A 72,089-nucleotide genomic window follows, 5' to 3' on the forward strand; every position below is an offset into this window, starting at 1 on the left:
AATTGTCCCAACTTGTCACTTCACTGTAATTGTAAAAACAAAACAAACAACCCCCCCCCCCCCCGCCCCCAATAGGACACAACATTTTCTAAGCTAAGGGCAAAGTCTCTATGGAACTTTGGATTTTCTCAGAATACGTGAGATTTCTAGGCAGTTGGTTAACTCATACGGACTTTGCAGCTTTTAGAAACATAGAGACGTTTGTAAATAGAGTCTTGTTTTTATATACAACTATCATAAGAACACTGGGGCTTTGCTCTTTAGGAAGAGAGAGTTTCTGTGGAACAATCAATAGAGAAACCCTGCATGGTTTATTTTCTATTATGTATACCTTACAGGTCATGGAGTCAAGTACTATGGCAGGGTTTCTAAAAGGCTGGTGATTTTTAGGAAAGAACATCAATAACATATGTAGCCGAGCAAGCTAAAATAATTACAATCAAATTTCATGCTTCAGGGCATAAACTGATTTCCTGCAGGGGTCAGGAAGGAATTACGCTGCCTTCACCAATGTGTACTGCATTGGGTAAATGACTCCCCTATTTTTGTTTGGTGTGCCTTCCCCCCCCCCCCCCCCCCGAAACGAATATACTGATCAGTGCTCTTAAGAATGCAGCTCAGCTTGCCATACGCCCATCCTTGGTTGCATCATACCTGTTTTGCTTTCTTCCTGGTACCTAAGGACATTTTCTCTAGCACAGCGCACTGGACGGGGCACAGGTTGGGAAGCGTTGCCTATAAAATGCAAACACTCCTTCTTGGACACGTTTCTAAAAGTTGAAGGTCTAGAAGGGAGAATCTGGACGGAGAAGAAAGCAAAAATAATGTGATTTGGGATTTTCAGCACACCGTCTTAAAATGCAGCGAGGACCACTTTGTCCCCTTTGAGACCCTCTCAACCCGTCCACTTCCGCTCCCAGCTTTTATTAATCTTTTTTTTTTTTCCCCCAGCTAACTTTTGCCACGGGGGGCGGGGGGGGGGGGATCTCCATCAAAACATGAATCTGCTCTTTCTCAGACCTTCGGCATCACGAACAATAGATTCTCACCTTTTGCCACCATTTTGGAGGGGAGGGGGTGTAAGGGGAGGGGAGGGAGGGGAGAGGAGCAAATGGTTATTCTCAGGCTCTCCTTCTACTACAAACTTGGAGCAGAGGCCTTTGAGCTAATTAATTACATTCTGTATATCTGAACCAGCTAGCAGAGCTCCTCGCTGACACTTGGATACATCTGGGCCTGATAACAATTGCAAATACTCAGGGCACACTTTAGGAAAAAAAAAAAAAAAAAAAGGCTTATGTTACAATGTGCAACAGCACGTTTTACAGTCCTCTGATCGGTCAGATAAATAAAACAGCTCGAGTCCAGGGCTTCGTGGGGGGAAACGTACTTGGTAACATTTCACCTGGAGCAGAAAAATTTCCCCACTGACAAGGGAGCAGTCTGACCCGAAGAAAAGGTTCAGTTCCTCCGAGGGACAGTTTTGGAGATTTGGGTCCGACGTGGGAGCGTAGAAGAGAATTTACAAGAAGCTCCTTCTGCGCATCCATCCGAGGAGCAGGTGTAGACATGAAGAGACTGTGCGTTCCTCGGCCGCGTTCAGGGTAAATACTGAAAAGATCATGTGAGTCCGTTTGGGAGCCGCCTTGGCGGGGGGGCAGGTTTAGTGGGTTGAGCACAGGTAGGTGCCTTTCCAAAGTCATCAGTCGTGCTTCGGGGGTGATGCTGGGAGCACGGAAGGAAACACCTCCCAAAGCCAGAGCTTTGCGCACGACAGAAACAATTGTCGGTGTGCACTTGGCAAAGAGCTGGCAGGCAGTCCCTTCTGCTAACACATGCTATATGTCAGCAGTCAGCCTTCTTCCTCCTGTGGAGAGCTGCGAGGTCATAAAATAGAGGGGTGTCACTGACTTTAATCTGGCAAATTTCCCTGTTCCTCGAGTTTACGTCCTTTTTAAGTGCAGCTTTGACGCGTTAGTATTTAATATTCTTGCCCTTTCCCTTCAGTGTGTGGTTTTGTGGCACGAATCCAGTATGCCCAAGGTCTTCATTTTCTCCATCTCATGCCCCTGCTTTTCCAGAACATTGCTATTTCAAAGTTGCATATAGTACGGGGCCCCCCGGGTGGCTCAGTCAGTTACTCGTCTGACTTAGTTCAAGTCATGATCTCGAGGTTCATCAGTTCGAGCCCCGAGTCGGGCTCTGTGCTGACAGCTCGGAGCCTGGAGCCTGCTTCGGATTCTGTGTCTCCCTCTCTCTCTGCCCCTCCCCTGCTTGTGTTCTGTCTGTCTGTCTCTCTCTCAAAAATAAATGAATGAATTAAAAGAATAAAAGTTGTATATATTAGCCACAACTTTATTACAGAGGACAAAAAAAAAATGTGATCTTCCATTTGTAGAGCACTTTGGACTTTACTCATTAATGCAGTTTTTCTTTTTAATGCGCAAAACAGGACAGAGAGGTAGTGAGCCCCCATTTGACAGAGGTAGCAACTGAGGCTCAGATATATGCAGGAAGTTGTTCTGAATTCTCCAGTTCTTAAGCAGAAATGGAGCTCAATTCCACAACCCATGAGCATCCATAACTAAATAAAGTGCTTTTAGCCATTATACTACCACCTTTTGATTGTGTAGTGATTTCCATTCTGAAAGCATCTTTTTTTCCTACATCATCTCCTTTAATAAATAAATTCAAAGGACACCCGGGTGGCTCAGTCAGTTAAGAGTTGGACTTCAGCTCAGGTCATGAACTCATGGTTCAAGAGTTCAAGCTCCACTTTGGGCTCTGCGCTGACAGCTCGGAACCTGGACCCTGCTTCAGATTCTGTGTCTCCCTCCCTCTCTGTGCCCCTCCCCTGCTTGTATTCTCTCTCTTTCTCTCTCTCTCTCTCTCTCATGAAAGAAAGAAAGAAAGAAAGAAAGAAAGAAAGAAAAGAAAGAGAGAAAAACTCTAATTAAAATAAATAAGCTTTAAAAACAAACAAATGAATAAATACATAAATCCGATATAATCCACCCATTTAAAAATCCCTCTCAATTCAGAGGCACAGGGATGTAACTGAACTTCTTAGCAGAGATGAAAGAACTAATGGAATGTGAATTTTGGTATTCCTTTTAGACAGTCTCTTGCATATATGGATATCCCATATACCGAGGAGCATGCGTCACTTTAATGATGATATGCCCTGTCACCCCATTTGTTCTCTTAAGGAAGCAAATAAACACGGATTTTCTTGAGGGAAATGAATGGACCCAGAGATCATGCCTTACTGAATCCCCGACTCACTCGCTTCGAAGGCCATCTGTCCTTGAGACAAAAAGACCACTTTTTGGTAAGTTGTGGGGAGGTTTGGTTTGTTTGTTTTTGGGGGGTGAGGGGGTGGGCGGGGGTATCCGTGTCTCTGGAAAGCCGGCCCCTGTGTTCTCAGGGGTTATAAAAATGGGACTCGTTTTTATTGGCAATCCACAGCCGTAGTGCTGAGACAAATACAAATTGGACGGTGTGGATCCTCAAAGGTGAGAACATACAGCTGTTGGGAATTGCGGGAGAATCTGACCAATAAAGGAAGTCACTATTTTTCCAGGCCTAAAGTGAGTTATAGGGCGAGACGGGTGTTGTATATTTATGTAAGGCAGCAACGGGGAGTTTAAACGGCCGTATATTGCCGAAAGAACATCATTCACATTCAGGCTGAGACAAAAGGTGGAAATGAAGTAACATCCTGGCCAGAGAAGGGCTCACGACAGAATAATAACGTTTCAGAGAGGGGGGCCACGGAGGAGGCCGTGGGTAGGCCTCAAAATGAGGAAATGATCAAAATGCCTTGTCAGGCCTTCAAAAAACAGTTACACACGCGCGCGCGCACACACACGCTCAGGATTAAGGCCTGGCCAAGCGTCCTTGGGAAGGAAGGTCATTTATCTTTCACAGAAACGCGTACACAATTACTTGCAACCTTCATCAGTATAGTCAGCAAGATAGGTTTGCCAAAAGAACTAGAAAAAATATATATCAATACACATATTACAGTTGGGACCCCATTTGGTGTGCATTATTATACACTCTAGCCTCACTGCATCAGCGTGGATACTAATTCAGGACAATATTTGAAGGACTAAAGTGGTTCCGGCTGCTCAAGACATTCAAGGGAAGGGGGTTGGGAGGTGGGGGTGTGTGGGGGGGAACTGTCTTATCTCCTGTGTTTATTTATTGTGTCCTTTTGTTTAGAGGAAGTTGCATGGAGAAGAAAGGGATCATGGAATTACACTCCTGTAATGGCAAATGGTGAAAGGGAAACAGACATTCATTCCAGAAAAATAATCAAAAGAGGATGGGGGCTGGGGAGGGAAAAAAAAAAGACTTTTAACGTTCAAAAAATATACATAGCCAGTCTGTGTGACTCTTTGAAAAGGCTGTGCTTCTGTTTGGTAGAAATGGTCTCCAATACCCCCCCCCCCCCCCACACACACTAATTAAGATGTCAAAATTTTTAAAGGTGATCACAGTGAATATTGCAGAAGCTTTAGTCATTTTAGCAAAAAAAAAAAAAAACCCACAAAAAACAAAAAACAAACAAAAGAAAACAACCCACCAGGATATAAAATAAGGATCTCCGGTCACACAGCTTTTGGTTATTACTAACTTAGAATGCTTATTAAAATATGGGATCCCGTGGAACGGGGATGAAAACAGTCTGTCTTATCCCTGAGGTTTATTTATTTTTGAAACGGATGTAACAGTTATGAAAAACTTACAATTAAAAAGGCTCCATTCAAAATGTGTCTGTGACCGGCCACGGACAAGATTTGAAAGTCTACCTTATTAGGACAAAGCGCGATGAGACGTCACAATGATTTTATGCCAGGGAGACGTAATTTAAAACCTAAAGCACACATGTACAACCTCAAGCATCCTTAAAGTTTTAAGGGCATAGTGGAATCATGACATGGATAGATTTGCTTCCATTTTTTCTTTTCTTTTTCTTTTTTCTCTACCATTTAATAACTGCGTGCTAAACTGCCATTAAAACAAAACAAAACAAAAACCAGTGGATCGGAATGATTTAATTTTCTTCTTGGACCCTTTCGAAACAGTATTATTTCTCGCTGTTTCAGTCATGCCTGACGAGTTTGCATATCCAACCCCAATATTATCGGGACATGGTATTTAGCAACCTTTTCAATAGCCAAAGGCAAGGGAGACTAAGAATGGACTCTCAGGCTTCCTCCTCTCCCTATAAAACCAGCAGTTTGCAGATGGGAACCGCTCAAAATGCATTTGCAGGTGAACTTCCCAGGCACAGAGCTGAAGCCACAGATTTCTAAGAATGACAACTTCAGCACATCCGTGAAATGATCCTACTCGCCAATTTCCTATTTTTCCACAGGGGACATCTCAAGGGCTGGGGTCATGCAAATTCATTCCTGGCTTCTGAAGCATCAGGTAATGGCCAATGCCAGAGGCGGGATTCCAAAACCATTAGCCCAACTGGTCTGATCCTATATGGGAAAACCTGATACTTGGGCCCCGCACCCCATCTCCTGGCCTGCCTGCCTAGTACTAAAAATGCATCAGTGGAGAAAATGCTGAAATAGGTCACTCGCTGAAGCATATCCTAGAAGTGTTTGATGAAAAACAAATGCCATTTCCACAGAGTTTGAGCTCCATTGAGGAAAATAATACCTTAAATACAGATTGTTCAGTCTCCACTCCTGTGTTTGCTATATATATAATCCACACACACACACACACACACACACAGACACGTGTATATGTATAGAAAATCTATCTGTGAGGAATTTCTTGAACCAAGAATCGTTGGTCACACCTGCAGCATTTCATTCTAAGAAGCAATACTGGCAGAGAAAATTCTTCCTTTCTTTGGTTTTTCCCTTACATGTTTGAGTAAGGAATCATTAGAACAGTTGCTGGCATCCGGCGTCCGTGTGTTGTGGTGTGTTGAAAAAAACCCCTCCCTTTAAACGCAGATTTTAACCTTTCCACCTTGGCCTCTTACATTTTCTTTCCTTTTACTCAAAGCATTTAGGTAAATTAGGATGAGGTCCTTCCATAAAAATGCAAGGGGATCAGTTAAACTTTCATCTCTAATTTATTCATGAAGAAGTGAGGTCTTGCCTGGTCTTGCTGTGCATCATCCTGTCAGAACGACTTTCTCTCTCGTTGAGAAGGGAGATGGAAGGACAGGAAATCAGAGCTTGGGTTTTGCCAGTAATTGCTGCCAGGATAAAAATGCAGGTGCCTTCTTGCTTGGGGATGCGAATGGGGGCAAAAGTTTCAAAACACCAGAACTGGGACCTGAGGAGCGTCTGTATGTGTGGGAGTGTACAAATAAAAGCATGAATTATAAACATAAATATGTAGATATTACGAATGCATCAAATGTAAACACGTGGCTTCTAGAATCCACCTGTAAGACACCTATCGATTCCATGCCTCTGAACCTATTCAGCATCGTGGCGTAGGCACACCATCGTGTCAACGTACGAGTGGACGCAAAGCATTTACAACGATGGAAAACACGCCCGAGTTAAATTTCCCACACCGTACCATTTCCAGCTCTGTTTTGTAGTTCCAACTTCCCGCGAGCTTGCTAGTGTAGACTGTCCGCTTTAATGATTCTTGCTCTCATGCATAAAGATGAAGCTCTCTGTTGCCCTGCGTGTGCAGGCAAACACGTGTGTGAGTCGCCCCCACCTTCTTGAACAGGGGCAAGTTCAAAAGATTTACTCCTCTTTTAAGAAGACCCTCGTTTTCTCTTTCAAATTTAACTGCGGTGTAATATGTGTAACGTTCTCTCTTAAAAGTTCCTCATCTTTCTTTTTTCCTTTTTAAATCATTTCCTGTGTTTTTTTTTTTCTTTTCTTTCTCCACTTCTGAATATATTTCACATTTGTAGGCTTGTGGGGAAGGAGCTCAGAGTCTTATAATGTGAAAGACCTTATTCTGGTTGATGAATAGGTTCCTCGGTTTTGCCATTCCCACCCCGGTATTCAAAAATTATCATCTTTTATACATGTGCGAAAGGGAGGGGGGTGGGATCTGGCATTAGTTCTTTTAGTCGTCAGGAAATTACAAAATGTACACTTGCAAAGTAAGCAATTTTTGCAGTCGGCCTGCACATCCATCTTTTTAATGAGCCTTGTTTATAACCTGACGCCGTGTTTCTAGTCACCTACCCTGTTTACGTCTTTGGCCCCTTTAATTAAGAGAAGAACCAGTTAAAAGAAAGTAAGAAGAAATATTAATATGATCTGATTAATTCAGCTAGCAGGAGGTTATGGGGTACCAAGGTTATTATAACCTATAAAGGCAATGTGAATAAAGCTGTATTCATTTGTAATTTTATTAGGCGGAGCAAATTAGTGAGTCTGCATAGCAGTGACAAAAGACCCGTTCCTATTTTTCCTTACCCCCTACTGCAAGGGCCAGGTGCCCAAAGTTAGGCTCCATATTAGGCAAATGAGATCTGATACATCTCAGCTGCACATCTAATGAGAACCTCCAGAGCTGGTGCTGTGCTAATTTGGAAAGATTAGCTGGGATGTTTGTGTATGGCTGGTTAAAGTCCAATGAAATAAAAGGAAAGCACAGAGAAAAGGAAGCAAAGCCAGCAAAGGGTTAAAGACCTGAAGACAACTGGGGGGGTGGGGGTGGGTGGGGAAGGCCAGAGAGAATTGATCATGGGCAAACTATTAGAAACAAACTATCAGGGGCAGTTTGCGGGGTGACGAGAAAATTCGGTTTTAAGAGAAACAACCACGGAACCAGTCTCTTTCTAATAATAAAACCAATAAGGTCCACCCGCCGTGGGGTCCCCCTCGCCTTGAACCTTCCCACCCCAGCCCCTCTGACATCAGGAGCCCAGCTTTTGTCCACTTTCGTGGAGTCAAAGAAAACTGCAGGGTTTATTTCCGGGAAGGATGTGGCGAGCCCTGATCAGTTATGGAGAGTTCGAAGGAGAGTAAGGCCTTGGATTGCGAGTAACTTGTTCTGCGAGGGTTCCGCAAGAGGATCAGACATTTGTGATGAATTTTAACTTGATAAATGAGCGTTGGCTTGCGATGGCAGTGGGGTACCTGACACCGAACATCACATGATCACGACTGAACCAACAGTTCTTGGAATTCGCTTTGATATACAAGTGCTTTGGATTGCAAGCATGTTTCTGGAAAGAATTACACTCTTTTTTTTTTTTTTTTTCAACGTTTTTTATTTAATTTTGGGACAGAGAGAGACAGAGCATGAATGGGGGAGGGGCAGAGAGAGAGGGAGACACAGAATCGGAAACAGGCTCCAGGCTCCGAGCCATCGGCCCAGAGCCTGAGGTGGGGCTTGAACTCACGGACCGCGAGATCGTGACCTGGCTGAAGTCGGACGCTTAACCGACTGTGCCACCCAGGCGCCCCAAGAATTACACTCTTAAACCAAGGTTTGATTGTAAAAGTAAGTAGGCATGGTGGGAGTCTTTAATACAAAGATCTCAGTATCCTTCCAGAGAGACATTCTCTTGGGCTGGTCTGAGAAAAGAGGTTCATTCTTTCAAAATCCTGATTTGTTTGGGCCTCTGATGTATGAATTATAGTTTCCCTCATCTTGCTTTTATCTCATCAGTTTTTCTGAACTCGAATTTCAGAGTCACTGCCAATCTGGTATTTGTTCTGGCCTGACTTGGCATCTCCCGGTGATGGCTCTAACCCTTACCTGGCCTATGCCTGACTCGCTGTTACGACCTTAACCCTGAGAACTTGGAGGGTTCCCTTCCACCACAGTCCAGAAAAAGGTTTTGATTCAGTTAGGGGTAAACTATGTTATATCCTGAAAGTTAAAATTGATTGTGATAGTTCTAGTCTGATGCATACCCTAGACATAGACTCCTAAAGGGCTCATCTGAGCTCTTAACCAACTCTGAGTCAGAAAATTCACCTTTTACATGTATATAGTTGTACTTTACTGGAATATCTCTGGAATACTATCTAAGCTAGTTACATGTTTGCCTCTGAGAAGGTAACTAGGTGCAGAGCGGACAAGGTGGGTTAAGAGAATTTGTTCGTCATTTCGTACCTCCTAAATTGTGAACATGAATATGTTCCCTATTTAAATCGAGATCTTTTCATGATTTTTTCAAAGTATAATCTTTCACCAAAAAAAGAAAAAAAATTGCCTTTTATAAGAAACAAAACAAGCAAGCAAAGGGAAAAAAAAATAAGAGACAAATCAAGAATCAGACTCCTGATTATGGAGAACAAACTGATGGTTACCCGAGGGGAGGTGGTAGGGGGATGGGTGAAACGGGTTCGGGTTCAGGAGGACACTAGTCACGATGAGCGCTGGGCGATGCCTGCAATTATTGAATCACTCTGTTATACAGCTGAAACGAACATAACACTGTTCCATTTGAATCAAGATAAAAACTTCAAAAGAGAAAATTAGCCTTTTCCCACTAGTACGGCATCCCATCGAGTGTACTCTTAGGAGAAGGAAAAAATCGTAAGTTGGATAATAGCAACAACAGAGTCCAAATAGATCATTTCAGAAACCCAATGGAGAAACGAAGGACATTCATCTTGAACAGGCATTTCCATGGCCGAAATTATTTGAATGCTTTACACTATGTTCAAAACAAATATAAAATAAGTGAAAAAAATTAAATAATAAGAAGGAAACCCTCCCTGGTTGAGGAGAGAAACGACTTCTCAAGAAAATAAATCTTTTATTGGAAATAAGTGAAAAGACAGAGCATTATATTGGACGTTAAGTGTTCTCTCAACTCCAAGTACAACATAAAGTAGGAGTCCTGAAAATGTGAAAAAAAAAATCATGCAGCGATCTCTCTTCATGCAAAATGCATCTCTAAAGTTTTAAAACTACATATAACGGTTAATGTATACGAATGTGGGAGCAAATCCCACAGTGAACACATTTAAATACCTTCCAAACTCTTTGGGATTTCTCCTCCTGGGCGATACTCTCCTTTTTTTAAAATGGCTTTGGCCTGAAAAAAAAATTGCTTTGGCCTGTAAAGCCACTTTTTTGATAGAAAGTGTACGTGAAATTGTTACTATTTACATAACATTTAAATGGCCCCCTGGTTCTCCCCATCATCACTTTGCTTCCACTGGTCAGGTGAGAAATGGTTAAAAACATCTCCAGAACAGCAGAGCTGGTGCATCGCTTAGAAGAAGCTAATACTATCATAGTAGGGACTCAGGGAATATCTACTGAGTCAAATAAGTCAAATAAGTGTTCAAATGCATATCACACACAGCTTGGTAAGGTGACCTGTGGTTTTCAATCAGAATCCATCTTTCTTTCATCACTGATGCCGCTGCACTCACAACGTTTGGTTTATTCTGAGCGACAGGGGTTTAGCGCAGGTCCTCGGGTCAAAATCCCAGTTCTCTCACTACATGCTGTGTGTCTTTGGGCAACTGGCTTAATCTCTCTTTGGCTTCGTCTCCTCGTTTGTACGATGAAGGAAATAATGGTAGCGCTCAGCTCTTGGAGTTACTTCGAGGATTAAATGACTTAATGCCTGTAAATCACTTCGAAAAGTATTTGACATATGGCAGTCCTTGATAAACGTCAGCTAGGGTTACCATTTTACTTTTTATTTTGGGTACAACTTTTATAGCAGTCTCTTCCCAACTTGTGAAGCCCGTTGAGACGGGCTGGCTTCTTCAGCTCCCTGGTACCTCTGTGCCTAGCACAAAAGCCCTACCTCAAAAGAGGGACGCGAGACATGCTGACATTTTCTACACTGCATGGGGGTAACAGTCATCGAAACGATCTTGCTTAGAACCCGTCTTTCCCTCTCCACTTAGTTCTTCGGTTTTCCCTCTTAGTCTTCTGTTTTCAACAGCCGCAACGGAGCAGCCAATAACTACCAGACAAGACCACGTGGAAGCTTGAGTGTTAAGTGCCATGTATTACAATAGTGATAAAATGTTTACTTTATGTTAGTATCTGTGGGCTACAACAGGTTCCATGAACGTTGGTACCCTTACTCTCTCTCTCTCTCTCTCTCTCTCTCTCAAGAAAAAGATGCCGTTGTTGGTGTGCGAATCCTGGAAGGAGCCAAGATTTGGGAAAATTGTCTCTGCCACCTTCTGAGCTACTCTTCATATCAAGTAACACCCAACTCATGGGATTGGGACACGTTTTGGTGAGATGAAATATGTAAAATACCCAGTACTCTGTAAATGATAACTATTGTTACAATCCTCGTTTGCAGAAAAATCCGCCTCAGAGGGTTCCCATAGGCATAAAAGACTTAAAGCAAACATCATTTGGTAATAGTTGCACTCGTCGCTGGTAATAGTGCTTTGATTGGAGGGGTTCTGAGTCGGAGCCCACACTCGGGGGAATGGGTCTGTCATCTGGAAGCAAGTGTGCCTCGTGCCCTGTCCAGGAAGGGTCAGCACTGTCCTATGCTTTTTCCACATAGACGGCAAGGATCTTTCCAAAGATTCCAAGCCCCCTGGATTCTCTCGGAGATCTGATGAAGCCTCTGAACCTGTCTTAGGAAAAATGATTTTAAGTCAATAATGTAAAATGCACTTTAAAAGACAGCCATTAAAGGGGTGCCTGGGTGGCTCAGTTGGTGAAGCATCTGACTTCGGCTCGGGTCACGATCTCACAGTTCGTGAGTTCGAGCCCCACGTTGGGCTCTGTGCTGACAGTTCAGAGCCTGGAGCCTGCTTCGGATTCTATGTGTGTGTGTCTCTCTCTGCCCCTCCCCCGCTCTCTTTCTCTCTCTCTCTCTCTCTCAAAAAGAAATAAAACATAATAAAAAATTAAAAAAATAAAATACAATCATTAAAATGCTGATAAGACCAACTCATAGTATCATAATATCATATGTGCTTCTTTATTAACGTAGTAAATAACAAGATCCAGCGACAGATCTCATACCTACTGTCCTGTTAAAGATGTATGGAACAAACATGACACTGTGATGGATCTGTGGCATATTTAATGTATAAGAGACTCTTTTTTTAAATTTTTTTAATGTTTATTTATTTTTGAGACAGAGAGAGACAGAGCATGAGCAGGGAAGGGGCAGAGAGAGAGGGAGACACAGAATGTGAAGCAGGCTCCAGGCTCCGAGCTGTCAGCACAGAGCCCGACGCGGGGCTCGAACTCACGAACTGTGAGATCATGACCTGAGCTGAAGTCAGACGCTTAACTGACTGAGCCACCCAGATGCCCCCTGTGGCATATTTAATGTAATAGAATTGTATCCATCCCTTGGTCCAAAATCATACGTATTCTTAATACTGTTACCATGTTTTATCCACATTCATAGTGAAAGGGAATGCTGCATTTCAGTTAGAAATTGGTGAAAATCCATCCAATTTTGTCCATCCATTTTCATGGACCCCTTGCCCTGGAGCCCTAGATGATGAATCACTGTGCTAGAATCCCAACTTAAAACCCTGGCCTGAGACCTAGAAACTTCTTTTCATGTAATCAACCTGGTATATACCGTGTTTCTCCAAGACCACCTCCTTGGTCGCCCTCCAGCACATACTCGTCTGTCTAATGACGTTTGTAAGGGCCTTCAGAGATCAAGTCTTAGAAATTTTTGTGGACACGTTGAATTGTTCCTCCCACCTACACAGGCTGATATCATAATTATTATGGTTCTGTTTCTAGTGAGTTGGGAGTATCTTGGTATAAATGTTATGATTTCTGAAAGTCAAGATTGAAGATAGATGCAAGAGAATTCAAACTGAGCTATGACAACATTTTAAGAAATGAAATGCTTTGAGAACAGTCATAAAACAGGAAGTGCCTTAAGACTTGGGAAACTTCAGACTCAGTTGTGCAGAGGGAAAAGAGCAAAATAGACTTTGGACAAGCATGTAGACTGCTGGATAGGAATTCATTTCTTTTTTTTTTTTTTTATTTAAAAAAATTTTTTTTCAACATTTATATTTTTATTTTTGGGACAGAGAGAGACAGAGCATGAACAGGGGAGGGGCAGAGAGAGAGGGAGACACAGAATCGGAAACAGGCTCCAGGCTCTGAGCCATCAGCCCAGAGCCTGACGCGGGGCTCGAACTCACAGACCGCGAGATCGTGACCTGGCTGAAGTCGGACGCTTAACCGACTGCGCCACCCAGGCGCCCCTATGGGATAGGAATTCAACCTCAGCTTTACAGCTTTTTGGCATGGACCCATATTCCTAGATAAAGGTTATAATTCATTCTCCTGGATATGAAACAGTTCTTCACATGTTGAATTAAAAGCCCAAAGGGTATATATAGAGCTGGGTATATTGGGACAGAGCGATGTGTATCTCTAAAAAGGGAAACAGAATTTAGATTAGGAACCTATTTTAAAGACAGGATACAGGTTTAATTTTTTTTTTTTTTTTAAGACAGAGAGACAGAGCACAAACAGGGGTGGGCGGAGAGAGGGGGGGACACAGAATCCGCAGCAGGCTCCAGGCTCTGAGCCATCAGCACAGAGCCCGATGCGGGGCTTGAACTCATGAACTGTGAGATCATGACCTGAGCCGAAGTTGGACACTCGACCGACTGAGCCACCCAGGCACCCTGACAGGATACAGGTTTAAATTGGTAATTTATGTACTTACAAATATTTTGCATGTTATTGACTCCCCATGAAGGTAACAAGTCCAAAGGGATAGTTAAAGTAAAACCTTACTCATCGCTCATATCTTAATGGTGACTGAGAGGGAGAACGCAAGATGAAGTCTCCCAAATCTGACCTTTCAAAGGCAGACACGGTGTGGCTCTTCATTGCTTGTTTACATTTGCGATACTAAAAAGATTAATTGATTGTTCAATAAATTATCACTTTGCAGATGGGGTTAGTCTCTTAAACAAACCACCAATCACCTTGTTAACACATAGATATAAATAAATCGCTTTCAATAGAATGAAAATTATCCCCTATGTAGGTGTGGCAGTTAGATTATTGATTTCAGGTAAATGTCTAATTAATTATGCAATAGGCTTCATTTCTTCTGTTAATTAAACTCCTGCTCTTTTAAGTCAATAAACTGTAGCCTCAGGAGAAATGAGAAGTTTCCCATTTGAAGAATCCAGGCACTACCCCCCAAGTGGGGCAGAATATGGAACCCTTCCTTTTCCTTCAACACAAAGACCCATATGGGGACGAACTTTTAAGAGTAAATTGTATTTCCAGTTCATTCATTGTCTATTTCTAGAATCCAGATGGAATAGAAATCCGAAAAGAAATACTGAACTTGAAGGGAAGCCACTACCCTGTCTTTTGTGAGATTCTACCTAACAGAAATTAAACTCTCTCTGTCTGATTTGGTTTTACAGAGACCAGCTCTAACCTACCTTTACACAGTCTCCACCCAAGGTTCAACTCCTTCCGAAATCATGTTATCCTCATTTCAGTGTTGATCATTCACATGATCTAGCCGGGAGAAAAGACTATTTTTAGGATTGTCCTGGGATCAGAGCCTAAATGCAACTCATGTCCTCACCAACATGCCTTGTCCTATTCTTTACCTCGGACCAAAGAGTGATCCATAAACGACTTGTTTTTTCTGTTCTACTTGGGAGTTGACTGGTTGTTTTCTCTTCTCTTTTTGGGTGTGTGAGGGGTGGGCTGAGGGGTGGAAGGTGGGGGCTGTAGCTGCTTTGCCTCACGCCTGGAATCTGAACTTGGCTATCCCTCTCACTCTGATTTCATAACTTGATAAGGCTTCTGACCCTTTGATTGACTCCAGGTTTTGCTTTTCCTACCCTGGCCTCAGTGCCAAAGTCTCACACCTGTCCTCTCTTGTAAATCTAATGTTTTGCACATAGTAGAGGCACAATATTAATCCAGTAAATGAATGGAAGGGTGGGGGCCACATTGTGTATTTGTGAAAAGCCCTGGGTAAATTCAGTTCTGGAGAGTCTCTAGCTTCCAGACAGCAATGAACTGATTCTTTTCTTCTTTTATGCATTGACCTAAGGATAGTACACAAAATTAAAAATTACAGTGATAGTCATGAATATTTATTGAGTGCTTACTATGTTTCAGACATCATTCTAAGATAAATGGCATCCATTATGTCATTTAATCCTCAAAGAACACTTTCAATACCCACTTTATTATCTTCATTTTACAGAAAGAGAACATGAGGCATAGAACCCAATGTCACAGAGTAAGTGTTGGAATGAGGTTTTAAACTCAGGAAATATGACTACAGATTCTGTGCTTTTAACACCTACCCCGCCACCAGTGATCACTCATAGGCAAAATGAGTGACCAGAACCAAAGGATCAATAGCGTATCAAACCGGTCCTCTTGGGCGCCTGGGTGGCTCAGTCAGTTAAGTGGCCAACTCTTGATCTTGGCTTCGGTCATGACCTCACAGTTCTTGAGTTTGAGCCCCACGTTGTGCTCTGCACTGACAGCCTCCAGCCTGCTTGGAATTCTTTCTCCCTCTCTCTCTCCCCCTACCCTACTCGTGCCCTCTCTCATGCTCTCTCCCTCTCTCACGCTCTCTCCCTCTCTCAAAATAAATAAATAAACTTAAATTAAAAAAAAAAAAAACAAAAAACAAAAAACAAACAACTGGTCCACTTGACCTGAAAACTTTTTGGCAAGAATGATAGCTCATGTTTAGTAAGACCTTAATTCATTTTATTCATCCCGCAGTGAACACGCAGACCGCCATATTCTCAATGAAATCTCCGTCAAGAAGGGGTTGACATTCTATGATGCCGGCCAGGTGCTGAACAGAGGAACACCTCCCACTAACGGTTTTAGCGCTAGAAACGTGGATAACACATAAATAGAAATCATTTTCTCCCGACCAAAATACTTGCCCAGAGCGTAGAAGTAGCTACAGAGGAACTGCACACTATATTTTCATGTGAATGTTGCCCAGTGAGTTTACAGTAAGCCTGGACGTGGTCCTACTGACCACAGAATGACTTTCGCTGCTTCTTGAGAACCTGGATATTTCCTTGTATGGCAAGAGCTATAATTAGCTGAGGACTCCTAAACTGTCCTTGTTAAAAATAATCCCCATTCAAGAAACCTGGTAAAAGTTGTGCTGGTGTTTGCATGAAGCCTGTTATACATAATTTTCTGAAGCTGTTTTCAATCATGCAAATGATTTTTTCCTTTGCAATATGCTAATGCAATCTGATTTATTTCAGTTGTAAAAGTTAATTACAATGTGTTTGTGAGTCCCTAAAGATGATGTATTAAATGTTTATAACCGGGATTATTAAAATGTCCTGTCTCGATTACAGAGCTTCTCTTTCAAACACTAGAACTAATTGTAGCCTTAAATCACAACAACCTCACTGTTAAAATTAACACAAGGGCAACATTGCATAATTTTAATTAATTTTAATTTGGCCAAAGCAAATTAATTTTTGTTTTCTAGAAGGACAGCTACACTCTTTTGTAGCCTGCTTCCACTGAGTATGGAGTTCATAAACTTCTTTTCTTCTGAGCATCTTCATTATCTTTGTTTATATTTTGGTTCCGATTTGCATAGCTGGTTCTCCCTGGAGATAGAGGGTGGGAGGGAAAGGAAACCAGAGTGGAATGTATACACTTCTGTGGTCAGGGAGACACATTTTTGTCTGTGAGTTTCATAATCTTCGTGGTCCAAGTCTTTACCAATAATAACATTCAGAACTCAGACTTCTATACTTAGCACCCATTAAAAAGCTGCCAACACCTCTTTCAAAGTTGGCAAAACAATTTCCTAGCAAGTACCTGCTTAGAAGACATCAGGTCCAGATTCTTTCCTCCTTTTCCTTGTGTCTAACATGTGAATACCCAAACTGATTATTTCATATGCATAACTAATACTTCCGTTGTTTTATCCACTGTTTTATCAGGGTGTGCTAGACTTAAACAACAGTAACAAACAGGATAAAATTCTATTTATTCCTAAAACTGACTGATCCTTCCCTGGAAAGCTTCACCTCCAGTCTCCATTTCTCTGAATATCATGGTCAGTCTCTGCATTCAGAGGAAAGCTGTTTTAAAATTAGCCACAGCCGCGATAAAAAAAAAAAAAAAGAAAAAAAAAAAGAAAAAATCTTGAAAATATATCTTAGAAAGTCAACATAGCCCCCTGAAATCTAATGTTTTTATTTTTATTTTCTTTATTTTTGAAGGAGAGAGAGAGTATGAGCGGGGGAGGAACAGAGAGAGAGACAGGGAGACACAGAATTCAAAGCAGGCTCCAGGCTCTAAGCTGTCAGCACAGAGCCCGATGTGGGGCTCGAACTCACGAACTGTGAGATCATGACCTGAGCTGAAGTTGATCGCTTAACTGACTAAGCCACCCAGGGGCCCCCCTGAGATCTAAAAAAAAAAAAAAAAAAAAAAAAAAAAAAAAACCACACAAAACCAAAAAAATCTGTGACAAGTACTGTGTTAGATTACAGTGCTTTATCTAGCTGACCATAAGTTCTAAATGTTGTAAAGAACTGAATAAACCGTATATTTCAACTCACATGTAGATATTTTGGGATGACGTGCGTTCCTGCTTTTGCCAATCATCTAAAGTTTAACCTGCTTGTCCATATTTATAAGCGTTCCTTATGCACTTGATAAACTAAAATCTTAGAAGCAATCTCTGTTTATGGCCAGAAACCATAATCATAGCCAAAATGATGCGTGAGTTTAAAAAGTAAAGTCTAAGCATATCAAATAATTCTTTGTGCAAGCCAACACCTTGTCTTTAAGAGTAAAAGAGGACACTGCTGGTTAATTGCATGAGAAAAAATTTGCTTAAGACTGGAATCTCCTGGGAAAAATGGAAGATTTGCTCACCTTCCACACTGGGAAATGACTTTGATGACTTTCTAGTTGTATTTTTCGCACATTCCTTCTGTCTGTTCCTTTGTTACAAAGATGGGTCTCTGGCAAGCACATCTGAATAGCATGATTCCATCCTGATTAGAGTTGACTGGATGGATATGGATATTTGATTGCATGAGATCTACGGAACTTTGCCTTAAGTGTAGTCAGGCATGAGATGTTGGGTTAAACTCTGGATGCGGCTAAATCAGTATTAAGCAAAACTGAGGGATGTGGGCAATTCCTTTTCGGTCCATGTTGTGAATGTATTTATTAGATAATAAATAAAAATGTACATTTGAGCCACAGATCAGGTCAAAGCATATATATGACAAATTTCATTTTTTTGACTAAGGGAAATTACCGCTGGGTAAACAGTTAAATGCTGTGTATAGAATTATGAAAGGAAATTTAGAGTTCTTGCCTGGTTAAAAAAAAAAAAAAAAAGAGTGACACGACTCAAGTTACCATAATGGCAACCTACACATAATCAGTACGAAAGGTTTTTGGGTCAAATTCAATGACTTTTAAAACAAATCTAACAGAAAACATGTCATGGATTGAAGAATGCATTTTTTTAAAAATTGTGAATTTGTCAATTAGTAAATTCCATTTTGATCTTGAGTTGAATGTGCACTGATAACAGAGTAAAAGCATATTATTTCTTATAAGTGAATGTTTGCAGAGAACATTAGGGCCTTTTTGACATTCTTTCTGCTCCTAAAATTATATTGGTGAGAGGGAGAAGGGACGAATTCTATTGGTGATCTGAGTAGCTGTATTTATATATGAATGTTTCTTAGGCTTATGTACTCTGTGAGGTCAGGGAAATTATTTTATTCACCTTTGTATCTCCAAGTTCTTAACATAATTCTAGTATTATACTAGAATTATACTAGAATACTTAACATATTCAGTATTGAATGTACTGGTATAAACAGAAACGACCGAGGAGATTTGGTATAGGCTAAAAATAAAATTAGACCAGAACCTCAATATTCACATTCCTACCCTTAAGGCAATCAAATAAATACAAATAAAATAAATCTTAGAGCCTTAACCCACTCCCTAGAAACTCTTGGCTTATAATTGGGGAGGTTTCTCTGATACTCTGAAATGCAAAGAAATTCCATCAATGAGAATTAGTATGAATGAGAGTAACAGAAGACACTCAGGCTCATGATAAAGCCTCGGGAAACAACCTCATTGCCTCCTTTTTTTAATATCTAGATTTTATCATTCGTTCTGGGAATTATGCTGTGGACAGGAAGCATAAGTAAAAAGGTATGCTTATAACCTATCAATTTTTTTTTTTTTTACTGTATTTTACAGTGCAGGTTTTTTTTTTTTTTTAATTTCCTCCTAAAACTACACTTCACAACGTGCATACGATACACAAAGAGGGCATCCATTATCAAGTGCCGAAAGGATTTGTTCACTAACTTTACAGATCACACTCCCTGGCATCTGTGTGCCAAATGGTTAATGGTTGCCACTTAGTAAGAAGCCTCAGCCTGTTATTGACGGAGTCTCTTTCGCTCTCTCTAGTGGAAGGACACTGGTAAGAAGAATGAACGTACTTCTTAATGCAGACACCCATGGGCTAGAGAAATAAATCTCACTTTGGCTACATATGCCAATGATGAGACTGCATTCTTCAAGCGCTGTCAGGTTATCGACTTTCATCCCAGGGTTTGGGGAAGACTACAGATTTAGACATGGGGGCTTGTACAGTGACAGAGGAAGGGATCCCGAGACCACAGACTTCTTCTTATCCTGGAAAAAACTCCTCTATGAGAAGATGTCTCCTTAGAAAGAAATGCATTTTGTTAGATGAGGCAGATAGTTTTCCCGATGGGGTTTGATAATGGCTGTCAAAAATTTATGATCGAGTCTTGAATCTGAAGTGTTAATGCACTGATTAACTGTATACTGCCCAGACGACAGCCACTGGCCAAGACGGCCAGAAATCACGTCTGGTCACATCCTCCACTGGCGTTCTTTTGAGATACGAATAGAAATGGCCACTTCTCATGTAGCCCTTTGAGTGTCCTATAGGCAAATTAAAAATAAATTTTATTGGGGCACCTGGCTGGCTCAGTTGGGAGAGCATACAGCTCTTGATCCTGGGGTCGTGAGTTTGAACCTTAAGTTGGGTGCAGAGATGACTTAAACAGATAAAAACCTTAAAAAGATAAATAAGTTTTATTAAAAAGCCAATTGTTTTCTCTACACCAACAATGAATAATTGGAATATGAAATATGAAATTCAGTACTATTTACATTAACAGCAAAAAGTCAAATGTTTAGGTCTAAATGTAATAAAATATTTACAAGACCTATATGAGGAAAAGTGTGAACCTCAGATGAAATAATGGAGAGGTATTTCATGTTCATGAATGCTAGAAGACTCAATATAGTTAAGATGTCAGTTCTTCGCAGCATAATCTGTAGATTCAGTGCAGTCCAGAGAAAACTCCCAGAAACTTTTTTGGTAAATACCAACAAAGCGATTCTAAAGTTGCTGTAGAGAGGCAAAGACACCAGAATATCCGACACAGTATTAAAGGAGAAGGGGGGCCTGGGTGGTTCAGTCAGTTGAGTGTTCCACTCTTGATTTTAGCTCAGGTCATGATCCCAGGGTCAGGGGATCGAACCCTGCATTGATTGGGCTCCATGCCCAGCATGGAGCCTGCTTGAGATTCCCTCTCTCTCTCTCTCTCTCTCTCTCCCATATATATATATATATATATACACACATATATACATATACACATATATATACATATATGTATTCTTCTCCATATATGTGTGTATATGTATATATATATGGAGAAGAATACATATATGTACATATATTTATATGTATATACATATATATGTGTGTATATACATATATATGTGTGTATATACATATGTACACACACATATACACACACACACACACACATATATATATATATATATATATATATATATGGAGAAGAATATTTGGAAGACTGACACTATCTGACTTTAGGACTTAGTATAAATTAAGACAGTATGGCACATATATATATATATATATATATACATATATATGTACATATATGTATTCTTCTCCATATATATGTGTATATATATATATATATATATGGAGAATACATATATGTACATATATTTATATGTATATACATACATATATATGTGTGTTTGTACATATATTTATATGTATATACATACGTGTATATGTGTCTGTGTATATACATATATATATGTACATATATATGTATATACACACACACACACACATATACACACACACACATATATATGGAGAAGAATATTTGGACGACTGACACTATCTGACTTTAGGACCTACTATAAATTAAGAAAGTATGGCATTAAAAAAAAGAATAGAAACATAGTTCAGTGGAACAGAATGGAGAGCCCAGAAACAGACCCAGATAAATATACTCAACTGATCTTTGACAAAGAGGCAATAGTAATTCAATGGAGAAAAGGGTCATTGTTTCAGCAAGTGAAACTGGAACAACATTCACATTCAAAAAAAGGAAAGAAAAGAAAATGAAAATGAAACACGACACACACCTTACATCTTTCCCCCAAATCAACTCATAATGGATCCCATACCTAAATGTAAAATGCAAAGCTATAGAACTCCTAAAGGACAACACAGGAGAGAACCTATGTCTGACTCTGACTTGACGATGAGTTTTTGGATCCAACACCAAAAGAATAAGGCATGAAAGAAAAATTGTTAAGTTCTACTTCATTGAAATTAAAAACTTGGGCTTTGCGAAAGACACTCTTAAGTAAATGGAAAGACAAACCACAGACTGAGAGAAAATCTTTGCAAAACTCTTCTCTGATAAAAGACTGGTAACAAAATAGACAAAAAGCCTTCGAAATTCAGCAATAAGAAAATAAGGAACTCAATCTTAGAATTGGGCAAAAGAGCTGAACAGATACCCATCAAAGAAGATAATACAAATGGTAAATAAACATAAGAACAGATGATCCGTGTCATATGTCATAAGGGGTTTCCCAATTAAAAATAATAAGATACTGTTGCTTCCTATTAAAATGAATAAAATCCAAAATACTGACCACACTGAATGATGTAAGGATGTAGAACAACAAAAATCTTCATTCATTGCTGGTTATGATACAAAACGATACAACCACTTTGGAAGGCTGCATGGTAGTTTCTTACAAAATGAAGCCTTCTTTTACCACATAATCCTGCACATGCTCCTTGGTATGCGTACGAGTGACATGAAAACGTAGGTCCACACGAACCTCTGCACATGCATACTTAAATGAGATTTATTCGTAGCTGACAAAACTTGGGAGCAACCAAGATGTCCTTCAGTATGGGAATGGGCGAATGAACTGTAGTGTATCCATAAAAGGCAGTATTATTTGATTGTTAAAAGAAACGAGCTATCAAGTCACGCGAAAAGGCACGAACTAAGATTGCAAGTATATTGCTAAGTGAAGGGAGCCAATCTGGAAAGGCTGCACCCTGTACGATTCCAGTGCGTATGGAATAGACAAAACTGGAGACAGTTGCCTGAAGTTCAGGGGGAGCTAGGGGTGGGTGGTTAGGTGGAGAAGAGAGAATGTTTAGGTCAGTGAAAATAACTTTGTATGATAATAAGAATACGGATCTGTGTCATTATGCATTTGTCAAAGCCATGAAATGGAAGACACAAAGGGCAAACCTTCAAGTGTGGACTTTAGTTACTATTGTATTAATATTAATTAATGTAATGCATTACACTAATATAAGAGGTGAATAAAAGAGGAAGCTGGGCCAGGGGTGGGGTGGGGTTGGGGGAAGAGCTTTGTGGCAATTCTCTGCGGTGTCTCATCAGTTTTTCAGTAATAATATAAATGGTAATATATTAATTTCCAACAAATAAAAATCATAATAAATAAATGTCATCTGCTGTTTATAAGAGCTCTTCCTGGGGCGCCTGGTTGGCTCAGTCGGTTGAGCGTCCGCCTTCGGCTCAGGCCATGATCTCGCGGTTTGTGAGTTCCAGCCCCGCGTCGGGCTCTGTGCTGACAGCTGAGGGCCTGGATCCTGCTTTGGTTTCTGTCTCCCTCTCTCTCTGCCCCTCCCATGCTCATGCTCTGTCTTCTCTGTCTCAAAAATAAGTAAACATTAAAAAAAATTATGAGCTTTTCCTAACATGGTGTAGAGACAGTTCCTTCGTCTGCCCAAACGAAGCCCTGTCTATTTGGTGTTATTGCAGAATAAGCTTAAAATCAAGGACTATCAAATTGGAAGCACCTTTTGAATTTGGGGCTCGGAGAAGGTTCTAGTGTTTGTAGCTTCGATGGAGTCCGCTTTTGGTGGCCTTGAACTTAGATTACATTATCACCAAACATTGAGTGTGCTTTAAAAAAAATTTTTTTAACGTTTATTTACTTTTGAGACACAGAGCAGGATCCGTGGAGGGGCAGAGAGAGAGGGGGACGCAGAATCCGAAGCAGGCTCCCGGCTCTGAGCTGTCAGCACAGAGCCCGACGCGGGGCTCAAACCCGCGAACCATGAGATCTTGACTCATGAGGTCACGACCCAAGCGGAGGTCAGAGGCTTCACCCACTGAGCCACCCAGGCGCCCCCCCACCCCCGCCCCAAGCATGCTTTAAATAGGACACCTAACACTTGGGGTTTGGCAGTGACAGTGATGTGCAGTTATCAACCTCTTCTGATGCCTTTACTGAATCTCCTAGGCGGGCTTACTTTTCACGTGTGTTTTCATAAAACCAAATCAAAAACTGTAACACATACAGTTTAGCAGAGCATATATGGTTATTTATGCACACATCTTCCTCTTGAGGCCTTGGACCAGGGCATTTCTTTTTTTTTTTTAATTTGAATCCTCAACCTGACATTTAGGAAATGTTTGTATTTGTGCTACCCGAACAGATTACCACAATTTAGAAGCTGAAAACAACAAAATGTGATACTTCAAGGGGTGCCTGGGTGGCTCAGCCTGTTAACCATCCAACTGCGGCTCAGGTCACCACCTCACGGTTTGTGAGTTCGAGCCCCGCATGGAGCTCTGTGCTTGGAATTCTGTGTCTCCTTCTCTCTCTACCCCGCCCCTGCTTGCCCTCTCTCTCTGTCTCTCAAAAAATTAAAAAAATTAAAGTAATATGCATTTTTATGGAGAAAAAAATGAAAAAAACCCCGCATACCAAAAAACTACCCATATCTTATGACCTAGTGAAATGTTGATGTATTTTCTTCTGGACTTTTATTTATAATTGTTTTTATATAAATATACTTACATAGTTTCCATTTCAGATCTAGACTTACACAGTTTTAAATCATGCTTTTCTTTTCCACCCAACATTATACTATTAATATCCTATTAGCTGTATGCTATTAACCCTGATGTAGATCTCTATCTCATGACCACAAGGTCAGGACCTGAGCTGATATCCAGAGTTGGACGCTCAACCGACTGAGCCACCAGGTACCCCGTTTTTTTTAAAAAGATACTTAACATTTGATTTGAGACTTTTGAGAATACTTCATTTAAACATTACCCTAGATGGGGGCATTTAGGTGGCATTCATTTAAAAGAGCATCATTGTGATCATCATCTTTGCACGTAACGGATTTATTTTCTAATTGTTTTATTTAGAAAACCTTCATAAAAGTGAAATTTCTGTGCCAAAGAAATCCTCGATGAGAACATAAAATATATTTAAATATATAAATCTTTTTTTATATATAGTTCTATATTTTACCAAGGTAAAGGAATTGAAATCAAGTGAATAACTTGGAAACTCGTTACAATAATGTTGACAGACGAATGGCAATACGTTGAATTTAAAGAGCTCTAAAGTCAATCAGAAAATAAACTGTTTATCCAAAGGAAAAACAGGTAAGGCACATAAACAGATGTCCTATGGAAGGCATACAGTCAATAAACCTGAAACAGTGCTTAATATGATAGCCAAATCAAAAATGAATTTCCTACTTTATTTCCATCATGTTATGAATATGAAATAATATAACATGACGGAATGTGGTGCAATCAGCAGGCTTTACTGTAAGTACATTGCTGGTGGTAATTTAAGTGGGCACAGCTTTTTGGGAAAAGAACTTAATAATATTCTTTAAAATGCCCTGTATTTGATGGGATATACCTGTAAAAATAATGTAATAAGAATATAAAAGAAAACAGAGTATCTCAGTAGTTATGTAATGGTGCTATGCAGCTGAAAGTTTTCTAAGTACATAAATCACTTGTATTTACTGCCAAATGTGGTGTATTCCTCATAGAAGCCAGGAAACAATCCTGACCTTTCTTTAGGTAGATAATGAGAATTATATAAGACCCTGCCCCTGGAATCGGTTGAGCTGCGAGGTTGAGGACAGAGACTACAAACTGCTACGTTGGGACAGAATTTCCGATCCAACTGCGGGAAGTTTGGGTCTGGCTACCAAGTTAGAGGAAATAGCCCACAAATGACTGACTTCATTTCTGATACCAGCTACACGCTTAGGGATGTCCCCACTGTATTGGCAATTCGTAAAAGACCCACCAAGCTCACTAAAAGCCGTTGTCCTACAGATGCAATGGATGACAGGAAAAGATACCTTGAAAGCAGCCAAGGAAGGAGATGCACAGGACAGAATGTGGTAATGTCGCAAACATAAAACTCACATTATCCTCAGGATACATTACCCTTTCGACAACACTATGTGCTATGTATATGTGTATGTATATACACACGTATATGTGTATATATATATGTGTGTGTATATAATGTGTATATATGTGTATATGTGTATATATAATATATATATATATTAAATATATAATTGTGTAATATATAATATATTATATATAATAGTCAATCTGAAAAGCCACAACATGTGGTATATATCATTGGTTTTTTCCTTTTATCCTCTGTACGATCCTAATAGAGCTTCAAAACACATGAAGCAAAAACTATTTCTCCTGAATGGAGGAGTAGGAAAATCCAAAATTATTCTTACAGCCTTCCATATTCCTCACCAGTAATCTGTAGAAGTAGGAGATAATCTTTGTGACTTTATGTCGGGCAAAGCATTCTTGGGAAGCAAAAAATCAGGAAACAAACAAGAAAATATTGATGCGTTGTACTTCAAAATTAGAAGCATTCGCTTGTACAAAGACACCGTTACTGACATGAAAGATAGGTAACATTCCAGGATAAGATACTTACAACACAAACCTGCTACATAACCAGTATTCAAAATTTATAATGAATGCTCACAATAAAAAAAAAAAAAAAAGGTTCACGGTAAGAAAACAATCCAGTACAAAAATGAGTAAGTGATTTAAGCAAATGCTTTTATGAAATCAGAAATAACGATAAGCACAAGAAAAGCTGTTCAAAGTCATTAGTCATTAAGAAAATACAAATTAAATCCACAATGAGATACCGCTTCACGTGGCTTACAGTGGTTAAGAAAATGATGACGCTAAGTACTGGCACGAATGTGGGACAATTGGAATGCCAGCCTTGTTGGTGAGAAGGAAAAAAGAAATCAGCCGCTTTGGAAGACCCTTGGGCATCTTCTTACCGTATGACCCAGGAATCCCCCCGCCTAGATTTTCACTGAGGGGAAACTAAAACATATCCACACAAATGGCCGTGCGTGAATGTTTATAACATTTTAATTATAATCGCTCAAAATTGACACAGTTCATTTGTGGGTGAATGAATAAACAAATTCTGGTACATGCGCAGAACGTAATACGAGTCAGTAATCGTTAATGAGGAATAAACTAGCTGATACATTTAACAAGGCGGCTGCATCTCCAAAACATTATATTAAGCGAGGGTCAATGTCTACCAACAGACACCCTAGTCATATTTATTCATCATGGCAAAAAACCAACACAAAACAAAGGAAGGAGCCTAACTGTCTGTCAAGAAGAGAAAGGATAACAAATTATGCTATACACACATGAGAGAAGATAACCTGGCAATAAAACTATCGATAATGTTAAGTAAATTATATTAAATGGAAGAAGCTAGAAACAAAAGTGTACAAACTAGATGATTCCATTTATTTATTTATTTTAATATTTATTTTTGAGAGAGAGAGAGCAGGGGAGGTACAGAGAGAGAGAGAGAGAGGGACAGAGGATCTGAAGCAGGCTCCACGCTGAGAGCAGAGAGCCCGATATGGGGCTCGAACTCACAAACTGTGAGATCATGACCTGAGCCGAAGTCGGACGCTCGACCATCTGAGCCACCCAGGTGCCCCTGTGGTTCCATTTAGATGAAACTCAAGCACCAGCAAAATGAAACAGGGTGACAGATGTTAGGATAGCGGGAGTTTGTGCTTGAGAAAGGGTCTGAGAGTCATTTCCAGAGTGATGAAGTCTGTCTGTATCTTGAACTAGGAGGAAGTTACAAATGTACGTCTAGGTGAAACATTCAGTGAGCTGTACAATGAAGCTTTGTTCATTTTACTCAATAAAAATTATGTCTCACATAAAGTTAGGTGCAGAGCACCTTGGTGAAATTGATGTTTCTAGAACGGGGACAGGAAAAACACAGCTGAGCCTCGGAGCCTCCTGTAGTGCCAGAAAATAAGGAAATGCTTAATAAGCGAAAGGATGGGACTGGGAAATGTCACAGGGACACAAAAGCCAACCTGGAAGAGTCCCCAACGGCTGAAACTGAAGCAATTTGTTGTACTAAAACATGCAATACAACATCTGTTATATGTAGAATTTTAATTATTACTCAGTATATTTTTTCTAATTGCCATTTCGTTTTTACCCATGAATTAGTTAGAATTATATTTCTTGGTTTCAAACATATGGAGGTCTCAATTTTTGTTGTTCTTCTTCACTCCCAGTTTAATAACATTATATTCAGAGATTATATTCCATGATTTCAATTTTTTTAAAATCCCGTTGACACTTGCTTTGCGATGCACTATATGGACAATTTTTGTCAAAATTTTGACAAATCTTTCAATAATGTTAAGTCAGACTTTTATATTCTTGTACTTTTGGCTGCCTACTTCCGTTATCAGTGACTGAGAGATTTAATAAATTCACTCGCTATGATTCTGGATTTTTCTACTTCTCATTGTGATTCTGACAACTTGAGACTATTATATGATCCCACTTAACTAGCACTTTTATTATTATGGATTGTCCTTCTCAATCTGTTAATACTCCTATAAAGTGTACTTTTTCTGATATTAACATAGCATGATAGTTTTCTTGTAGTTAGTGTTTGCATGGTACATCTTTCTTCTATTCTTTGATTTTAAATATTCTGTTCTGACAATTTAGATGTCTCTTGTACACAGCACAGAAATTGATTTTGAGGATTTTTTTGAGTGGTCCAATAGTCTTTTTATTTTAATCAAATAACTTAATCAATTTACATTTAATATAACTTCTGATATATTGAGATTAAACGTATCATTTTACTAATTCCATTTCTCTACTGTGTGTCTTTATCTTGGTTAGTTATTTTTTATTAATCCAACTTTTCTTTCTCTAAGCTTGGACATTGTGTCTTTTACTTTTTTTGATAGTTGCCATAGAAATCACACTATTAGTTGGTTTTACCTTCCTACAGCGTAAGTACACAACTTTTGTTATATTTTAATAATTTATACTTGAAAATCAAAAATATGTTATTATTGTTAAATATGCAGTGTAATGATCTTTATTTGCTCACCATCTCATCATCTTGCTACTGCTTTTTGTTTCTTTCTGCATTACTGAGAACCCATCTGCAATCTTTTTTTTTTTTTTTTTTTGCCACGTAACGACTACCTATCCTACTTACTTACTTACTACTTACTTAGTTACTACTATACTACTTATCCTGTACATATTATCCCACTACACTAATATTAGAGTAAATAAGATAGTAATTCTATGCTATATTATCTCTCCTGAATATTGAAAATTCACATCCGTTATTTCCTCAATTAGTTTTGTGACCTATTCTCTTTTTTTTTTTTATCTTTTTGAGATGTTAGCCCACACATTTTATAACTTTGTTACTGTATCCTATAAATACCTCGCTCTCTCATTTGACAATGTTTTGTTTCTCCATGCTTAATTCTGTATATGTCCTTCTAAAGTAGTATCCGGTGCCCTAATTCTCTTTTTAGCTGTGTCCAGTCTCCTGTGAAACCAGTCAAGTTATTAATCTAATTTATATTTTTTATTTGGTTCTTTTTATAACGTTCAGCTCTTTGCCTAACTTTTTCGTTATGTCTTTTATCTCCATGAACGTAATAAATAGTTATTTTAAGCTGTATGCTTCATAACGCCAATACCTGGAACACTTGTAACATGTTTTTATCGCCAATTTTGTTTGTTTGGTTGGTTGGTTGGTTTCTTTGCTACCTCATATTGTATTGTTTCTTTACGTGTCTGCTAATTTTTCATTGTACACTGGATATTTGATAGAGTTTGGGTTCTCAACCCAGATTAATCCATTTGAAGAGTCCCCTTCCCCTGGACATTACACTTAATTATTCACGGATGAAACATAACCTAAGCAGAACTAACCATAATCTTTCCCAAAAACATGTTTGTTGGTTTTCCCCCAAATATATTAAGGAAAACCTCCCATTTTTCTAATGATGTGCTTAGTAGAGTGGACTTCTAAGCCACGGTTCTTGAGACCTTCTTTTTACCACACCAAGAGGCTCTATCTGAGCAATAAGGCAAACATAGTTAATTAAGGTCATGAAATTAAGAAAGTGATGCCTTCCTGATTATGTCTTAGTAAACAGTAGCTTGAGAGCCACATCTGTATTAACTATTTACAGTTCCTATTTGCATGGCTCAATAAATCTCCTTTTTAGTTTAGATACTTTTAAATTGGACTTTTTGTCATTTTCAACTAAGAATTTCTTGTTAATCTGGTGAATTAGTTCAGGCATAAGAGTAGTTTTGGTGGTTGTACAAAGAGCTGAGGAAGTTTGATTCAGGGCCGGTAGGTAAGGTAGAGAGCTGGTAATACTAGAAAAGATGATGAAATTCTAAACGAACGAGAATGGAAATGAAAATACGAAAGGGGTATGGATTGGAGAGATATAACCTAGTAAGAATAGTGGGATGAAATGTTGGACATGAAAAATTCCTAGTAATGCTTTCTCTATTACAGCAGCTCTGTAAGCGAAGGACCGCACGTTCTTAATACTTTTATGTACTCACTTGAAATTAGACCGTGTACAAATACTAGTACATATCACCTTGGTTTGCAAGCATAATTCGTTCCAGAAAGATGCTTGTCATCCAAAGCCCTTGTATAGCAAAACGAATGTCAGGAACCATTGGCTCAGTGGTGATCATGTGTCCTTTGGCCTCACGAACGACTTGTATTACAAGACATCACTCGTTTATCGAGTTAAAATTTGTTAGAAATGTTTGCTTGTCTCAGGGAACACTAGCAGAACAAGTTACTTGCAACCCAAGGCTTTACTGGTGTCTTAATTCAAAATATTTAATGTCGAGATGGATTCCTTGCTTTAGCAGTTTGAGTTTTCCCTTTTACACGTCGCTTTACCTGGGTAGTGAAATCGGCACATTGGCCGCTAAACAGAGACATTTTCGACCTCAATCCCGGTGGATGTGACAATTCCATTTAACTTAATCTTTGCAAGCAATGGTATAAATATAATTTGTATTGTTCTACAGAAACTACTTCAGTTAAAAAAAAAAATGCAATCAGTCGCCTTCCTCTCCAGCTTAAGGTACGTGTGACCAGGGAGACCTTTCCAAAATAAGGTTGTAATAGTACTTAGATAGTAGATAAGGGCTATTCTGACCGAACTGGAATATATGGAAGGAGGAGGTGATAGACATCTTGCAGGAGCCTAACGTGTCTAGATAAACATTTCTGGGCAAGATGATTTTAAAACACGTATCTGCTTTCCTGTGTTTCTTCTCTTCGCTACTATTGTTGAACCCCACTCTAAAATTGGAATTTGTGGCAGAGTTGTGACTTGCTCTCCATAAAGGGTTATCAAGGCCATAATACACAGTTTTCCTCTTTCCAGAGCCTTAATTGTACTAGTAATCTCACAATTTACTTTGAATTGTGAGAAATAAGGGTGGGAAGCGTAACAAGGAGAGCAGTTGGGTTGTGAAACATGGAATTGTTATGTCATAACTGCAACATTTCTCATCGGAAAATCTCTTTCATGGCTATGGGAACAAATAAAGATTGCCTAGAAAAGTCAGAAGGAATGAGAAACTTCTCCCCTCATTCTCACATTTTTGCCGAATAGAAGCAGCAAAGAACTCCCATGTCAGGATGAATCACCCGACTGGAATTCACACACAGCACAAGATGAGGGGGCTACCAAATGCCCGATGCAAATGTTAGTTACAGCACATTTCCTAAAAGGCAACTTGGAGTCACCCCCATCCCGCTTACTCTTCCCAATCCCTGGTTTGTGTCTTGTCACCTATACCATAAACAAAGCGGTAGCATTTGTAGAGATAAATAGAGAGGTGCGTGGGGACAGAGCCAGGGAACTTGTCGGGAAAAGAAAAGGCGGAGAAAGCCTGCGCGCTTGAAGCCAAAAATGAAAAACTTAAAACAATCATGCACACGGAGATGTGGGAAGATTCCTCAAATCTTGTTAGAGAGTGAAGTTCCAACGTAATTCTATCAACACTGATACTGAGAGAGCTCCAGAGTCATATGGCTGATTCTTCTATGTGTTTCATCAATGGTGGTGCTATCTAGGCTGGAGGGAAAATCTGAAAGTTACATCTGGCAAGAATATAGCAAATCCCTAGGAGGTCTGTATTAAGGTACCCATTTAACTGGCAGGTGTCTCCATATTTACATTCAGTTAGCACTTAACTCCAAGTGTTTTACGCTCAGAGAACGTGCGTGTAGATTCCATTACATATTATAAGTTGTCGACTGCTTGGTAATTGTTTCATTTTTAGACATTGTTTTTTTTCTTATTACAAATGTGATAAATGTATATAGCTTTAAAAGTTAGTAAAGGCAAACTCACACACACACACACACACACAGGAAAATTAGAGGATTGCACTGATAATATCGTTCATTGTTTTTTTTTTTTAATCAATCTGTTTGTGACTTAAAAAAAAAAATGAAGATAACTATTGCAGTGTCCATACTCCATGTATTTTAAGCAGAGCTTTGGGGAAGGAATTGCCAAATACAGTAATGAATGTGAATCCAGCTCTAAAAGGAGGTGGGGAGGCGAATGAGGATTCATCTTCAAAAAAAAAGGTCTCCGCTAAATGGGGGACATTGGGTAAAAAGATTACAAGAATGCAGAAAGAATTTTAGCCTTAGGTAATTAGATGATTTAACTCTCACGACTGTTTTAATACATCCAGGCTTTCCTTTTATCCGAATCTATTTTTTTGTCTTGCATGTTTAGAGCTCTGTAGTTGAGGCTGGGTCTTAGAAGCCTCCGACTATACCACTTACAGCCTACATTGTATGTGGGGAAAAAAGGGATTTGAAAAATAACCCAAATAACGCTATGCAAGTGGTAGGGTTTTGCTGAATTGTGGAGCACAGTGGGGACTCGGTAGGAGTTTAAGCTGGAAAGGTGGACACCAGTGTTTATATCAAGGTGGGGGCTTCGAATGTATGGCATCACATTGATGTTGATGAAGAGCTCTTGAAGGAATTCAAGCAGAGGAGTAACATGTATGTGCTTATTGTTTTACAAGAGTATCTTGATGGGTGCCTGGGTGGCTCAGTCGGTTGAACATCCGACTTCAGCTCAGGTCGTGATCACACAGTTTGTGAGTTCGAGCCCACCATTGGGGCTGTCAGCCCAAAGCCTGCTTTGGATCATCTGTCTCCCTCTCTCTGCCCCTCCCGCGCTCACGTGTTCTCTCTCTCTCTCAAAAATAAATAAAACATTTAAAAAATTAAAAAATTAAAGATAAATAAATAAAAGCATACCTTGAGTGCCAAGGGAATAATGCATAGAAGAATGGACCCGGTCAAGGGACATTAGTTGTAATGGTCCAGACCTCTACTCCTCCAACACACACAACACACACATCGAAGGTGTGAACCTGCATGACACAATGGTGGTAGGAGGCAAGGTAAGAGGCAGACTGGAGAGAAATGTAATAGTAGAAATAATAGGACTTGGTAACCATTGGAAGATGGAGAGGAAGATTGAGAGAAAAATCTCAGCAAACAACAAGACCCGGTTTCTTATCCGAAAACAGTGATGCAAAGCTTTCAGACCAAGTAGCCACAGGGAGAGATTTTGTGGTAAAAAGATATGATGAGTTGAGCTTTGGATAAGATTTTGAGGTACTTACGGGACATCTGGGGGGCAGTAAGTGGTTTTTGAATATAGATTGGATTTCTGGACAGTTATTTAATAATAGCTACAACTTACTTGATGTGTAGTATGTTCCAGAAATTTCTAAGTGCTTTACAGATTTTAACTCACTTAATTTTTGAAACAAACAAATTACATGTTTAAAATGATTAAAAAGTAAAACAGAGAAGTGACTTCCCCATGGTTGCATGGCTCTGAAGGAGTTGAGCTGTAACGTAAATACAATAATTTGACGCCTGAGTCTGCATTCTTAGTTACTACACTATAGATGCTAAAAGAAAGGGAAAAAATGTCATCAGCATGATGACTCCAAGGAGTTGAAACTCTGGTAGAATATAAAGTAGACATTAGTAGAGAAGGGGAGGAGAAAGGGAGGGGGAAGGGGAAGAAGAAGAAAGGAGAAGAAGGAGGAGGGGGTGAGCAGAATCAACAGATTTTTTTTTTTAATGAGAATAAAAATGATGAGGAATATAAGAAGCAGAAGGAGAAAGAAGAATCAGGAAAGAATCAGGAGGCTAAACAAAGAGGTGCCCTGTCATGGTAGCCTAGGAGAAGAAGTGAGTGGTGGTTTGAGAACCAGTGAGCGGTCAAAAAAGAATTGAAAAGTACTCTGTGTATTTGCCTTCAGAAGTCTTGGGTGACTTGGTCAGAGCAGTTTCAGGGTAGTGATGTGATAACGTGGCTTGATTTAGTGGGTCATGGACTGAAGAACAGAGTAAAGGTTGACTTCTTTTCTAAGAGGTCAGAGTACGAAGGGGAAGAGAATGCGTAATTATTTCTTTAAGGTATCATAGGGTAAAATAAGGTTTTATTTACATTATGTTTTAAAGTATAGCCATAACATTAGTACATGTCTACGTTGGAAAGAAAAGACCCAACAAAGAGAAAAAAAAATGTTTAGGGTAAAGGAGAGGGCCAAGATCATTGATGGCATGAGTTTTCGAAAAAGATCCGAAAACATAGACTCCAACGTGAAAATGGAAGATGAGCTTTGGACAGAGGTAGAAGTTCCTCTTTCTTCGGGGTGAAAATGAAAGGAATGGGTTTTGTAGGTATAAGAACAGGCGGTTAAAGAGTTCAAGCCTGAAGTCTCCTATTTTCCCCCAAGAGTACCAGATGAGATCATTTGCTACAAGGGAGTCAAGAACAAGGCCACACATGTGGCACACCTAAAACTTGGGAATAACTGCTATCAAGAAGAGAGAGAACTCAGTACACCTATATCTCCCCTCGAATGGTCCAAAATCTAGTTGGGTTTAAAAGTCACAAGTCTGGAGTCAGACACAACGGTCCATAAGTGATTCACTGACTTAGATACATTGGGCGGGTATTGTGGGGAGACAAGGTGATGAACTTGTTACTGAAGAAGTACACCTCATTAGTCAGGCTACGTAGGAGAGCAAGAAACGAAATTTGGGACACACGAGAAGAAAGTAAGAAATTGAGGTGCAGAGGGCCATGGTATTGTGTGCAGATTTAATGGAAGCCGGAGAGATCTAGAAAGCTATAAGAACCAGAGTTCGTGGTCAGAGAATGAGATAGTTAAGGTTTAACGGGTAGCACGGTTTCTGATAGCGAAAAAGTCAAAGTTAAGGTCATCCTAGAGTATTGATGGACTAGAGGTAAGAGCTGTTGGAGTTGACACCCAGAGCTCCGAGTAAGGTTGCTGGCTGCCCATTCACGTGGCCATTGCAGGTTCCTAGGGTAAAGAGAAGGTGAGGGATGGAAAATGTGTGAGTCAGAGTTATCTGTGAGTAAGGAGAGATGGGCTGCTGGTCCATTTAGCTCGATCCCCAAGAAGAGAGAGCTTTGGGTTCCTATAAATACCGACATCCATACGAATCGAGCCAGGGTTACGCAGCCCTGTGAATGTAGAGTCTGGCCAGCTAGCTCTGTCTACACGGTGGTACCCCAATAGCCTGGCTAATGACTGCGGCCCTCTCCATGTGTCATTTAAGAATCGGCTCAGGTATAACCTAATCTCCAGCTGTGGTGTACTGGTCAGGAGGCTGGGGGGTCTGGAGTCGCCCTGCGCCAGCTCAAATAATGCACACTCTCATTACGTGATACCTGACCCAGGACGGGTGATTCAACCTGTGTGGAGCTCCGTTTTCTCGTCTGTGAAATGGAAACAGTATTAGCGATTTCTATTTCATTTCAGAGGGTTTTGAAGATGAAATGGGCCAGTTGATACAAAGCGCACAGATCAGCTCTGTATGGATTTGCCGTCAGTACACAATCTTTTTCAGCTATTGTTATTTAAAAGCCTTCTTCACAATCTACACCGTTCACATGTCCCTTCTAGCCTCTTGTCGCGTTGTGCACCTATTGTTTGTGTGAACCTGTCTCTCTTTTAAGCTGCGAGCTCACTTTGGCACCTGGGCTGCTCATCCTGAAAAACCCCACTACCTGCTGCCTCGGACGCTTAATAGCAGTCTGTTGAATAGATTAATGAACAAATGAGAGCTCTTTTTTTGTTTGTTTGTTTTTTCAGTGCTCGAATGAACGACATCATAATAACGGACGACGGCGACTCTTAGCCCTCCGTCCACCTCTTCACGTAGCGTCCGTATTTTCTAAGCCTTATTTTGAAGGAGGTTTAATTTCTACAGAACAGTACCAAGCAGGTATTCTGGAAACCTTTGTTTTTTTTTAAATTTATCTTTAAATCCTTAGATTTACAAACATTAGACTCGGCTATGGTTCCCCATTTTATGGCTTTACTACTTTGCCATCAAAAAATATATTCAGGGGCTCTGCCGGTCTTCCTCCGCTGCAGAACAATGGCCACAAAATCGTGGAGGATGCAATAAAGCATTTATTTCTTTTGTGTCTGCAGTTCCGCTGAGGGTCGGTTTGGGGTCAGCTGGGCTGTTCTGCTTCAGGCAGCAGATCCAGTTGGGCTATGCTTCCTGCCTTGTTATGGCTCGAGCTCTGTTCTGCTCCATATATAATTCTTCTGGGGCCCGGGTGGAAGGGGCAGAAACTCTTCTTATGGTCCATGGCAGAAAGGCAGGCAGGCAGGCAAGCCCAACGACACACATTTCAACCCCCCCGCTTGTGTTAAGCCTGCTTACCTGCAAAGGAGTCATGTGGCCATTAGAAATCACCCAAGGTTAAATGCCCTGGACCTGTCGATCCTCAAAGCCCCATCCAGCTCTGAAGCACCAGGTTCTATTCTGGTCTCCTTAACCGACGCTCAACCCAACATTCCATTCCTCAAATGTCCTGGTGAGTCCAGCGATCAAAATAAATCCTGCTTGCGAGGCCTGGTATTAATGTGCAAGTAATGCTTACAACAGATCAAACAGAATTTCCTTAGCTCTGCCAGCGTGCTTTCTGGATTAAAGAAACAGAAATGTGAGCAGCTTAGACGTTCGCTGATAAGGAAGTGGTACACAGTGGGGAGGAGAATGGATCTTGGACCCCAAAAGTCCCGGCTGTAACACTTAGCCTTCTGTGTCCCTGGGCAGGTACCATCCGATAAAGCAAGGCGTTTAACATTTTCGAGTTTCCCCATCTTGGAAGTCAGGGACGAGCCATATCAAATGCCTTGTGAGTGCAAGTCTGAATTAAAAATACACACAAACACATTTATTTGCAAATAAAATGATTATGAATGCCAACTAAAATTGTTGTTTTTACCATATAGAAATAATAATAGCTTTTATAGAGGATCGTGTGAAATGTTTCTATGTATCACAGCGAATAAGGATTCTGGCATAGAGCGGGTGCACAAAAAGAATGGCTTCCTTCCTACAACTTTCCCTTTAAATACACAACTGGAAAACTGAAGCAGATGTGCCCTGACCGAAAGCTACATGTTTTTCTCCTAATTATTCAGGGAAAAGGAAACTCCCTATTTATGTATGTATGCCTTCCCAAGTGCAAACTGGCAAAAACATATTCGCCAATAGTAAAAATATGTTTTGTTTTGTTTTGTTTTGTTTTTTTCACTTTAAAAGGCAAAAGACCTACAACTGGACTTCTTCCCTCTGGGGAGATGAATTTTGATGATGTCCATCCCCATTTTCCAGAAATGGGAAGATTCCTGGGGCAACAGCCCGGTCGGGCCTCGGGTTTTGTAAATGGGCTCTGGGGAATGAGTGGGTTACTGAGAAGCAGAATTACCCTCTAACCCAGGGGACATGTTAGAGCAGGGCCTTCTGGCTTCTTTTGAATGGAGACATCCTAATGGCACCAGACTGATAATTTTTCCCTCAGCTCCTTCAGAGTTGCCGTTCGGAGGCCTGTCTATTGTTTTTAAGCAAGTGAATAAAAAGTAGTTGTGTTTGTAAAAGTTCTTGTCAATGACCGTCTCTCTTTCTTCTCAGAGAGAACTGTGGATCTTCACTCACAAGAAAGTCAAATAACAACCAAACTGCTTTATTGAGACCTATCCTGTTTGAGGCACTGTTATGTTTAGTATTAAGAAGGTCTAAGTTTTCTCATCTTTAAATGGGAAATATGAAACTCAAAGAAGTTAACAGCCACATGCCCAAAGTCAATCAGTCAGTAGGTAAGCATCAGCTTTGGGGATTTTTTTTCTTTTTTTTTAATGTTTCTTTTTGAGAGGGAGAGAGACAGACAGACAGACAGAGTGTGAGCAGGGAAGGGCAGAGAGAAGAAGACATAGAACCTGAAGCATGCTCCAAGCTCCCAGTTGTCAGCACAGAGCCCAGCGCAGGGGGCTTGAACCCACAAACCGTGAGACCATGACCTGAGCTGAAGTCGCATGCTGAACCAACTGAGCCACGCAGGCGCCCCTCAGAGCTGGGATTTTAACCCAGATCAGTGGATTATACAGGAAGACCTCTGACTACCTGGCCACGCTGTGACTGGTATGTGTGTGGAAGGCACTTGCCGTGCCTGTTTAAAAAACGAGTGGAAACCTCAAACAAAGTGAATTTGCGTGAAAAGAGCAACGATGTCTCCATCTTATTCAAGACTGTCCAATACAAAAGGCTTCCTCTAGATGTCAGTTTCTTCTTCGCTGTTCTGGGGATGTTTAATTCACAGTGTGGCTTGGAGACCTAATTGGTGTAAGACGTGGCGAGACCTGGAAGATCCTGGCGCAGTAGACGGTAAGGATGATGACGTTGACCATGAAGTTGACGACGAAGATGATGATAATGATAACGATGGCTTAAATGTGTTTGTACAGGAGGGGTTTGAGAATTCTGAATTGGGGTCAGACTCAATATTTTAACATGCTTTCCGTATTGAACTGATACATCAAGACTGGGTGGGGCAGCAGGCAAGGTTTCCAGTGGTTTTCTCCACTTCATGTGCACCCTGTACATTATGATCCGTGATAACTAGACCAGCAACCTCACCAGCAGATGGAGAAATGTCCCTAATTGGGTCTGCCAGCTCTGAAATCATACTGGAACCAGCTGGATTGCCCAAGGTTTCCAGCCTCTCGGCTGGTGGAGCAGAATACTAAGGTCACCTGGATCTCTTGGGAGTGTTACAAAAGCCTTGTTTCAGGCGTCACCTGGCTCTTTAAAAATATTTTTGAATAAAATGTATACAGGCCTCTATGAATCTATGCCCCAATTTATTTTATGTACGCAATTTTTTAAAGGAAAGAAAAAAAACATATGGCTTGAATCATATTTTATAGTTTTTTCTATTTGAGTTTGGAAATGTATACATGTTCATCGAGCAATAGTACCTCAACAACCAAAAAACGTATATTAAGCATGATTATATGGAAAATTGCTCAGCTCAAATAAATCATTGTGCTTGAAGGCTGGCTTAAACCAGCCTATGCTGTTTTCTGCTACCTGCTGGAAAATATTCTCTCTAAAACTTACATTTTAGGTGTTTTTTTTTTTTAAGTCAAAAAATAAATGAGTGACTTTTTCTTCGGAGATTAAGGAAATGAAATACTTGACTTTTGTCACAGAGAAATTAGACACCATCTCCTTCGCACTGTGTCAAACTAATTCTGTCACCCATGTTCTAAAACCTGTGACTGTCCCTGCACCAAAAAGGAACTTTCATGTCCATTGCAGAACGTCTCACAAGCAAGTGGCGAGGGACCTCCCAGGAGTGCTTTTTCCAAACATCTTCATGGAGAATTCTTGGGAGCTGCGCAATGACCTCATTTACAGTATTAAGGGGATGCGGATGGGGATACATAGTAACGGCAACTCTCAAATCTTTTGGAAGCACTTTGGTTCTCTCTTGTATTTGGGACTTAAGTCTGTTATCTCAGTTCTGCCAAACTCCAGGCTGTAATATATCCCGAGTTTATATGAAAATAGAAAAAAAAAAAAAAAAGGCCTCCTAATCTTCAAGGATAATGGGTATCATTGACTGAATATCTAGCGTGTGGGGGCCCCACTGGCTCCATTTTACAAACGAGTTAACTTATGCTCATCGAGGAAAAACTATTTACTCAGGATCATCACATTGCTAGGATTCAAACCTTGGCTGTTTCGCTTACCTGACTTTTCCCTTTCCATTATTGGTCTAAGCCTAGAGAGCTAGACGTCTGATGTATGGTGACATGTACCTCTACGTGCAAAAGGAAAGAGTATCTTCTTTCTCTCCTTTCTATGTACAACAAAAGTTTCACCGAAGATCACACAATCTGGTCAAGCAAGACATGATCGTCAAAGTCGTATTCCTCCTCATCAGTAGTCCGTTGTTCTGTCTGCCCACGTAATTAGGGTCAGTTCGAGGTAGGCTTGGATGAGCTCTGTAGAAAGAAGCATATGATCGCTGAAACATACTCGTGGCCAGTTTAGTTCATTCATAGCGACATGAGCTGATTTTAAACTGAACTAAAGAGTCATTCCTTGTTCTTAAGCCTTTTCTTCATTTTTTTTTTTTCTCCAGCAGCAGGACGACTGATAGAGTCCTGAGAAGTACTTTTCCATTCTATTTCAAGTTCTGAAATGGATGCAAAAGTCATCTTGAGTGGAGGAAGTGTCACAGTTTCCATAGCATGGGTGACAGGAAGTGGGTATTTAAGAAAATAGGCCCCTTAAACATATCTAGCAGGAAAGAAAAAGGAACCTAGCTCAGTTACGGATGACCTCTCTGCTCCCTGCCCTGACTTTCCTGAAGTCCCAACCCTGGAGGCCCCTAACAGAGTTCCAAGTTTTAATTTATCCCTCTGTGTACTGATTCAGTAGGCTGGGATTCAGCCTTTTCTGTATTTTTCTGAAGGCCTGGAAAAGAATTGCCCAATGGCCAACTACCATTTCATTGCCTCTGATGATTTTGAGAGCAATGGTATGAGTTAACTGCTGGCAGGGGATGGTCTGTGGATCTGTGTGTCTACATATTTATTGATATATTGGCTTCAAGAAGGTGAACTTCCAGACGAGTTGTGGCATCTCCTTGTAGTGTCACCAAATTGGAAACCAGGATATGTAAAAGACGCCACCAAATTGGGATATTTTTACGTCTCCATTTTATGTGCTTTTTTTTTTTTTTTCTTTTCCAAATTAGTGGTCCTAGGGGATAACCAAAATAGGCGTTCAATTTACTTAAAGAATTCGCTGGTTGTGGACATTACACCCTCAAAAATTAGACAAGGTGATTATTGTATATTTCGGAACTGGAAGGGTCAAATTTTCAAGTACAGAAGGCAAAGCTATCAATGACAAATCTGTTCATATTTGCCAATGCAAATTGGGTAACGTGCTGAGAAGCTAACATCCACACCTGTACAGGGAATTGTCTACATATGCAAATACACCTGTTTAGCTCTTAAGTGTGGAGTTCGTATGGTTCATCACAATGTATTTCTGTAAAAATGCATTATTTGATCAAGTTAAAGAACTTGATCACCTGCGGTTAACTGATCTATTCCCAAATGTATATTCCAAACACAAATTTATCATCTTGGCGAAGAGAGGACGCCATCTATAAGCTCCAGAGGCTAGAGGTATAATCACTCCCTTGCTTTCGGTTTATCATACAGTATATGATTAAAGTAAGTAATTTTCCCCCTTTGAATTTCAATTTTCTGATACGTAAAATTGGTCTAAAATGGCACCAGCTGGGGGCATCAAAAATATAGATTGTAATTCTAACATTGCTAGCGACTCCTTTTACGAGTAAGAATAAATCTTTTAACCTCTCCATACTTTCCTTTCCTCACCTGTACAACTGAAGTGGTGTCAGGAATGAAACTCAAGGCCTCAAGCCTGGACTCTTTGGACTCTGAGGAGAAAATTTAGAAGGTCCTTGAACTCATCACTGGAATTCAGCAATTCTATTTTAAGGTTGTGGCTCATCATGTGTTTCAGCATTTCTCCCCAAGAGAAAGTTCCACTGCGTTCATCAAGGTCTCAGAAATCTGTGTCCCCGGGATGTGTAGACCCACTCAACCAAATGTTGCTCCATTTTTCCCAAGTAGTAGCATTTGCTGATTTTGTGAATGGAAAGATACTCAGATGCAACGTTTAAATGCGGTCACCATCAGTTTCCTACTGAAGGGTTTTGAGGATGGGCTGATAATATTTTTATGGTTTCTTAATCAAAAGCCACTACTACCTAAAGGAACTGCACAAAGCACATCTTGGGGGTATGTGGGTACCTGATAATAGATGCAAAGCTTTGTGTGTATGTGCATTTTCTAGGGGAATCAATAGCCTTAAATTCTCATATTCTTCATCATTAAAAGGTCAAAAATACTGATTGAGAGCTGAGAATTTGCCCCAAATGTTTTCACTAAAAGTGCGTGATCGAGTGACACGAAGACAAATAATTTGACTATGCTACATGATTGGCTATTTTAATTGCTAAGCAGATACATTGTGCCTTATGAACACAGCCATTCATTGCAAGGTGAGTTGATTAATGTAAATGCTTCAGAAACCCAAACATTTCCAGTTTCCTTCCTTCTTTCATCCTAAACCTCCTTTTGCCCCTTTATTTATTAGCCAAAGCTCTAGAGAGTAAGGTCATTTATTCAAATATTTTGAATATTTTGTATTCAGCCTCTTATATTAAATAATTATTCTTACTTCTGAAATTATTTTGTTTTTGTCGAAAGCAATTTAGCATTATTAATCAAGAGACTTAAAACTCCCCATTCCCCTTGGCCAAGTAATTACACTTCTAGGTGTCTCTCTTAAGGAATGATCTAAAATACAGATAGAATGGGGGCACCTGGATGGCTCAGTCATTTCAGCATCCAACTTTGGCCAAGGTCATGATCTCTCAGTTCTCGTGTTGAGCTCTGGGCTGACAGGTCAGAGCCTGGAGCCTGCTTTGGATTCTGTGTTTTCCTCTCTCACTGCCCCACTCCTGCTCATGCTCTCTCTCTCTCTCTTAAAAATAAATAAAACATTAAAAAATTTTTTAAAAATATATAAGATACAGATAAAATGGATGATACTATTTTAAAAACATTTTCTTTTAGGGGCGCCTGGATGGCTCAGTGGGTTGAGCATCTGATTTGGCTCAGGTCATGATTTCGCCATTCGTGAGTTCAGGCCCCGCGTCAGGCTCTGTGCTGACAGCTCGGAGCCTGGAGCCTGCTTCGGATTCCATGTCTCCCTCTCTCTCTGCCCCTCTCCTGCTCATGCTCTGTCTCTCTCTGTCTCTCAAAAATGAATAAAGTTTAAAAAAATTTTTAAAAACATTTTCTTTTAAATAACTTATGAAATCAAATAACAAACAGTGGACTATGAATACATAGATGAAAATATGTATTTCAGCAACTCTGATGTTCAGTGTTTCTACATGATTAGGTGATTTTGAAAGGAAGGATATATTTTCAGGTAAGTTTATAATTGGTTGCTCTGGCTAGGTTCCGAGCTTACTTGATGATGCGATCTTTTTGTTTGTTTGTTTGTTTGTTTCTTAGACAAAATCGAGTTCAAATGTTGCCTACCTTGCTCATGTAGACTTTCGCTCTTCCGAATGATTTGAAGTGTACATCTTTGAGGAAGGAAGGCTAACACATTTACTTAACCTCATCCTTGAATGCCTAGAAGGATAAAAATGTTACGATTGACCAATGGCCACAAATATTACTCGTTCAGTCTCGCAACCATGTAGGACAGTGGTGGTGCGGTAGAGAAAGGAAAGCCACGGTCAAAACTGTAGCCTCCTCGGAGCGATGTTCAAACTCAAAATCCTTTAGAGTTGTACTTGCTACATCCCATCTCTCTTGAATTATCAATAGTAATTTACTGGTCTTTCAACATCATAGACTCATGTTGTGAGCTTTTGAAAGCCATTATTATATTCTCAGTGTTTAGGGGGAAATGAAATCTTGCCTTAGTGATTGTACCACAGAGGGCAATTGCAAAGACATGCAGCCTGACAAAGCACACGTCCTGTGGATCTAGTATCTTATTCCTTTGCAGTTGGGACCCCAGATTCTAGAATATTCCCTTGTGTTGTCGCGGGGGAATTTTCATTTCTCACTGGCTATTTCATGCCATCCTGAGCATTTAGCAGAACACCAAACCCAGACTGTCAGACTGGGGATGTCGTCCTATCACTGAACAAAACTATTTGGGATTTGTTTGGGCTTAGGACAGAAATGGGCAGCTGGGAGGCATTTTGGTCAAGGAGAAAAATGGCACGTTTCTGAACTGGAATGATAGATTGGGAAGCCTACAGATCTTTGTTTCATTTTTCCTTTCTGGGAAGGAAAAAAAAAAAAGGAAGAAAGAAATACCAATCGATTGCCCCAACGAACTAAAAATGAAGCCCATGGGCTGTTTCCCCACCCTGAATTTACGGAGGCAGAATAATTCTAGTTAACTATAAACATACTCTTAAAAATCCAGGTTCTCTGTTCAAAAAGCTTGTAGGGGTTGAACATAAAAAACTTTCTGATATACAAGTACCAAATACATGGCAGTGATAAAATTCTTGCACTAGGTTAACTACACATTTTGCTAATAATGTTGGATGACACAATCCACGAACATCACCGGCAGGCTGGATTTTGGCACGAGCACAAAGGTTTTATTAAACACGTGCTGCCAGTGAAACATGGCTTGCTTACTCATGACCAGGCAGCCGTGTTTTATATATATTTATGTGTATATACATACGGATGTACACATACACACACAGTCCAGATCGCTCCCTTGATTTCCCGCAGTCCTTCTGATAACTCTCTTACATATCAGGAAAACTATCTCTCTTCTCAGCCAGATTTTGTGTGGGTTCCTCTGAGTGTCAAATGGAAACAACCACAAAATTTAACCTTCTTTTACCCTGCTAAAAATACGTGTTCACAGAAGTTGTCAGGTTCTCTGAATGCCTGATAACCCTGCCCATTGATGGGTTGCAGAGGTGACCGCATCTGAAACTGCAGTGTGACACAAATGTGAATAGTGACTTCAAGGAGCAGGAGAAGAAATGCATCTTGAACTTTCCTGAGTGATCGTCCCTCAGAAAAAAAAAAAATGATGGGGGATGGCTGGTGCATCTCTGAGCCTTCACAAGGAGCATGTAAGATGATCTTCTGTTGGACTAAAATTATTTTTTCGATTTTCAGCTCTTCCTTTAAAAATGTATACATTTAGGGGCGCCTGGGTGGCTCAGTCGGTTGGGCGTCCGATTTCGGCTCAGGTCACGATCTCGCGGTCCGTGAGTTCGAGTCCCGCATCAGGCTCTGGGCTGACAGCTCAGAGCCTGGAGCCTGTTTCGCATTCTGTGTCTCCCTCTCTCTCCGACCCTCCCCTGCTCATGCTCTTTCTCTCTCTGTCTCAGAAATAAATAAATGTTAAAAAAAAAATGTATACATTTAGGTAAGGTTTCATATCCATGTAGATACACATTAATATCTACGTACATAATATACAGACAAATACATATTGTGGGTAATGTTTTTAAAAAGTTTACAGATGGGGGGGATCTCATTAAGAAATGTTTAGATAATATCACCTATGAATTTTAGACTGTTTTATTTGCCTACTTCAATTCGTACGTGCTGCATATTTCTAAATGTCAGGAAAGTATGTCTCTTAATTTGTAGCTGAGTCTTTTCAATGAGAAGTTCTTCTCCCCACGTCAAGCGAAGAAACAGCATTATGACTGGGAAAAGCTAGGGGCCTCAGATCGCCTTTTCTTAGAAGCATCACTGCTCACACCTGCTGCAGTGAGGATCCATTTTTTCAAAGACGGAACTGATGGAACAGAACATGGCAGTGAGCGGTAGGCTCGTCCTGATAGGCATGCCAACTGTCTGCTGTAGGGAAACCCAACAACAGTCAACATGTGGATGCCCGCGAAGATGAGTGAAGCTGGTCATCTCCAGGGTCTGGAGCTCAGCTCCTGAAGACAAGGAGAAAAACATGGGGCTTGGGTGGCAGATCCTGGGGAACCACCAAGGCAACGGGACTTCTTTGAAGGTAAGGCTAGAAATCTAGTGCCTGTTTTGGAAGGAATGAGGCTCCAGAAGAGTGAGGCCGGGGCTCTGGTCAAAAATGGAAACCCTAGGGCCCCTAGGTGGCTCAGTCGGCTAAGCTTCCAGCTCTTGATTTCCGCTCAGGTCACGATCTCACGGCTCCTGAGATGGAGCCCTGCGTTGGGCTCTGTGCTGACAGCGTGGAACTTGCTTGGGATTCTCTCTGTCTCCTTTCCCTCTGCCCCTCCCCCATTTGTGCTCTCCCTTTCTCAAAGTAAATAAGTAAAGTGGAAAAAAAAAAAGGAAACCCAGGGTGCCTGGGTGGTTCAGCTGGTTAAGTGTGGGACTTCAGCTCAGATCATGATCTCACGGTCGGTGGGTTCGAGCACCGCTTAGGGCTCTGGGCCAACGGCTCAGAGCCTGGAGCCTGCTTCAAATTCTGTGTCTGCCCCTCCCCCATTCTCCCTCTCTCTCAAAAGTAAACATTAAAGAAAAAAAAAATTAAAGAAAAAAAAGGAAACCCAGCTGAAAATGGGACACAGGCAAAACGTTAGCGTTCTTACCTTATCCTTCATTTTTACATGTTGACGTATGTTGAGAGATTCCTTGCTCCAGGAACCAAGCTAGGTATGGATACAGTGGGGAACAAAAGTGAACACAATCGCTCTTATGTCAGAGTTTACCTCTTAGAGGGAAGTCAAGAATAATAAAATCTCTATGTTGATAAACAGAAAAAAAAAAGTGATCTAATTCCATACAATAAAGGGAACTGGCCCATAACTTTTGTTGGAAAATGGATGCTGAGGGGTTTCCTTACGTTACCATTTACTATCACGGGCTTTTAAAATAACACAACACCAGCCGTCATGAAAATTGTGACCCTAATCATGGAACCCTGTATCCTGTAATTATATAATAATCATCTTTTTGCGTATGTGTGAAAGAAAGTAGAAATAAAAATGAGAAAGATCACAGAACTATTTCGAAGAACCTGGCATTGATTATTTATTTAACAATTTGACTATATTTCAGCACTGAAAAAAAAAAAAAAAACGATACAGTTCCTTTCCTCAGGAAACTCACCTTGTAGTGCGATAGACAAGAAGCGAACAAAACCGTGAGAGTTTCAACCGTGGTATGTGCCCTAAGAACATAAAACAGGGCGATGCTGGTGAGTGGATCCAGAGAGTCAAAGGCTACTTCGAATTGGCTGATTCAGGACGGTCCTTTAAGGAAAGCCACATTTTCACCTGTGACCCAAATAGATAAGAAGGACGGAGGCGCTCAAGTATCAAGGATAAAAGTTTCCAAGTACAGTTGAGCAAGCGACTACGACACCTCTAAGGTAGGAATAAATCTTGAAGACTAGGTATCTAAGAATCTTCGTTGCTTCTCAGTACTGTTGGTTCCGCTTACGCCTCATCTTTCTTTCCTGTATTTGGAGGAAGGACAAAACATCAGGGAGCTACTCACATCAATGCCAACAGAACACCAGCCACCGGCCTGGGGCTCCATCAACTCCCGGGAACCAGGGGTGTGACTGGTCTGTGAGTGGGGAACAGAACCTGTAAGTGGAAGACCAACTGGTTTTCCCTTCAGGGAGTCGGACAGCCAAGCAAAACGTCCCACACTGAAAGTTCTGATCAGCGGGAACAGCATCCTGTCTAGCCCGGATGGCACATCTAGTCGGATTGGGCGGAAGTCACAACAAGAGTATTTAGAAATTGGGGCGCCTGGGTGGCTCGGTCGGTTAAGCGTCCGGCTTCAGCTCAGGTCATGATCTCAAGGTCCGGGAGTTCGAGCCCCGCGTCAGGCTCTGTGCTGACAGCTCAGAACCTGGAGCCTGTTTCTGATTCTGTGTCTCCCTCTCTCTCTGCCCCTCCCCTGTTCATGCTCTGTCTCTCTCTGTCTCAAAAATAAATAAACGTTAAAAAAAAAAAAAAAAGAGTATTTAGAAATCATCCTTAGGGGCGCCTGGGTGGCGCAGTCGGTTAAGCGTCCGACTTCAGCCAGGTCACGATCTCGCGGTCGGTGAGTTCGAGCCCCGCGTCAGGCTCTGGGCTGATGGCTCAGAGCCTGGAGCCTGTTTCCGATTCTGTGTCTCCCTCTCTCTCTGCCCCTCCCCCGTTCATGCTCTGTCTCTCTCTGTCCCAAAAATAAATAAAAAACGTTGAAAAAAATTAAAAAAAAAAAGAAATCATCCTTTCCCATAGAGAACAAGTCTGTTGGCAGCAGGCTGCCAACCTAAGGGCAGAATAAGCTACGTGGCTGGAGGCGAATGTCGGTGAAGGTAGCCCGACGGATAAGGGGGAAGAGAAAGGGAAATTCTGTGTTGGCAGCTTTTGATCCACGTGAAATCAGGCTTTCATTTCTTAAAAGCCCCCAATTTATTCCAGCATGCGCTGCCTCCACTTGAGTAATTCCAAAGGATGCTACAGCCATCACGACAAGAAATGCTGGGTTTTGATAACTGGAGAAAGATTGCTGATTTCTTCAAAGTGCAGAGCTGTGAAACCCCAAGGGTTATATTTATCCCTTTCATATCTCTGCTGACAAGCAACATGGGGCATGTAGAACTGGTTTAAAATGTTCATGTTGAGACAACAGTGTCCCTGAGTGATACACTTCACACATGTAATTCACTGGAATGTTGTTTCCCCCCAGATACCTCTTCTTCCCCTAACCTCTTACGAATTTGCCAGTAACAGCTGATCTGTTCCCTTTTCCTTTCCCCATTCCCTTTGATTCTCCCCTACTAATAATTTGTCGAGAGAGAGTATTTTTTTTTAAGTTTATTTATTTATTTTGAGAGAAACAAAGGCAGCTCAAGTGGAGGAGGGACCGAGAGAGAGGGAGAGAGAGAATCCCAAGCAGACTCCACCCTGTCAGCACAGAGTCCGACGTGGGGCTCAGAGTCACGAAACTGTGAGATCATGACCTGAGCCGAAACCAACAGTCGGATGCTTAACCTGCTGAGCCACCCTGGTGCCCCAAGAGAGAGTATGTCTTTTAAATTTGAAATGGCCCTATTCTAGCTTCAGGTTTGTATACGTGCATGTGTCCACAGGACACGGGAACGTGGGCTTTGGCATTAGAGAAAAAGGTTCAAATCCAGGCCCAGACACATAATAAGTTTTAGAAGTGGGGTGACTACTGAGTGTTTCTGATTTCCAGTTTCCCCTCGAGCGAATAGTGAAAATAATACTCTTTCCAGAGCTTTTGTGGTGAACATAGAAATGATCTGTTTAAAGGAAATAACACGTATCAAAACTCAACAACAAGGTAAGATATTTTAAGGTTTTGGTGATAGTATTTAATATGTCAGTTGAGGGGCACCTGGGTGGCTCGGTCGGTTAAGCGTCCAACTTCGGCTCGGGTCATGATCTCACGGTCCGTGAGTTCGAGCCCCGCGTCGGGCTCTGGGCTGTCGGCTCAGAGCCTGGAGCCTGCTTCCGATTCTGTGTCTCCCTCTCTCTCTGCCCCTCCCCTGTTCATGCTCTGTCTCTCTCTGTCTCAAAAATAAATAAACGTTAAAAAAAATTAAAAAAAATAAAATTAAATTAAAAAAAATATGTCAGTTGAAGGAGATGTTTAATCTAAAACTTTACATAATTTGGGGATTTTAGCCCTCCCTTTTCCTTTTTCCTCAGAATCTGACATCCATCTAACTGTGGAGATCTCGAAAGCCTCACAGTGCCAGGAAGCTGGGAAGTTGTTCTTGGATATGTGTTCCCAGAGCTTTGGATTTTGTAGAAAGATAAGGCTTCCTCAAGTAAAATAAAATCTGGGATTCCAGAGATATACAAAAATAAGGCATTCTATTCCTCACTGACATTCAAAAACTTTTGCTTATTAATCACACAATTTTTACACTCCATCATAATCGCTCTGGAATTAGAAGGTACAGGCATAACAGAGATGCATTCCAGACGCAGATCTGTTGACCCAACAGGGGCTTGGTACCCTTTGCAAGAGAGGGAAGAGATTAGCATTCATGTTTTAGGCAAAGAAACCCGTTGCAACGCTCGAAACCTGTCTCCAGAACCTTACCGACCTCGTGTGAGAAGGTTGTGATACAGGGGTTCAGAAATGGATGTTAAGTACAAAAGGGCCTCTTTTATTTTAAACCCGTCACTTCTGTTCTTGTGCATACCAACTTCCTGTTGTTACCTATACGAATGAGATAGCTTCCATGTCCCTTTATTTATATCTATACATCCCTACCCCAAACCCTTTCCCTTCAAAATTGCATCTGCCACAGGCAAACTGTATGAGTCTACATCAGCTTGGTGTGAGAGGGTGACTCTTGGAGGAAGGCGAATGGTTCTAATCTTATTTTGCTTACGTTGAATGAGTATACTTAGTCCGCCCAGTCATAAGCACTAAGGCAGGTGGAACATGACATTTGGAAATATAGCCCAACTTTCAGGGCACAGTGCTTTGAAAAAAAATAAGGTATTGGAGGTCTTAGTCATGCCTTTGAATCTTTGATAGCTCTGTCATTTGATAGCTAAGTCACTACACCTCTCTATGTCTTAGTCTCCTTATCTTTCAAATAGAAGGGCGAGAATACCAACACTGTTGAGGGGTGTGACTCATGGAAGACGGCTGTTGGTCGCTGTCATCTGGCACGGGCCATATGACTTCTCCCGAAAGAAACTTTTGTCTGGAATTGCCAGAAATCTTAAGACAAGGGCAAGCCGAATCCCTTAGGGATATTCAAGGGAAGCGCATTCACAGTCCATGGGAACAGCTGGTGGGTTTTGCTAAAGATGGGCCCTAGAAGTGCTACCCTCTGGGGCATCTGGGTGGCTCAGTCGGTTAAGCATCCGACTTCAGCCCAGGTCGTGATTTCGTGACTTGTGGGTTCGAGCCCCGCGTCGGGCTCTCTGCTGACAGCTCAGAGCCTGGAGCCTGCTCTGGATTCTGTGTCTCCCTCTCTCCCTGCCCCTCCCCCACTCACACTCTGTCTCTGTCTCTCAAAAATAAATACACTTTGAAAACATTTTTTAATTAAAAAAATTTAGAAGTCGTATCCTCAGGGAGCTCTCCCATGACGATAACTGAACCATGACTTGGCTCCTTTTATTCCTTTCTGAGCTCGAGTACATCGGCATTCCCCTGAAATCTGTGAGCAACCAATATTCTTTCAGTAAATTCCTTTCTGCTTGAGTTAACAAAGGTAAATTTCTGTTATTTGAAATAAAGAACCTTGACTCGCAGTTACACAGCTCGGTTAACTTTTATAAGAAGAGCATCATGATGGCTTCCTTCATCCGATGAAGACGTTAGACCTTAGTGATGTTGAGTAACTTGAATGATCACAGAGATAGAAAGCAGTAGAATAAGACTTTGAACCCAGTTATATGACTCCAAAACTTGTGCACTTAAGCAGTACTGTGTCCCTCCCACAGCAGTGCCAATTGGATGATCTCTCAGAATCATGGAATACAAAATGGTGGACTGTGGATTTGGTGGCAGAATTGTCCACCAGCATATCTCATGAGGTTTTCTAAAGCAAAAGACAACAAAGGAGTTCTTGGTCTTCCGGTGTGTGTGTATTGGGGGTGGGGGTGGGGGGTGTGGTCATATAATAGCACTCACACACTGGATCGTAAATCTGACTTCTTTTCTTTCCAAGTTTTTATTTAAATTCTAGTTAGTTAGCATTTGGTGTAATATTAGTTTCAGATACAGAATTTAGTGATTCCTCACTTACATACAACACCCAGTGCTCATCACAACAAGTGCCCTTCTTAATCCCCATCACCTACTTCACCATCCCCCTGCCGGCCTCCCCTCTGGTAACCATCAATTTGTTCTTTAGAGTTAAGAGTCTGTTTCTTGGTTTTTCTCTCTTCCCCACCCCATTTTCGTTTGTTTTGCTTTGTTTCTTAAATTCCACATATGAGTGTAATTGTATGGCATGTGTCTTCCTCGGACTGACATTTCGCTTAGTATAATACTTTCTAGCTCCATCCATGTCATTGCAAATGGAAAGGTTTCATTCTTTTTTTATGGCTGTGTAACAATCCACTGTATAAAAAATAGGAAAATTCTTCTGATTACAACCAATGAAAACCACATGTTTGGGAATCCTTCCATAGATATTCATATATATTACAATTCTACTTATTAACCCTGAGAGATTATAATAATTTGAGTTTGTGGGAAAAATAAATATAACATTTTATATTCTTTAAGATTCCTTAAGACGTTATAAGAAGTGCCAAAGTGCTGAATACTAGTAGTCACCAATAAATAGAAACTCCCTAACTGTACATGTGGATGAAACACCATTAGGGTACAAAGGCCTCAATTCTACTATGAGGAGTTGGAATAAAATGACCTTTGGGTTACCTTTAAAAACTCATCTCATTAGTTGACATGACTGTCATTGTCGTAGTTTCATCCTGGCCTGGCCAATAGTGCTACTTTTCTCAGTTGTAAGGGATGCATCTTTAACCTATCAATGGGATTAGGTGGGCCAGGAGGAAATCAAGGTGTGCGAGGAAATAAATTAATTCAGAATTTGCATTCTGTAGCACCTACCAATAACCTTCATGGGTACGAAGACAGATTCCATTTTACTTTCCTTGCTATCCCCAGTATCTACAACAACCCTTTGTACATACTGGGTGATCAATGACTAAAATAAGAATCTGTTGAATGAATTAATAAAGTATTATTCCCCCCTTTTCTCCTTTCTGGTTTAACCCATCTAGTAAAATTGCTCTTCTTTAGTTCTAAAGAAGAGAAGTCTGCCTTGACTCCTAGGGCATGATGAAAACAATCCATTGAAAGTGCTCTCAGGTATGAGAGAAAGAGAGGAAGGATTAAAGTCAGGGAGAGCACTGTGTACTTTGCTTAGAGTGAGGAATATAATACCTGAAATCACTAGGCTTTATGAATAGCAACAATGACCTTTATACTTTATATTGCCACAGCACATTATACGTTTTAAAGACTCATTGGATTTTCATAGTCACCCCTGATTGTAAAGATGGGAAAATTAAGAACGGAGCAGGCAAGGCGCTTGATCTAGTTAGGCAGCAGCAGATTTGAAGCACAGCTTCAAATACAAAACCATCTTCCATTGCATTCCTCTGCCTCTCTAAAGGGAGGAAACTTGACAGAGCCTTCCCATGAAAATACTAAAGAGATGTGTTAGAAAGCTGGCACTGAACAACTGTACAATGCTGAAAAACATTCTGTAGGAGTCAACCAAAGTGAATTCAGTATAATTCTGGAAATAAGCATCAACATGATGTTTTCTTTCTTTTAGAGGAAGCACTAAAGCCATGAACCTCTAAAATTCTTCAGATTGTTTGGAGTAGAGTTGGGTAATTCAGGCATGTGCTCAAATCACTCATTCCATCATTCAATAGATATGTATGCAACGCTTCCCAGATGATAAGCATTCCTGGCCATGGAAGTTTGTCACCATAGGGTCATCTCCAAGTTTAGGAGACAGTGGGACTGTGAGATTGGAGCTTACTTTGTATTCCTATGATGTACCGGGATCTGCTTCCACAGTGATATCTATACCTTAGACATAAATATAAATGCAATCAGTGACATACTGGGATGTGTCCTAATGGCAGTCATGTGTACTGTGAGCTCTCCAAGGGTATATAGAATACCCTTCATCTCTGGTATTCCATGGTCATGCTAAATGCTTAGCACCTACTACATGGTTCATTGATGCTTGTCAAATGAACAACTAAAACCACTACAGTTTAGCTCTGCAGAATAAAAGTGATGCTGAGCTTTAGAAAATATTGAATACCTCCATAGAAACACACTCAGGGCGGAACCTTGGGTAAGTCTGATGTGGTTCTCCAACTTTGAGGACACTATGTTTTCATTAACAGATCATTTAACAACCTTACTATAAAGCAGGAAAAAATGTGCTAGAGGCATATGTGATAATCAACCTACTGACAATAGCATATTCAGATGGCAAGGATTATTTCAGGCAGTAACATTAGAATGTATTTTGTAGACATATTATTTACGCAGAAGAGCAAACCAAGAATATGGTAGTATATACTTTCAGACTCCAAATGACTAAGCATTGTACAGATCCAGCCCAAGATTTAAAAAGTTGTCCTTCTTTCATCAGCCATGAGTTCAGTAGTATCTTCTGAGTCTCTAATGAGCCAGGACTGTGTTATATTCTGGAGGTTTGGACAAACTGAACAAGAATCACAGAGTCTGCCTTCATCTTGCTTAAAGTTTACTGAGAGCAACAAGTACAGAGCCAACAGTCTCACAAATGGATGCATAATTACTAACTAATACAAGTCATGAAGTAAAAGGAAAGGATGGGGTAGGAGATGAAAATGAACACTTACATAGACTGGGGAGACAGTTTCTTTGAGTGAATACCACCAGACCTAGGCCTGAAGAGGAGTTCGAGCTCTCCAGGGGAAGAAATATGGACAGAAACCATTACTAATGGCGGAAACAGTACAGTGCACAAAAGCCCTGGGTGTAAAGGAACTAAAAAACTTTGAGGATCCGAGAGACCGGGAGACTGCAGTATACAGAGAGATGAGGCCAGTGGTCCCTGTTGCTGTAAATGTGGACAGAAACAAGTCACCTTAGTGCTTAAGTGGACTCCTTTTACTCAGTGATGAAAGTACTTAATAGCAGTAAGTTTTCTAATGTCAAATATCTGAAAACCATATAAACTAGGGCATCTATTATTCATATTAGTAATCTTTAAAATAATAATTAAAAGAACAGAATGATGTGGTGTCTTTCCATTTCTTGGATTTGCACCAAAATTGAGCAGTTTGTATTGACCAACTGGAGAAAAACCTGTTTCCTTTTGCAGAGCATGGGCATGACCCAGGCCCTGAAGCATCAGAGGGACTGAACCACTGAACTTCTATCACAATGGTCTTCATGTTCTCCAGAGTGGCTGAGCTTCCAAGACCGAGGAGGAACCACATTTCTCCCTTCTGTGTGTGACTGAATTCTCCATATACCTCTGTCTCGCTTATAAATATCACAGGCAGGCACCGAGTTACTGCCTGGTTGAATGATCCCCTTTACAGGCTTCTTTCTAGGTTTTTGAGTAAACGTTTCCCTTATTAATTTTACCAGCCAGCGTTCACTTAGCATTTGCTTTGAGGCATAATTGACAGGCAGGTTGACACCCGCCTGTGAGAGAGCCATAAATCAGAAATAATTTCCAAAATTGGCTGAGGGACTGAAGTGTTGAATAGGCAAATACAGGTAAAAATCTCTTTATTAGGGCTGACAGGGACAGCAAATGTCAGCGAAGTGTTTCCTAATGTACCAGGCGAGATTAATTTGGGGGAACCCTTCCTGAGCTGATGTGATGCTGTGTGTTCTCTAACAAGTACATTTCGTGGGGCTCCATAGGAGTGGAGTGGCAGGGCCATAATTGAAGAAGGAGCTAACTCCCAAAAGGCAGGAACTCCATTCTGTAGCATGCCCCTGCTCCTGGAAAATCATTCTTCTGCCTTAGACTCTATTTGCATTGTGTGTGTGTGTGTGTGTGTGTGTGTGTGTGTGTGGTGGAAAAGAGCTATAAGTCATGATCCAAAGAACTCAGCAGGATAATGAAGCCACACAAGGTATCAGAAAGGAAAGAAAGAATCCATTCCATGGTAGCTGAAGAAAACTTTCATGAAAAATGGGGATGTGAGAAATTAGGACTGAACGTGTGTGTCATCTTCTCCATTAAAAAAGATAATATGAATTAAATTCACATCTTGGGGTAAAAGAATAATGCCATAGTTTTCTTTTATTTCATGGAGATTCTGACATTGGCCCTCTCCAAGCCAACTTCAGAGACCTCCATTATAAGGATAAAATTTGGTCATTTTGTAAACTGTACACAGATGCCTGAGATGTAAATTAAAAAAAAATGCAGTGCTCCTTTTTTCCTCCAGATATCTATTTAAAGATGTTTTCTAAGTTATAGCTGACAACAGCAAGATGAAAAAATAGAAAATAGGATGAAAATTATATGCTGGGCAAAATTATACACCAGCACATTCTGAAAAGTCTACACAGTAGCAAAATAGTAATCCCATCCTGGAATGTTCTCCTCCTAACAGTTCATAAAATAGATCAGACTAGAGACTTTAATGCATAGATATCATTAAGAAGTCTTATTTTTAGATAATTAAGGAATGAGGATATTTACTAGCTAGAATCAGGAATATAAATAATACTTTTGAGGGCCATCTCATTGGGCCGGCAAAAATATCCAGATAAGAAAACACTGAGCAGCTGTTAATATTAAAATCAACTGTCTGCAGGACACTGTACTAGGCACTTTGCATATTTAGTCTTCAGAGATCCTGCAAGGCGCTTGTTTGTATTAAATTCAGTGCAAGCAACAAAGCTCAAAATAATAGCAATTTCAATAAGCTAGGGTGGTATTTCTTTGAAACAAAACTAGGTGGAGGTGAGCAACTCGGGATTGACAGTATGCCTCTACCCCTGAATGTCTAGCTCCTCAATGACTTAGCCTTTCAGACTATTTTGTTCTTCCCCTGAGGATGTGGTCCTCTCCCTCATGTTCCAAGATGGCGGGTAGAGCTCTAGCATCGCATGTGCATTTGGAGTGTCAAGATGAAGAAGAAAAACAAGACCGGCCTCAGCACTCTTTTCAGAAAGTTTCGGGGAAGTAGTTCCATGACATTTACATCTTATTCATCTGAAGTTAACTGCAAGGCAGTCTGGGAATTGTAGCTTTTATTCTGGGCAGCCATGTGCCCAGCTAAAACCAGGACTTGTCTTACTGTAGAAGAAGGCAAGAAGAAATATGGGGAGACAATTAGCAATTTCTGGCAGAGTATTATTCCCCCCGTTTTGCAGGTTAGAAAACAGAATCTAAGAGAGGAAAAATAATTTTCCCTAAAAAAAAAAAAAAAAAAAGAAGAAGAAGAAGAAGAAGAAGAAGCTAGTAAGCAATTCCAAACCCTACATTCTTCTCATTTTGCCATAAGGCATAAAAAGAATAAGAACTGATCCAATTAAATTTTTTACACTCTGTCAATTAAATTCAGTCCAATTCAACTAATTCTAAAAGCTCGTATCTTGTGCTTACCATAAGTAAGAAACTATTTTAGTCGTAGGGCATTGTGCTGGCTAGGAGAGGATTTATGGAACATAAATATGGATGAAAATATAGATATGTTATATCTTTTTAGTGCATCTATAGATGGCAATGTCGATGGAAACAGATACAGGCAAAATCAGAGGCTGATTCATGGGCAAGCTAAGGAGGCATCAGCCTCAGGACCTTGCACTTGCGAAAGCCTTCAAAAGGTCAAGGAAGGTACGCGGCATTGGCTCATTTGATTTTGTAAAATGTGCAAAAGATATCATAGTCCCAATGGGTTGCGATTTCTCTTCCCTCTTTGACGTTGACTTGTTCACATTTTCCCTTGTGTTGGGTATAGCACTGGGGTGGCTCCAGTCATTTGAGCGACCTACCTTAGGGGATGAGTTGGGAATCCACTCGGTCTGGATCTATGAGAACTTACTGACGTGATTCACTGTGACTTCTATGTGTAGTTAACTTATAGTTAGCAATCCTGCTGTAGGAATATGCTCTGAAGATAATCAAAAGTAGTGAATCGCATCAATACGTTGGGGAAAGAAATAATCAATGTGAGGCTACTTGACATAAAACATTCACATTGAGAAAGCTACAAACAGTAATTCACCAGGCGTCAAACAAGTTAATGAGTGAGGGAAGAATATTTTACTTCTCAAGAGCAACTGAAATGCCCTGAAATCTTACTTTTGCCCTGAAAATGCCCTGAAAAATGTAATTTTGACAGCTCATACGTGAAAAGTCTTGAGGAAAGCTTTCCTTCAAAATGTATTCCCATTGGACAATAATTATAACTTTTCCCTGAAATTTCCAATAATAAGATCTCTGAGTTTTAACATGTTTTCTCAAACATTCAAAAACTGCAAAACACCAATTTTTAACTATTATCCTTTTCCACCTTGAGTTATATTAGCACATTGGTTGAAAATTGGTGGATTGTATACGTGTGGCTCTCTTTCCAGAGTCTCTATTTTGTTCCACAAGCCTATGTGGCCTTGATTTTTGTGATAGCTTCATAACTCTTCAAATAAAATAAGAAAATTTGCCAATATTTTGCTTTCTTTTCAAAATTGTTTCATCTTTGAATTTTAATATTAATTTTAGAATCAAATTGATAAGTTGTATTAAAAACAGCTTGCTGGGCCTTGGATGCATATTGCATTGAATTTATACTTTCAGTTGAGAGATATTTGTCACATTAAAAACTCTGAGTCCTCTTTATTTGGTCATCTTGATTGATTTATCTTTAAATTTATTGATTAGTTTTCAGTGTGCAAATCTTATACATCTTTTTGTCTAATCTATTTCTGAATATTTTGGTTTATTCTCATTTTTTTGTAGATAGCAGCATCTTAAATTTTATTTTACTATTTGTAAAGTACTAACATTTACTAGAAATGTCATTCATTTTTATATATTGACCCAGAATCCTGCAATAATGTTATATTCTCCCTATCATTAATTCTAAGTTGTAGGGTTTTCTTGGTATTCCTTTACGATTTTCTTTGAGATAATTTTGTTTTCTGTGAATAATGACAGCTTTCCATTTTCCTTTCAATTCTTTGTGCTATTTCTACTTTTCATTACACTGGCTCATCTTTTAAGAAAAATGGCGTAAAAGCTGTAGAATGGACTTCCTTACTGACATTCCAATCTTAGACGAACACATCGAATGTATCACGATTAAGTGAATTTTTTGTAGATATTCCTTAATTGGACTGAGAATACTCCTAATTTTCTGTAAGTTTTTATAATGAATGACTGATGAATTTTATCAGATATTTTTTTCTGCATTTACTGAGACAATCACTTGATTTTTCTCCTTTATGCCAATAATGTGGTGAATTTAAGTTAATTTTGGAATGTTGAACTAACCTTGCCTTCTTGGAGCAAAGTATGTTTGGGCAGAATATAGATTTTTATATAATGCTATATATTCTAGTTCTTAATGTTGTGGAGTCAACGTTATGCTGAACTCATAAAGCAAATTAGCATATCTTTCCTCCTTCCAATTTTATGAAAGATATTATGTGACATTGGTGTTAATTACTAATTAAACGTTTGAAAGTCATCACCCTTAAAGGCATCTGGGCCTGGAGAGATTCTTTTAGTTTGTTTCTTTGTGTTATTTTTTTGGGGGGGGGGCATAAGAAACTTTAAAAATTTTATATTTAACATTTTAATAGATATAGTTTTATAGAGTAAACATTTGTGTTCCCTAAAATTTGTACGTTGAAGTCCTAACCCCCATTGTGGCTGTTTGGGGATGCAGACTCTTAAAAGTATTTAAGATTAAATAAGGTCAAAAGGATGGGTCCCTGATCTGATAGTATTAGTGCCCTATAAGGAGACACCAAAGGGGGAGCCTGGGTGGCTCGGTCGGTGAAGCGGCTGACTTCGGCTCAGGTCACGATCTCGCGGTCCGTGAGTTCGAGCCCCGCATCGGGCTCTGTGCCAACAGCTCGGAGCCTGGAGCCTGCTTCGGATTCTGTGTCTCCCTCTCTCTCTGACCCTCCCTTGTTCATGCTCTGTCTCTCTCTCTGTCTCAAAAATAAATAAACATTAAAAAAAATTTATAAAAAAAAAAAAGAGACACCAAAGTGTCAAGAAAAGACCATGTGATGCCATAGCAGGAAGACAACCATCTGTAAGACACAGAGAAAGATCTTACCAGAAACCAAGTTAGCTGACACCTTGACCATGGACTTCTAGCACCCGCAACTATGAGAAAATAAATGTCTATTGTTCACACCACCCACTTTGTGGCGTTCTGTTATAGCAACCTGAGTTGGCTAATACATAGGACTATAAAATTTTCTATTTCTTCTTGTTGACCTTTTGGAAGGTTGTCTTTTTCAAATAAATTGTCAACTTTTCCAGGCTGTTGAATGTGTTGGCAAACAGTTGTTCAGAATATCTGATTATGATCCTTTTAACTTCAATAGAATCTGCAATAATGCCCCTCTTTTCTTTCTTGTTTTTGGTGATTTTCATTCTTTCTTTTTTTTTTTCTACTCATCAGTTGCATTCATTTTTAAAAGCTACTTATGATTTTGATGATTTTCTTAATTGTCTATTTTTTTATGTCATTGATTTCTGCTTTGATATTTTTATTTCTTTACCTCTTTCTTGGGATTTACTTCATTCTTTTCTTCTAGCTTATTAAAATGGAAATTTAGATTAAATACTTCTTTTTAACCTTTATTCTTTTCCCCTTTGAGCATCTAAATACATCAATTTCTCCTAAGGGCAGTTTTAGCTATATTCCACACATTTTGATATATGGTAATTTCATTATCATTCAGTTAGAATAATTTCTAATTTTCCTTATGCTATTTTGTGTGACCCATGTTATTTAGATGTCTGTTGTTTAACTTTGATGTTTTAGGCTCTCTTATCTGTTTTTCTTCTTTGTTTGTTTCTGATTTCTAATGTAATTTCACTGATGTCAGAGGAAATAGTTTATACGATTTCAACTTTTTAAATTTATTGAAATGTGGTGTACCTTGAACTGCCTCTTATATAACTGAAAAGAATACGTGTTTACAGTTGGTATATAATGATCTATGTCAATTACATAAAATTTTTGATAGTGTTGTTTAAATCTGCTGTACTTATAATGATTTTTTTCTGTGGTTGTTCTGTTAACTCCTGATAGAGAGGAAAGAAGAGAGAAGAAAGGAAGGAAGGAAAGAAGGGAGGAAGGGAGAAACGGAAGGAGGGAGAAGGAAAGAAGGAAAAAATCTTCAAATGTGACTGCATTTATCTACCTCTCCCTTTGGATCTATCAGTTTTGGCTTAATTTCTTTTCAAACTCTGTGAGGAGATGAGTATACATGAAAGATTGTCTTATTTGGGGGATGAATTGATCCTTTCTTCAGTACAAAGTGACCCTATTTATTTCTGGTAATAATGTTACTCATTTTCAAGTCTAGTCTGTTTGATAATAATAAGGCTACACAAGCTTTCTCTTACTTACTGCTCCCGTGGCAGATTTCGACCCATTCTTTTACTTTCAACTTACCTGTGAGTTTATGTTTAAAGTGCACTCCTAGAAAAAGCATATGCTTAGGTCTTATTTTTTATCTATTCTGAAACATCTAATGTTTTACCTGGGGTTTGTTTCACCCATGGAAATTTAATGTGCTCATCAATATGTCTGAGTTCAAGTGTCACATTCTGCTTCCGGCTTCTTGTTTGTTCTCTCCGTTTTTTGGTTGCTTCCTTTTTGCACTTTTCTTGTCCTCTTTTTGGGTTAACATGAAAATATTCAATATTCCCTTCTATCTATTCTATTGGCATTTTGCTATCACTTTGTATTGCTCTTTTTGTGGTTGCATTAGAGGTTACCAAATCCATTCGTAACTTATCACAATCAATCTTGAATTAGCTTTATATCATTCGGTGCATAATGAAATAACTTTATAACAGCATAATTTCATTTATACTTTACCTTAACTTGTGTACTTTCTCTATACTTTTACATACTGTGAGCCCCATAATACATTGTTGTGAATTTTTCCCTTTACCTAGTCTTGTCTTTTCTTCCTTCCTTCCTTCCTTTCTCTTTCTTTCTTTCTTTCTTTCTTTCTTTCTTTCTTTCTTTCTTTCTTTCTTTCTTTTCTTCTTTCTTTCTTTTCTTTCATTTCTTTCTTTCTTTCTCTTTCTTTCTTTTCTTCTTTCTTTCTTTTCTTTCATTTCTTTCTTCCTTTCTTTCTTTCTTTTCTTCTTTCTTTCTTTTCTTCCTTCTTTTATTTCATTTCTTCCTTCCTTCCTTCCTTCCTTCCTTCCTTCCTTTCTTTCTCTCTTTCTTTCTTTCCTTTTTCTTTCTTTTCTTTCATCTTTCTTTCTTTCTTTCTTTCTTTCTTTCTTTCTTTCTTTCTTCTCTTTCATTCCTTTCTTTCTTTCTTCCTGAAAGAACGAGTGCAAGTGGGGGAGGAGCAGAGGGAAAGGGAGAGAATCTCAAGCAGGCTACACACCCATCATGGAGCCCGATGTGGGGCTCAATCCCCGGACCATGAGATCATGACCTGAAGTGAAATCCAGAGTCAGATGTTTAACCAACTGAGCCACCCAGGCACCACCTTACCTAGTCTTTTCAAGAATATTTGACTTTTGAAGAATTCAAGAAAATAAAGAAAATAATCTCTATATTTACCATTTCACCAAGTCCCAGAGACTGAGAGACTGTGTGGTGCTGAAACCAGGGAGATGGAAGGAAACTGAGATCCTGACAAGTGTGAGTCTGTGAAATCTCTCTGCCTCCATTCCCAGTCTCTGCTCAGTCATCTAAATTTCCTTGTGAACAACTTGGCTGAGAGGATGCTCTTTGCATTTGGGGTTCCTTCAGCTGAAATCTAAAATGGCAGCCTTTAGATTCATTACAAATCTAGTTTATTTCCTCTTTTCTAAGCCAAGTTTGAACTTTCTGATAGCTTTGCTCCTCTGCCCACCTGCCCCAAACCTCAGCAATTGATCCCAGGTTTCAATGTGTCCTATATTGTTCAATTACTTAGAAAGGGTTTGTTGGGGCGCCTGGGTGGCTCAGTCGGTTGAGCGTCCGACTTCGGCTCAGGTCATGATCTCGCGGTCTGTGGGTTCGAACCCCGCGTCGGGCTCTGTGCTGACAGCTCAGAGCCTGGAGCCTGTTTCAGATTCTGTGTCTCCCTCTCTCTCTGCCACTCCGCTGCTCACACTCTGTCTCTCTCTCTCTCTCTGTGTCAAAAATAAATAAACATTAAAAAAATTTTAATAAAAAAAAGAAAGGGTTTGTCTTCCTGGAGTTTAGGGGTTTTTGTTGTTCATTTGGTTTTGGGTTTGGTGTTCTTTTTTTTTTTTTATTTTTTAAAATTTCTTTGTGTCCACAGCTTTTTGATGATATTAAAGAAAAGTTTTTAAAAATTATTTCTATTATTGTTTAGATAATGATTTCTTGTTATCTCCTTGGGATGTAAAATGTTTCAATTCTTTCTATATCCCAATCAAAATAAAAGTGGAAGCCTCTAGAATGACTTCCCTCCTTCCTTCTTCCTTCCTTCCTTCCTTCCTTCCTTCCTTCCTTCCTTCCTTCCTTTTTCCTCCCTTCTTTTTTCCTTCCTTCTTTCCTTTTTCCTTCCTTCCTTTTTCCTTCCTTCTTTCCTTCCTTTTTCCTTCCTTCCTTCCTTCCTTCCTTCCTTCCTTCCTTCCTTCTTCCTTTTTTCTCTCCTTCTTAATATATGAAATTGTTTTCTCCCTCGCTCCATCCTTCCATATTCTGAGGTTGACCATCCTCTACAGATTAGCTTAAGATGCTCCCTCCACGAAAGTATTTCCCAAATGTACATATACATTTCCTACTCAGACAGCTCCCTTTTCCAACAGGATCTTATTTACCAGCTCTATCACTCCTTTTTACTTAGACATAGGTATTTACAGAGACTACTTTTCATGCTTAGCTTTCCTTTAATGTGCACCCTACATGCACATTAAGAGCTTCTGTCCAAGAAGAGTTCCATTTCCTTGAATGTACAGGTCATGTTTTTTGGTGGTGGTGTTGCTTATTGTTGTTATTTCATGTTATTAAATTTATTGTAACTCACAAGCCAATAGAGTGGCCATGAGTTTGTTTGCCGATAACAGTGAACATAATGATGACAATTCTTTTGTTTTTGAAATGGTAGGAAATAAGAGATATGAGGTTGTTTTTCCACATAATAAATCTTTGGTACAATAGAAGATGTAATGAAGCACTCTCCAAATACACATGTACTTACTGTGTGTACATTATTATAACATAAACATGAGTATCTATAAACACAGAATCAGGAGGTCTTACTCTGCCAAACACAAATATCCGCAAATATATTGATAACCTTATGTGCCGTGACCATTTACTTTATTCTGTGTTGGGTGTAAGTGTTTAATATAGGCTTTAAGAATTTACAGATTATGATAAGCAAAGACATATTGTGGGGAAAGAACTGAATTCAATTCAGAAGACATAATCATTCTTATAAAACACAGTAAAGAAGTGCTCAGTGAAGGAAATATCTTCTCTTTTTAATTCAAAACACAATTCAATGTGTCTTTCTCTGAAAGCAAATCTTTTCTTCTCAGATGACCCTCCTTCTAGTTCTGTCATACTTTTAATGATTCTTCTTCAGGTTCAGAAGTTTTATACAAATATTATTTATGAGAATGGATGTTCATGAATGATGGCCATAAAATAGAACATAATTGACATTTCTAAAATATATAGTTATACAGGAACTATATACCTATACCTATATACCTGGAAAATGTATAGTTTATATAGAGAGTATTTTCTAGAGAAAACTCATCTAGAAATGTTATATAAAAACCATTTTGCACAACAGAGGGAGAAGACTACAGAGAAAATTGTTTGAGTGAACCCATGGATAAAAGTCGTAGACCACAATTTACATCCTAGCAACTTTTTCACATTCAAGATTTGATTTTTTTTTTTTATGTTTATTTACTTTTGAGAAAGAGAAGGACAGAGCATGAGCAGGGAAGGGCCTAGAGAGAGGGAGACACAGAATCCAAAGCAGGCTCCAGGCTCTGAGCTGTCAGCACAGAGCCCCACGCGGGGCTCGAACTTATGTGAGATCATGACCTGAGCCGAAGCTCAACCAGCTGAGCCACCCAGGCGCCCCTCAAGATTTAAAATCCTGACTTTTGGGGATCCCTTTCGATGTCATGATTAAAACTTTGAAATAGATCACCTGACATGCAGTAATTTCACAGTTGCTTTCTGCTTCAAAGATTCACCACACCCTAGTTTTTGTTCATTTCCTTATACTCTTGAGTTCCCCAGGATGTGTTTGGCCCCGTAGAGAAAGTCTTACTTTACCATTCTCCTGCTCCTACTTCTCCTTCTTTGTTTCTTTAAGGTCAAAAAGCACAGAAAGAAGGGAAACTGACAAAGAATGGAAAGGAGCCATTTTTTTGTTCATTAAATATTGGGCTTTAAAGAGCATACTTCTAAGGAAAGTTGAAGAACTTTAATTAGGGTTTTAAAAAGCAAACCCAAGAAATTCCTTCACCATACTGAAAAGAAACAAAAGTTATGTCTTTCATTTATGTCTTCCTCATTATACTGGGCAATATTACTTAAGGCCAGGAGGAATATGTTATTCATAATCGTGTCTCCAACACCTCACCAAAGTCAAAACTAAATACTGGCTAAATTAACTTAAAAAAATAAATAAAGGGGCGCCTGGGTGGCGCAGTCGGTTAAGCGTCCGACTTCAGCCAGGTCACGATCTCGCGGTCTGTGAGTTCGAGCCCCGCGTCGGGCTCTGGGCTGAGGGCTCGGAGCCTGGAGCCTGTTTCCGATTCTGTGTCTCCCTCTCTCTCTGCCCCTCCCCCGTTCATGCTCTCTCTCTGTCCCAAAAATAAATAAAAAACGTTGAAAAAAAAATTAAAAAATAAATAAATAAATAAAAATTTAAGTAAGTAAGTAAATAAATAAATAAATAAATAGGAGAGAGTGAGGTAAAGCTTCTTTAATTCGCTGATAAGCAACTTGAACTTTAAAATTGCTTTAGTCTGAATCCTAAAGCAAAAAGTCATATATTTTAATTCAAAGCATTTCTCAACTTTTTTTTTTTTTCAAAGCCTATGACTCATCCTTGTACAAACGCTTTCAGACCTTGGTTGAACCTTTCGCTGACTTGACTTGGCTCAGATGTGAATTTCCCTGCGCAATTTAGATACAAATCTGCGGGAATTACACGGATTGAAGACTGACTGGCAGTTTTGTGAGCCAAATTCTCTAAAAAATTTCTCCTTAGAAGCTCCTAGTAGTTGCCTCCCCCACATATTCCCTCCTTTCAGGGAATCCATCTTTAGCCACAGACTCCCCCAGAGGGGTTTATTCTAGAAAACAGAAACCCCATTCAAACTGGTTAAATGATAAGAGAAATGTCCCGACGTAGAATAAGCTTTAAAGTTAGTTTGAATTCTCGGTAATGTCACAGAGGATCTGTTTTCCCCCTACTTTTCTGCTCTGATTTATGTAGAATCGGTTTCTTCCATGATTTCAAAATGACCTTCAACACCACAAGGAAGAAACCTCCTTTCTCTTACAACGAGAAAGAAAGGGAGAGAAACCTGGATTGAAGTGGATTCCAAAGCAAGAGAGAAGCTAGGAAGTGGAAAAAATGAGTATGGACACACCTTTTGGTGAGTTTCCTATAAAGGAAGTGGAGACGTGGGGTGCTGATTGGAGGGAGATGTGGGTGAAGGGAAAACGAGGCAGCGAGTGGGATATTGTCATCGTTATACTGGTGTTGATTATTTTCCCAGGGTTGAGCCCAAAATAACTTGTGTGAACATGGGTTCCTATGTTTAGTCACCATGTGCACCATTTTCTGTGAAGTTCTTGTTCTTTGCCTATTTTTGGGGGGGGGGCGTTACTTTGTCTCCATATATTCTTGATCCTATGTCTTTTTAAATACATATTGCAAATACTTTCCCCAAACTGTTTTTACCTTCCTCCCCCCCCCCCCCCCGGAACTGAATTTAAATTGGTATCTTACTACAGAAAAGGTTCAAGGATGAAACCAAATGCTTATTCTCTGAAAGGATTCAAACCTGGCCTCGACTCAGTATTCTTTTTAAAAAATATATTATGTTATTAAAACTTAGGAGCGCCACAGGTGGTACAAGACATCACTGTGACAAGGTCTCAGGTCTTAGAACATATTAGTTATTATTGCATATTATTTTCATAACAGCCACTAGTTTTGCTAAGGTTCTAACTAATCCTAGGCACTGTGCTGAACAACTTATACATCATCTTTTGTAATGCTCTCAATCCTGTGAATTAAAGTTGTAATCTATATTTCACAGATGAAGAAAATGAGCTTCAAAGGGTTTAAGTACATCACCCAAGGTTACACATTAATAACAGGAAAGAATCCAGATTTGAACCCTCGTGTGACTCCAAACCACTAATCTAAACTCCTGAAGTGTAACTTCCAAAATCAATGATCATTAGAGTTTCAACTGACCTTGAAGCTCTCTTACTGCAACTACCTTAAGGGGTAGGAGAGAGTGGATGTTAAAAGTGTGGAGCTGAATTCTGGCTGTGCCTTTTAGGAGTAATTTTCTGGACTTCATTTTTCTTACCCGTATGATAGGGAGGGTATCATTAATCTTACAGAAGAGTCCTTGGGATACATATGAGGATCCATAGAAAGCAGTGTTTGGCATAGAGTAAGCACTTGATAAGCATAATCCATTATTATTATTACTATTATTATCACTTTTCCTGCCCACTTGATGCCCAAATCCCTTTGGCAACAGGTCCCACAAGTGACTCCCTAATATTGAGATGAATCCCTCTTGCAAAAGTGAATTTACCGCCTCCTATAGAGAGATCCATTCTGTCTTTGAAACATGCTAGTTATGAGAATGTTTTCCTTTAAGAGTCAGCTGACTATTGCCTTTTGCAAAATCGTTGTTAACAAGACTTTCTAGGGTGGCATACAAAGACCAGCGACTTTGTTGAAGATTATTGTTACGTCCCTGTGAGTTGTCTTCTCGCCAAGGAAAACAAAAATATGGTGGTCGTCTTCTGTGTGCATAAGTTTCTCGGTGTCCCTTGTAAAGTTCTGAACAGAACCCTCTTCAATGGGGGTGATGCCTGCCCTATTGTACGACTGAGACAGACGCCACTTGTAAGTCAAATCGTACTGTCCTTACGCAGCTGAGGTTTGGGACCCAAATGTAGAGTCTGTATTTGGCTGACAAACTCAAGTACCTGGAGTGAAGTGGCCGGTCCCAAGATTTTATGGCTTCCTTATTCTTACATTATAATTTATTTCTCGAATATAATCCAAATGAACTGTTTGAACTGACACTTAACGATAACAATAATAAAAAGAACCGGGAAATTATTCCTTAAGAACCTTTTAAAAAAGCGTTCTAGTTAATCCCACCTGCTTCTTTAGGAGCATCAGCTGGGCACAAACCACAGGTGAAACTGCAACATTCTGGGACTGTGTCCACACGTGCCATGGTTCCGGGAACCGTTCGATTGCATTTCTCATTTCTTCCCATTAGCCCCATAACTAGTCATGAACCTGTCCTGCAGACATTTCTTCTAGTCTTATGCTTGCCATCGAATTTATTCCATTTAAAATGTTACATCGTGTGTAAAATGTTGCTTGATTTATTTTTCTGCTGCTTTTTTTCTGATGACCTCCCTCCCTCTTCCTTCCTTCCTCCCTCCCTTCCTTCCTTCCTTCCTTCCTTCCTTCCTTCCTTCCTTCCTTCCTATACCTCCTTCCCTCCCTCCCTTCCTTTCTTCCTCCCTCCCTCTCTTCCTTCTTTCCTTCCTTCCTATACCTCCTTTCCTTCCTTCCTTCCTTCCTTCCTTCCTTCCTTCCTTCCTTCCTCCCTTCCTTCTTTCCTTCCTTCCTATACCTCCTTCCCTCCCTCCCTTCCTTCCTTCCTCCTTCTCTTCCTTCTTTCCTCCCTTCCTTCCTTTCCTTCCTCCCTCCCTCCCTGTCTTCCTTCCTTCCTTCCTTCCTTTCTTCTTCTTTCTCTTTTTTCATTAAAAATCTTCGTTTAAATGAAGTCACAGGTATTGTTGTTGTTGTTATATGGGCAATAAATATCTGAGAGAGGAAAATGCAGAGGAGGTGCTCTCACATGGTGTTAGAGATGATTCAACCCAAGTCATCACCCCACTGCGTGAATGGCTAAAAACTCGCCCTCCTGGCAGCAGTTAATGAATTGTAGCATCTAAGTATTAGCAAGCCAATAGTCAGTCACACATACCTACATCTTATTATCATTATTATTTTTTAGTATTCACATCCCACTTCTCTCTTATCCAAAATACTTTAGATGCTCACAACCAAAGAATAATGCAACCGTGCTCATGGAATAAATATGAAATCAAGCGATACAGAGGGAAGCTACTCAAAGATACATGTACAGTGGCATTCATGTCATGAATAGCTGCTTTCTCGTCTCTTCCAAACACTTCTACTCATCTTGCTAGAATTCCCACTCTGTGAACAGCAAAGGGCTACCTATCTTCTACTTGTCAGAACATTTTCTCCTTCTTTGGACTTTATTCAGTGGTTCTCAACAGAGGGTTTGCATTAGACTCCTAAGGAGAGCTTGTAAAAACAAACAACAACAAAAAGCAGATGCCTGTAGGACGCATCAGTCCAATTGAATCAACTTGCGTAGAATGGAGTTGGATCTGTAGGACACTGCCCCTTCTGTAGCCCCCAAAAGTACAGGATGATGTTTACTTATTTCCAAATTCTTCAGGGTCCAGATTGTGGTCACTATTCTTGATGCTTCATATCTCTTTGACCACAATTTCCCCATATTTTTTTTTTAAAGTTCATTTATTTATTTTGAAAGAGGGAGATAGACAGCGGGACAGAGAGAAAAGGAGAGAGAGAATCCCAAGCAGGTTCTGCGCTGTCAGTGTCAAGCCAGATATGGGGCTCAAACTCACGAACCACGAGCCCGTGACCTGAGCTGAAATCAAGGGTCGGAGGCTCAACTGACTAAGCCACCTAGGTGCCCCACCCCATGCTGCTACAATCACTCTGGCCCCAACTCTCCACCCTTTTCTCCTTTATCTACACGCGTCTTCAACTGGCCCTGATTCACGAACAATTTTAGAACCTGGCTATCGTTTTGCCTGCCATTTCTCCACTTATCATCGTTCTGGAAAACGTGGTGTGGTCAATACAAGACCAGGTTCTGAACCTGGGTTTCAGTCCCAGCTCTGCCATGGTTAATGTTGTTGTCATGGGAAGACTGTTTCCAACCCTCTTTGCCATGAAGTGGGGTTGGTACTCAGAGTGGTAGCACTCCATGTTGGGACCAAATCGGTTGCCATGTTTGTTTCTAGGGGTTGTGTGGCCCATATTATGCTCACGCTATTGCCATAACTTTTCTATGAGACCTTGTCTGAATTCTTAGTTCTTCTCTGATCGGTGATCTTCCACGAATATGTCTAATCATATGACTCCTCTGCTAAAAACTTCCCCTATCTTCTCAGTACCTATTAGATACAATCTGGTTTCCTATGAGCAGCACAGAAACTGTTCACTGAGCTGGTTTCCAACAAATCTCCCAACGGTGCCTTCCTTCATTAACATCTCCCCACTTGTCCCTCACTCCAATGTTGTATATTACGGATCCTGTACATACAGTTGCATGTTTATACCAACATACCATGACCACACTTTATGAATATGTGGCCATGTTTCTTCCAGTAAGCTTTACAAGCTCTCTAGGCTTTAATATCCTCAGATATAAAATTAGATACTTACCTTGAGAGATTCTTTTTTTTTTTTTTTTTCAACATTTTTTATTTATTTTTGGGACAGAGAGAGACAGAGCATGAACGGGGGAGGGGCAGAGAGAGAGGGAGACACAGAATCGGAAACAGGCTCCAGGCTCCGAGCCATCAGCCCAGAGCCCGACGCGGGGCTCGAACTCACGGACCGCGAGATCGTGACCTGGCTGAAGTCGGACGCTTAACCGACTGCGCCACCCAGGCACCCCTACCTTGAGAGATTCTGTGAGCATTAGACATGTTTACAAATCCACGCGTACATGGACACACATATTTACAGACACACATATATGTTTACAGACCCATGCATATCCAGACGTGTTGGTAAAAGATACATGCCCATTACAGGGATTAAAAAACAAAACAAAACTGCAGTAGCTGCTATTAATTTTGTCATCAAAACACTTCTTTATCATTATTATGGTATTACTACCATCATTATTGTATCCCTTCTGTGAAGCTTGTCCTGTGCCCCCTTCTCCTTACTCTCCGGGTCCCCCCCAGCCCTTCGTACCTATGGCTAGGTTACACCTTTCCCCTTGGCTGTGATTGCTGGCTTATATAACTAGCCGTCCCACTAATGTATGATCTTTTTTGAGGACGTGCTCGGCCCAGGATCTGCTCCCTGGAAAGACCATGTGCCCGCGATCGGATTCACAGAGGGCTCACTTCCAATACTTTTATGCGCCCACAAGTCATCTAGAAGAATCGAAATTACCCAACACTGGAGAACCTGAGACTGACAGGCTCCGTGCTATGGCTCAGCTTTAGTGAAAACAGAAAAACTGCCTCCTGAAAGGGTCGATGCCCTTCTGGGTGGAGCCATTCCTCTGGATTTTACCACCTCCTGAGCTGTCGGTCTTCTGAGCTCCTCCGCACTGTGATTTCTCATTAAAAACATGTCTCCCTGCCCTTCATCTCTCTCTCTCTCTCTCTCTCTTTCTTCTCTTTTCCTCCTAGACTCTCTCCACCCCTCACTCCTCGCCTTTGGCCTTTCCTGTGCTCTCAGTCACCACGCAAGTGACCCGCATCTGTTCATCCCGCACCGGTGATCCGGCCACCTCCCTCTTCTACTTCTCAGTCTCTTGCCAGTAACGATCCAGCGGTGAAGCTCTGATTTAAAATCCATCCCGGAGAAAATCAATGGCAAAACATCTATGGATCCCCCCCCACCCTGCCGCCCCGACACATGTCATAATTACAGCAAGTTATTTCTGTGAACGTGTGTATGGGAGAAAGGCAGGTGATGCTCGTTCAAGAAAGCCAGCGTCTGGTCTGTCGTGAAAGGTGAGGGGTCCCAAGGTGTCCAGAGGAGGCGACATCAGGTAGCTGAGTCAGATGTACCAAAGGGCCGTTTCTCTTTCGTAGCTTCAACCCTCAACTGGGAAGGACAACAGGGAAGGCCTCGCTTTTCACAAACACTCCAGGATAAAATGATCGGCAGATTACAAGTAAAGCCTCTCTTTAGCCATTCCACATCTCCTGTCAGACAGAGCCGGTTAAATTACAGTGCAGGCCACAAATGCATTGATCATCCACTCAGCTCGTTCGACCTGGGATTTTAAAGATCCAGGCCAAGGATAAGTGAAGTCATCTTAGCAAAGTTTATATTCGCAGGGAGGGTTAACCAAGTTCAAAGAGGTGAGGTTCGGGGGAGAGGGCCCCAACTCCCCAGCGTCGAGCTCGATTTATGCATAGGCTTCACCAGTGAATGTTCCCTTACAGCCTATGAAGGGTGTTGAGAGAACACACAGATGATGCCGTGGCCCCTGCTCCTAAATGACTTACATGTGTCTCTCCCAGCGCCTCGCCCGCCCCTCCCCTACCTTGTAAAGGGAGGCTCAAAGGACACACAACGTCACTAAAAGTGGCCTTTGTGCTGTTCCGAGGGGCAAGGTGAGTATTCGAGATGAAGCATCCCTCGAGTCCTCATACATTCGAGGTGGCATCACGTATAAAATCGCTTTTGTTATTGCCGTTTGGACAAGACGCTCTCACAATAAGCTGTAGTCACCCTTGTTCAGCCTGTAAAACACAACAAAGGTATAGAATCTTTGCATGATTTTTATAGGCCAGTCTTCATAAG

At 40.3% G+C, this 72,089-nt stretch overlaps 1 long non-coding RNA gene across 1 annotated transcript; it reads left to right on the forward strand.

Annotated features, from left to right (window-relative positions):
* Positions 1–1,111: 1,111 nt before the first annotated feature.
* Positions 1,112–42,479, forward strand: LOC131516098 (uncharacterized). Its single transcript, XR_009263868.1, has 6 exons — positions 1,112–1,604; positions 3,210–3,331; positions 11,056–11,182; positions 35,712–35,844; positions 37,552–37,736; positions 41,865–42,479. It is a non-coding gene; the product is annotated as an uncharacterized LOC131516098 (long non-coding RNA).
* Positions 42,480–72,089: the final 29,610 nt, after the last annotated feature.

This window comes from Neofelis nebulosa, chromosome 7 (genome assembly GCF_028018385.1).
Source record: "Neofelis nebulosa isolate mNeoNeb1 chromosome 7, mNeoNeb1.pri, whole genome shotgun sequence".
Taxonomy (NCBI): domain Eukaryota; kingdom Metazoa; phylum Chordata; class Mammalia; order Carnivora; family Felidae; genus Neofelis; species Neofelis nebulosa.